The 68157-nt window shown below is 51.2% G+C and overlaps 5 protein-coding genes and 3 long non-coding RNA genes across 14 annotated transcripts in view; 4 read left to right on the plus strand and 4 right to left on the minus strand.

Moving 5' to 3' along the window:
• The window catches only part of si:ch211-15d5.11 (nuclear receptor coactivator 7), a 12677-nt gene extending 4208 nt beyond the window's left edge, over positions 1-8469 (minus strand). For 2 of the 3 annotated variants that reach the window (XM_048973819.1, XM_048973817.1), the window contains exons 1-10: positions 8314-8469; positions 6807-6991; positions 6134-6282; positions 5281-5363; positions 2908-3042; positions 2618-2749; positions 2348-2532; positions 1709-2112; positions 1470-1608; positions 1224-1383 (exon numbers count right to left, since the gene is read on the minus strand). In XM_048973819.1, the coding sequence (XP_048829776.1) occupies positions 1224-1383; positions 1470-1608; positions 1709-2112; positions 2348-2532; positions 2618-2749; positions 2908-3042; positions 5281-5363; positions 6134-6282; positions 6807-6919 (1500 nt within the window). In that variant the 5' untranslated portion in view covers positions 6920-6991; positions 8314-8469. The other variant, XM_048973818.1, reaches the window with a different exon arrangement.
• Positions 8470-8836: 367 nt separating this feature from the next.
• Positions 8837-13681, plus strand: mtfr1l (mitochondrial fission regulator 1-like). Of its 4 annotated transcripts, none has more exons than XM_048973823.1 (9): positions 8837-9063; positions 9155-9348; positions 9802-9888; positions 9965-10069; positions 10288-10397; positions 10500-10711; positions 11160-11520; positions 11744-11904; positions 12140-13681. In XM_048973823.1, exons 3-8 carry the CDS (start codon positions 9874-9876, stop codon positions 11853-11855), a joined length of 915 nt encoding a protein of 304 aa, XP_048829780.1. In that variant the 5' UTR covers positions 8837-9063; positions 9155-9348; positions 9802-9873; the 3' UTR covers positions 11856-11904; positions 12140-13681. The 4 variants fall into 4 exon arrangements, with proteins under 4 accessions (XP_048829780.1, XP_048829781.1, XP_048829779.1 ...); XM_048973824.1 differs by having other exon boundaries at positions 9259-9348; XM_048973822.1 differs by having other exon boundaries at positions 8837-9156.
• Positions 13682-25190: 11509 nt separating this feature from the next.
• stac (SH3 and cysteine rich domain) lies at positions 25191-42504 on the plus strand. Its single transcript, XM_048973821.1, has 11 exons — positions 25191-25654; positions 29092-29380; positions 33703-33815; positions 36534-36615; positions 36698-36807; positions 37469-37550; positions 37981-38048; positions 38926-39023; positions 39925-39976; positions 41024-41161; positions 41248-42504. The coding sequence occupies exons 1-11, from the start codon at positions 25547-25549 to the stop codon at positions 41344-41346; spliced, it is 1239 nt and encodes a 412-aa protein (XP_048829778.1). The 5' UTR covers positions 25191-25546; the 3' UTR covers positions 41347-42504.
• Positions 42505-42536: 32 nt separating this feature from the next.
• Positions 42537-43772, plus strand: LOC125706982 (uncharacterized). Its single transcript, XR_007382162.1, has 2 exons — positions 42537-43039; positions 43085-43772. It is a non-coding gene; the product is annotated as an uncharacterized LOC125706982 (long non-coding RNA).
• A 7818-nt stretch (positions 43773-51590) lies between these two features.
• Positions 51591-53184, minus strand: LOC125708111 (uncharacterized). The gene is made up of 3 exons (XR_007382419.1): positions 52730-53184; positions 51949-52223; positions 51591-51773 (listed from the first exon to the last, which is right to left on the minus strand). It is a non-coding gene; the product is annotated as an uncharacterized LOC125708111 (long non-coding RNA).
• A 2480-nt stretch (positions 53185-55664) lies between these two features.
• On the minus strand, positions 55665-59015 carry LOC125708110 (uncharacterized). Its single transcript, XR_007382418.1, has 3 exons — positions 58898-59015; positions 56273-56370; positions 55665-55801 (listed from the first exon to the last, which is right to left on the minus strand). It is a non-coding gene; the product is annotated as an uncharacterized LOC125708110 (long non-coding RNA).
• Positions 58861-60631, plus strand: LOC125708108 (antimicrobial peptide NK-lysin-like). Its single transcript, XM_048975632.1, has 5 exons — positions 58861-59014; positions 59547-59584; positions 59926-60045; positions 60265-60422; positions 60518-60631. Exons 1-5 carry the CDS (start codon positions 58951-58953, stop codon positions 60519-60521), a joined length of 384 nt encoding a protein of 127 aa, XP_048831589.1. The 5' UTR covers positions 58861-58950; the 3' UTR covers positions 60522-60631.
• Positions 60632-61056: 425 nt separating this feature from the next.
• The window catches only part of tonsl (tonsoku-like, DNA repair protein), a 12506-nt gene continuing 5405 nt past the window's right edge, over positions 61057-68157 (minus strand). Inside the window, exons 19-29 of one of the 2 annotated variants that reach the window (XR_007382416.1) lie at positions 67828-68006; positions 67466-67566; positions 66705-66861; positions 66518-66596; positions 66121-66428; positions 65853-66024; positions 65337-65512; positions 63761-63834; positions 63359-63492; positions 61646-61722; positions 61426-61558 (exon numbers count right to left, since the gene is read on the minus strand). Coding sequence is in view for 1 of the 2 variants with exons in the window: in XM_048975621.1 (XP_048831578.1) it covers positions 61365-61558; positions 63359-63492; positions 63761-63834; positions 65337-65512; positions 65853-66024; positions 66121-66428; positions 66518-66596; positions 66705-66861; positions 67466-67566; positions 67828-68006 (1574 nt within the window). In the remaining variant the exon portion in view is untranslated. Of the gene's footprint in view, positions 61559-61645; positions 61723-63358; positions 63493-63760; positions 63835-65336; positions 65513-65852; positions 66025-66120; positions 66429-66517; positions 66597-66704; positions 66862-67465; positions 67567-67827; positions 68007-68157 lie in introns of both variants that reach the window. The other variant, XM_048975621.1, reaches the window with a different exon arrangement.

Raw genomic sequence — 68157 nt, forward strand, 5'->3', positions numbered from 1 at the left:
TCGCGGGCCCCAGTCGCCCCTCGGACCCTGACCGCGGATCCCAGTCGCCGCTCGCACCCTGACCGCGGATCCCAGTCGCCGCTCGCACCCTGACCGCGGATCCCAGTCGCCCCTCGCACCCTGACCGCGGGCCCCAGTCGCCCCTCGGACCCTGACCGCGGATCCCAGTCGCCCCTCGGACCCTGACCGCGGATCCCAGTCGCCGCTCGCACCCTGACCGCGGGCCCCAGTCGCCCCTCGCACCCTGACCGCGGGCCCCAGTCGCCCCTCGCACCCTGACCGCGGGCCCCAGTCGCCCCTCGCACCTTGACCGCGGGCCCCAGTCGCCGCTCGCACCCTGACCTCGGGCCCCAGTCGCCGCTCGCACCCTGACCGCGGGCCCCAGTCACCGCTCGCACCCTGACCGTGGGCCCCAGTCGCCCCTTGGACCCTGACCGCGGGCCCCAGTCGCCCCTCGGACCCTGACCGCGGATCCCAGTCGCCGCTCGCACCCTGACCGCGGGCCCCAGTCGCCCCTCGCACCCTGACCGCGGGCCCCAGTCGCCCCTCGCACCCTGACCGCGGGCCCCAGTCGCCCCTCGCACCTTGACCGCGGGCCCCAGTCGCCCCTCGCACCTTGACCGCGGGCCCCAGTCGCCGCTCGCACCCTGACCTCGGGCCCCAGTCGCCGCTCGCACCCTGACCGCGGGCCCCAGTCACCGCTCGCACCCTGACCGTGGGCCCCAGTCGCCCCTTGGACCCTGACCGCGGGCCCCAGTCGCCGCTCGCACCCTGACCGCGGGCCCCAGTCGCCCCTCGGACCCTGACCGCGGGCCCCAGTCGCCGCTCGCACCCTGACCGCGGGCCCCAGTCGCCGCTCGCACCCTGACCGCGGGCCCCAGTCGCCGCTCGCACCCTGACCGGGGGCCCCAGTCGCCGCTCGCACCCTGACCGCGGGCCCCAGTCGCCGCTCGCACCCTGACCGGGGGCCCCAGTCGCCCCTCGGACCCTGCACGTGGTTGCCCCTTGCACCCTGACTGCATTCTGCTGGCTCCCTCACCACAGCCAGCTAGCTCCCTAACTGCCCTACTCACACCCTGACCGCAGGACCGTGCTCGCCGCTCACACCTTGACTACGGGCCCCAGTCGCCCCTTGCACCCTGACCGTGGGCCCCAGATCCGAGCTCCCATGAAGCAGGACCGTCAGCCACCAGCCGCCAGTCACCAATCGCCAGGCCACACACCTCCCACTCGTCTCCGGTCCGGGCCTCGTTCTGGCACACCTCCGGCTCCCTGCTGTCCACCAGCACGAACTCTTCGTCTTCCTCCTCCTCTTCCTGCCCCCCCTCCAGGATGCAGACGTCAGGCCTCCAGTGGGTCAGATAGGCATAGAGCTCATCTGAGCTGCAGGGGGGGGGACAGAGAGCCGGGCTCATATCCACACGTGGGCAGGACATAAACTAAGCTCTGCAGGCAGCCCTGACCAGCACCTCTCCTGCGACAGCGTGAACCAGGCGTCCTTCGTGGTAGGGGCTCTTGACAGGTCCGAGTTCCGCTTCTTCCTCTGGGTTGAGTGGAACCTCAGCCTGACGAACATCAGATCACCGTGGCCCCTGCAGGCTTTGGACCCTGCAGAGACCAAATAATACAAACCATAGTTAATAAGTACCAAGGCTCTAACTGAACGTACCGGCTGACTGTGTGGTGAAATGCCAACCTCCATGCTTACCTGACGTTCCTTCCCTTGTACGCTGCTTGGTGGAGCTCTGTTCCGAGTCGCCTATATCACCTGCATCAAGTCCTCCACAGCAGAAGGTGGCAGCACTGCTAAGAACAGCTGCACCCAGCATCCCCGAACACTGTACAGCCAGCTCGTCCGCAGTGCCCCCCAGCTGTTTCTCGGCCTCTGCCATGTCGCGGCCCTCCTGCTCTTTGTCCCCCAGGCCCTGCCCATCCAGGGCAGCTTCGTGGGTCGTGTCAGAGGGGGAGCTTATGCTCGGAGCTGCTGAGGACGCCGGAGCGAAGAGCATCTCCTCCTTCTGTTTGCTCGCTGTTCCCCGCCTGTCTCCTTGCCGTCTCTTCCCCAGGCTCCTGGCCATTTTTAGGTGCGCCTCCTTCCTTCTGCTTTTCGGCCTACAGAATATGACCAGCAGAGTGTGGGGGGAGGGATTGGCGGGGGAGGTGGGGGGTGGGTAACAACAAGATGGGGGGGGTGGATATGTGTAAGAGGTACAGAGCTGAGAGGAAGCGTACTGCGCCCTTGGGTTAGTCATATGTGTTACGTTGTATTTTTGAGTCGGGCAGATGGACAGACAGCCACACAGGGCGAGACCGGTGTTTGGAATGCTGTCGCCATGGCGATGCTGACCGTTGTGTGGGGGCACTGAAGCGCACGTGGGAGATGTCGGGGCAGAAGGACACGGATGCCAAGCTGTCCACAGAGCAGGAGAGCAGGTACTCTTCAAAGCCGTGCTCCAGCACCAGGGGGTGGGACTTGTAGGGGTCAAAGAAGATCTTATTGGCTGTCACCAGCAGGACCCCCGACACCACACCCTGAAAAAAAAAGGGTTTCAGCATCGGGAACGCACAGCGCCATTTCCCACGAGGACCCCCCTGTGCCACCGGGCAGCACCCTCACCTTGCGATCGGTGATGTAGCGGCAGCACAGCTTGAGGTAAGGGGCGGTGGCTGAGCCCCCCCCTGCAGAGCACTCGGGGGGCAGGGCGAGCAAGCAGAGCTGTCCATCGGGCATGGGCACCGCCTCCACATCCTGCAGGAGCAGCGGGAATTCAGGCATGGAGATCGGGCAGAAATCAGGGGCAGAATGCTGTTTTTAAATACCAATAGAAGTTTAGTAAGCCCCCACCCAGACAGAAAGGCGCCCCCACTCTGAGGTACCCATGGCTGCCCCCATGCACTCGCTCTCACCAGGAGTTTATCGTAGTCGGCATCCAGCAGCGGAGAAGGCAGGCCAGGAGCAGTCATGGTGGGGGCCGTGGGGGCAGCAGGGGTGCCGTCTGCCTCTGTGGTGGGAGGGGCCTCGGTGTCAGAAGCTCGCGAACCCTGCAGATGAGCAAGTCCTGTGAGATGCTAAACCTGCATATGGCTCCAAGCAGCCTGTCTGTGGAGCATCTGTGTCAGCGTCCATTTCTACGCTTTTATGGCCTCTCAGGGAGGACATGGGGTGACGAGTCAGGCGGCACGCGCTCGCCGCATGCGTCGCCATGCCAACCCGCACAACGCCATCCCAGACAGGATGTAGGATGTGGGGGAAATTTCTTTATATGTTTAGGAGAACTGAGTGACAGTACTGAGTACTGACAGGGCACTGCAGATAAACTTGGTGTGTGGGCAATGGGGGCCCCAGCCAGGTCCCGCGAGGGGCCGCGGCACAGAAACGCTTCTGAGACGCGCAGTAAAGTGTCCGTGGACACAATTGCAGCCGCAGACCACTGTCCGGCCTGTTCTGTTAGCAAGCGTTGGCGGTCTGCCGTGCTGTGCATGCTTAAATAATTCTCAGACTAAGTGCGCTTGCGCAGCGCATGATGGAGGTGCAGGCTGCACGCACACGGGCTCCTCACCTGCTCTGGGTGGGGAGGGACGAGGGGGCGGGCACTGAGCTGGGCCTCCACCCTGAAGACTCGTACCTGCACCGCACACGCCACACATGAGCGCGAAGCCAGGCACTCCCTGCTGTCATCAGATCCACAATGTAGCATAAATACAACCAGGCCACAAAAATGCTGTACTCGGCTTTATTAATCACCCCCGCAATACAGCACAGCACACGCACAGACAGCGTGGAGTCCAGCGGGGGCAGTGGAGGGCAGGAAGCGGGGCCACTGAAATCATTTGTAACACGCAGCTGCACACTGAGCGTCTCCCAGTGCCATGTGGGACCCTCACACTCCATAACACGCAGCTGCACACTGAGCGTCCTCCCAGTGCCATGCGGGACCCTCACACTCCATAACACGCAGCTACACACTGAGCGTCCTCCCAGTGCCATTTATGTCCCTCACGCTCCATAACACGCAGCTGCACACTGAGCGTCCTCCCAGTGCCATGCGCGTCCCTCACGCTCCATAACACACAGCTGCACACTGAGCATCCTCCCAGTGCCATGCGCGTCCCTCACGCTCCATAACACACAGCTGCACACTGAGCGTCCTCCCAGTGCCATGTGCGTCCCTCACGCTCCATAACACGCAGCTGCACACTGAGCGTCCTCCCAGTGCCATGTGCGTCCCTCACGCTCCATAACACGCAGCTGCACACTGAGCGTCCTCCCAGTGCCATGGGTGTCCCTCACGCTCTATAACACGCAGCTGCACACAGAGCGTCCTCCCAGTGCCATTTATGTCCCTCACGCTCCATAACACGCAGCTGCACACTGAGCGTCCTCCCAGTGCCATGGGTGTCCCTCACGCTCCATAACACGCAGCTGCACACTGAGCGTCCTCCCAGTGCCATGCGGGTCCCTCACACTCCATAACACGCAGCTACACACTGAGCGTCCTCCCAGTGCCATTTATGTCCCTCACGCTCCATAACACGCAGCTGCACACTGAGCGTCCTCCCAGTGCCATGCGCGTCCCTCACGCTCCATAACACACAGCTGCACACTGAGCGTCCTCCCAGTGCCATGCGCGTCCCTCACGCTCCATAACACACAGCTGCACACTGAGCGTCCTCCCAGTGCCATGCGCGTCCCTCACGCTCCATAACACTCCATAACAACTTTAAACCTACAGCTAGACGGTGCTGAGAATCTGATAATGCACCGGCTACCTGACCCTAATCATGGGACGCCTGCCCTCATCACTGACCTGAGCAGTGGTGGCACCCAGTGTGACTGCAGGGGGGGCTCCCCCCCCACGGACAGCGACACTGAGCGGCTTAGGCTGGGTCGGGTCGTGAACAGAAGCAGAAGCGAAACCCGCAGCCAAGAAGAACAGGAAACGAAATGACCTGAAAGCTTCAACTCCCCAGGGAGACGCGCGCCACACCAGACCTGCCCCCCCTCCACTGGCAGTAAAATGTTTGTGTGTTTCCAGCACTAGGGCTGACAAACACTGATAACATAGTAAGAAATACAAGGTCAGCGGCATCCCATCCCGACTGCGACCTTCGCACTCTGCTATTGGCACCTTCTGCATGTGGTATATAACGTCACCCAGGAGCAGCTTTGCCGGCTCACTCTTCATATAAACCTTGGGGCATGAGCGTATGTGTGTGTGTGTGTGTGTGTGTGTGTGTGTGAGTGTTCATGTTCACGTGGCTGTGGGGAACTCGGCTCACCGCACAGTCCTCTGCCTTCCTCTCTGCAGGGGCTCCAGCAGCTGCCAGCACCGTATTGGCTGAGTCCGAATCCCACGATGCCTCTGAATGGGAGAAGGTGCACAAACAGCCCTCAGCTTCTCTCCTACTTCCCTTGACATTTATCTGCTCCCTCCTTCCCCTCCCCTCCACACTGCCCCGCCCCCTAACTAGACACCAGATCTGCTCAAACCTGCCTCCCGCCCTCTGCCCTCCCCAGCTGTCACTTCCCGCAGCTCACCTTTGACCTTTTCCCTCTAGCACATGATGGAGGTTAGAGGATGCATGAGCAGTAGCCCTGGTGATCAGTGACCAGCACAACCAAAGCGGAAATTTGCATGGGTGTCTCCTGTGGGTCTTTAGGCTAAAGTGTTACCCCTCTCAGCACTCTTAGGCAGGCTTATGAGGTGAAAATGCATCCTCCTGTGAAACTGCCATGAATAGAGATTAAGTGTGTAGGCATGTGTATGTGAGTGTGTGAAACATGAGAGTTCATCGGCCAGAAGATTCAAAGCAAACATCTGCTCTGTTGAACAATCTGTCCAATATTCTTCCTTCAGTACAAATGAGGAATCAGTGGGGAAATTCAGCATTAGCACAATACAGATTAACCACAAACCTCAGGGATGCTGATGCAAGCAGCCTGTGCTAAAGCCTCGGAGAAGCAGTCCACCTGGCACCACCAGGGGGCGCACACTCCCAGACAGGCCCTAGGCCAAAGCTACTCCTGGAAGTGGAATGACTAAGGGAAGGAGCAGCGGTGCTACACAACGCCCCCTGCTGTGTCAGATCAGAAAGGGCACGTAGTGGTTATGGTGCTACACGGGTCCTTCACCTCTCAGGTAGTACTGCCGTAGCTGCGGGTTCCGGATGTGCGGCACATGGTGTCGGACTTGGGGCTGCTGGGGCTGGGCATGGCCTGTGGCTCTTGGGAGCCCTGGGGGCTCCACTGGCAGGGTATCAGTGGGAAGACTGGATCCCAGCCTGGTGGGAAGAGACAGAAACAAACCAGGTGACCTGGAGCTGAGGAGCGGAGGTGGAGGTGATGACAACGCAGACACAGCTGCTGTCAGACACAGCTGAGGGAGATGTCTACCCTCCCCCCCCCAATGTAAGTAGACCTTCATATTTAAATTATTAAGCTGTGCTGCCCAATATCAATATTGACTTTTCTTTCATTTTTCACTGGACTGAACCACCTTTTGATAGCTGGTTAAATGCATATGGGGGGGGTCTGACTTATCGTCCTGTGTCCACCTGACTGTGCTCCTTGCTTAGAGGCGGGGCCTACTTTAAATTTAGTAGCTGTAATACGAACAAGTGCCAGTATGAGAATGCACTACAGCAGGGCAGGTCAGTGCTGTTCCTGCTCTTAACTGAAGATGGCACTATGGCTTAGATAGCAATGTCACCCCCAACTAGTAGGCCTGCACGTGTGGCACCGGCTGGGAATGTGCGCAGTGTTCACTAGCTGCCAGCAGGTGGCAGGCCGGCTCAGGTTCCGCTACCTCGCTTTGACATTGCTGAAGTAGCTGGTTCTCTCCTTCGCTGGCGTCTCCTGATCCATGGTCCGGGTGGAGGGGCAGGAAGGGGGCACTGAGGTGTTTAGGAAGCTGTCCATCCTGCAGCGTGGCGATCGAGACCAGTCATTGGTCGGGTCCCCCCCGCTTAGCTCCCATCATGCACTGCAGACCTGTAAGAGACCCAGGGGTAGATGTGGACATGTGGGCAGCGTGCCTGGGGCTGGAAGTCCGGCGTGGCATGAAGGCCCCAGGCCCTCCACACCTAACACTGCACCACCACTCGGTGGCCTGATGAAGGACCCCATTCCCGGAGAAGGGCTGCAGAGAAGGTGCTCCTTCAGACACTAGCATACTTTTTTCAAGCCCCCCCAACACACAGCTGGCTGAGCCCCTTGATGGAGCCAAATCAGCATTTTCTGAGCTGCAGAAAAACCACACACTTAGTGGAGAAGCTGTGTACAGGCTTTCAGGGAATCAATAACACAGAGGGGTCTGAGCAGGCTGGGTTTATCAAGCCAGACCCGCCCCCCCCCCGGAAGGAGACGTGGGCTCGCCCACCACAAGCACGACAGCAGCATCAATGATAACTTCATACAGCCATGCTGATAACAGAAGTAACGGGATAGCGCAGTAATATAAACAGGAAGGGTGTCTGATTAGGGCCATGCTGGATCCCCAATACGACAGACTAAATGCTTCAAAATACCGAGCTGTATAAACCAGCAAACCGTTTCAGCAGCGGCATGGCAACGAACCGTCTCACAGCCCTGTGAAGGACATGGCGTCCGTGTCCTCTGGCATGACTGTCCCTGCGTCAGGCTGCCAATGAATAATCAGTTACGCGCAATGTGATGATCACAAGCTGAGACACACACCGCACTTCAGCGATCCAGGACAGGGATCGACAGGTTGTCCGATGCGTTTCTGCAGCTCACGTAGGCAGATGATGCTCAATATTTCAGAACAGCCACGTCTGATGTCTGGCTCGATTACTTATTTTGATGCAGACTCAAAACGTGCCAAATTATGCTTAATATATTTACTTTAAATGGGCTACATTCACGATAATGGCGAATTTAAAATATTCCCCATTAAGCAGGGCAACAGTGTAATTTCACGGGCCCGGGGGATTACAGCCGCCTGTGTCGCATTCGCAATTCCTGTTGATGAAAAGTCATCAACTGTATAACCCATTTCATCGAGGGATGCCAAAGAAAAGGTCATCAGCACAAACGCCGCAAATCGCCGCATCATCTAACATTGAAATTACACCCGTCTCTAGAGTAAAATAACGGAGTTTCGTCTCGAAGTGCACTAAAATAACTAATACGCCAGGCATTTCAAATAACTTAGTCAACCGCAAAAATCCCCTTTATTATTTTGGCGGAATAGTGTCCTTTCCCTGCCTTAAATGAAGCTTAGAAAAAGGGAAGCGACACCAGTGTCCTCCAGCCAAGCGGACAATGCGGGTGGGCGTGTTGCTTGAACTCACCCGGCTCTGGGCAGCGCTCCGGACCGAGCGCTCGGCTCGCTTCCACGCCGCGCTGTTTGTTTCCGGGACCACCGCAGAAGGTCGAGGCCCCGCCCGAACCACGCCCACATGACGGTCCTTAAAGGCGCAGTCACCGGGAAACGGCCAGCTCCCTTTCACCTAATCTGCTGTTGGGATGGTTTGCTGGGAAAAGCAATTGGGAAATGTTAATTAGGGTTGGGTCATAGTTTTTTTTTCTATTATAGATGACATAACTCGTGCATTTGATGTCGTAGAACAAGGGTGTGTTTCGTCCGGGATGATACAGTGCTCACAAACCAGTCAGATTCCACAAATACCGAGCAGCAAACCAGTTGAGGGTGGTTTGCTTGCCCTAAACTGTTAAAGCAAAACGTTTATGAACACATTTTTAAAGAGTTTTTATACCCAGCAATGTTTAAATCGATAATTCCGCAAAGATGCTGCAGCCCAGGACTAGCCAAAAAAGTACATCACCTCGTAACAGGGAAGCACGCCTAGTACTGCGCCGCCAGTAGGGGCAGTATAACAATTGTGAGCTCCTGCTTAGCACGAGCGCGGCACTCATAGCCGCTCTATCTTCTGCATTTTTAAATGCTTTGCTGCGCCCGCTACTGCCCAAACGCCATTGGCTGTTAGCCCGAAAGTGCCGAAGACTGTCCAATCAGACGTGAGAATGTACAGTGAGTGTTTTTCATTCCAGGGCCTAGTGAAAGCGCCTGTATTACAAAGGTAAAAACAGCTCCAGGACAGAAATGCAGATCGCCTGATTCAAATTTAACCCTAGAGCTAGTGAACTCACGAACGCTTTGTATCGTTACAGCTGTAAGTTCGGCGACAGCCTTTCTCTTTGCCACCGCCGAACTATTTGTTTGTGTCGTTTTATGCGGTACGATTGATCGACGGCATCCCTGGGGTCATCTGAAGTGCTGGGAGATCGTGGGGTTTATGGTCGAGGGACATCTCGTCTTCGGCCGGACTGTTCCTGCAATAGGGCTTGATCGCTCTTTCCAGGAGGTATCAAACCACTGCTTAAGTGACGTGACCGTATAGAGCCGATTAACGGTTTTCGATAGAATAATCAACTGCGAAATCAAAAACGAAGCGTTTCCTTGTTTAAAGTTTTAAATGAACGATAAGGAATAGAGTCATGTGGATGATATATCTGACGAATAAATCTAAAGAACGGCGATACAAGCAAACATTGCCTAATCACTTTGCAGAATGATGACGTTGTGATTTTTATAGTATAATTGAATCGTATACTTTATGAGCAAATTGGGGAAACCGAGCTGAGGTGCAGCAGAAATATATCCGACTACGTATTGAGGGTAACATATAAGGTGACTGACGACCCACTTGATCAGGACAGTGTCCTGGACAATTACAGGTGAAAACACAAACGATGGGGAGGCTTTTTCTTTCTGCTACTTTCTTAGCTGTCCTGTACCGTCTCCTTTCTGGTTTTAGATGCTGGTCGCTGTCTAACCTAAGGAGCACGTCCGACAGAGCCGAAGGACGTCGGCTGAGGAGCTCGGCAGGATGGAGACCGATACCGTAAGCGGGATCGCATGTTCAGCTGCTAACGCGGATCTTTCTGTATAGCTGCTAGACGCGCCTCGTTCTTCCGCAGGTCATTCCCATTTGGCAGAATAAACCGCACGGATCGACTCGCAGCGTCGTCAGGAGGATCGGCTCCACCTTGCCCCTTAAGCCGTGCCCCCGCGCTTGTTTTCAGGTAGCTACTTCATCCCTTCTCTTTTGGCTTCCAAATTCTTCCCGCATCCCTTTTCCAATCTTTGCAATTTTAATTCCAGGAAATTGCATCTCATTTTCCAGTGTCAAAAAGCAAGCCTTTTGATAAGGACTGTCCTGATGAAATGCCCAAAACAGTTTTAAGGAGAAACTGGCCCATACAATGCCTAAAGGTCCCCCACTTTTTGCTCTCCTTGGCAGGTTCTTCCAGGGCTCCCCCCACTGCGCCACACCGATGGTCCCATGGTGCCCACGCTGGCCGACATCGCTTGGATCGCTGCAGATGAGGAGGAGACATATGCAAGAGTGCGGTGAGAGACCTTTCCAGTGAGGGTACAGGCTGGGACCCACAGCATCGAATCCTCCACATGATGTTTTAAGATGTGCGCTTGCCCTCCTGTTCCCACCCCCAGGAGTGATTCACGCCCCCTGAGGCACGAGTGGCGCCCCACCCCCCTGCTGGTGCTGCACAGGAACTCCTCCGTGCCCAACTTCCGGCGTGAGGGAAAGAAGGTGGAGGGTTTGAAGAAGCCGGGCGTGACGGCGCTGAACCGGACGACAGCCCTGCAGGACGAGCTGAGCCGCCTACGGGCACAGATCGCCAAGATCGTGGCGGCGGAATCAGGTGGGGCAGCAGGGCAGGGCGAGTGGGTGGGAGTTCACACTGATGCCCCTGTCAGCTGGCTTCCTGAGGAAGGACTTGATTGGGTACTGTATTTCTGAGGGCCTTTGTGTTCACTGAGAGTCTGAATCGGGGTGGCCAGTCTTATCCAGAAAGGGCCGTTGTTTGTGTGGGTTTTCGCTGCGATTCCCTAATTAGGTTACTGATTAGAGGACTGATTGGCTGAAGAGTCCTCACACCTGGGTTTGAACAGCTGGCCTGAAGGTTAGCCTGCATACACACCGGCCCTTTTCACATATGATTGGCCAGCCCTGGTCTAAAGTTTATTGGTCCACTCTTGATTTCTTGAGTAATTGATTTGATTTTAGGTGTCCTGGCCACTGGTTAAAATGAGTAAAATAGGAATTAAGCTGTGTTCCTTAATCCTTCATTATTTTGTTCTGGGTTTCAGGCCCAGGTTCCAGTGAGTTTACCCCCGAGCTCCTGTCCCCGGATGACACCAGCATGAGCTTTTCAATGGCTGCCTTTGAGGCTGCCCCTTATCAGCCAACTGCGGCCTCGTTCGTCATCAGTGACGTCACTGAGGAGGAAGAGGAGGAAGAAGACGAAGAGGATGGGGAGGTGTCAGAGCTGGCACCCGACCCCCTCCCTCCTGTCTCCATGACCGCCTCGGCCACTTTCGACTTGGACCGGCCAGCCATGGACTTTCGGGAGCAAGAGGAGGACACGGTGTCGCTGTCCAAGTCCACCAGCTTCGCCGACGTCATGGACATGCTGAAGGACATGAACCGTATGAAGATGAGCAAAGAGAGGTGAGCCTTACTGCCCTGTTGGCCCATCCGTGCCGTCCTCCTATCCTGTCGCAGCAGGCGTATGTTCTGATGAGCTTTACTGCACGATGAAACGTCGTGCAATAGTCCAAATGCCAGAATAAGACGATTTCACTATGAATAATAGAACAGTATAAAGGTCAGTAGCCACAGCCCTGCCCCCCCCAGTTCGCCTCACACCTTTGTCCTCCTGGTTTCTGCTCAGGTACATCCGTGGCTGCACCTCCCTAAGGGAGGAGGACTCTGCCTCCCTCATCTCGGAGGTGCTGAGGAAGAAGTTCACCTTGAAGGATGAGGACCTGACCGGAAAGAAGTAGCTCCTCTGCTACATGCCCCCCCACCCCCTGGACTACACTCCTCCCCTAAGTAAGATGGCCAGATGTGCAATAAGATGCGCAGTTTCTTCTAGTACCTTGTCTGGGCTCTGCTCCAGTAGAGGCCTGACTGACACAGTTAGCATTAATACACTCCCACCATCAGACTGAACTTCCCCCCGTGCGGAGACGGGCTGTCTGTGTATGTGCTCCTCCCTGGCCTGATTGTTCTCTGGTTTCTCTTGGGATTCTCTCTGCTCTTAGTTATGTTTTCCCTCCGTTGCTAGGTTTGTTTCTGCGGACCACGTTCCCATGGCGACTCCCTGAAGAGCCCCACTGATGCCCGCCATGCTGGGGCCCTCCGCCATCTTTACACCATTACCAGCCTCTGAGTCTTGCTTGAGGCTGCAGTCCTCCATGTTCCTCTCCAGTGTGGCTGGGCGTACAGCGACCGCAGACCACAACTCCCAGAAGAGCTGAGCACTGGGCGGACTTGACCACGTTCCGATTCGCCCTGCTACACCCTAACCCCCCACCTGCCTTGGATTAGCATGTGTGTCTCTGGTTTCTGCATTTACAACACACGTGTCGAATGAGAACAAAAATGGCCGCCACGGAGGACAGTTCCAGGATGCTTGTGTACCAACAATGGGCTGTAACTTCGCGAGTGTCGTCAGTGAAAGGATGCTTGTGCTCATATCTTTCTCGACTCAATATGAGATGGGGGGGTGAAGATTTTTTTTCTTCTCCATGTATTTGATTTTTTTCCTAGATGTCTGGGACTATGACTAAATGTTAACTGTGTGCGAGTCTCCAGGGACACCCGTCTGTTACAGGGAAGACGTGAGCTGGGCCTGGCGCCCCTGGCCTGTGGTAACGGCGCTGCCCAGGTGTACCTGGGAGCGAAGCCGGCATCACCTATATGTGTGCCTGCACTTTTTATCTTCATGGATTACTGTTACTCTGATGTTGAGGAAAGTGCCCTCCAGTGCTGTGTGTTGGTGCTTGAACAGGGGTATGTGTGAGTATGGTGCATAGTGACATTTCTCTGCCTCCTAACTCCCAGTTAACGCCTTACTTAACGCTGCCTTTTTCTTTCTGTAGCTTGTATCACTTGATTTGCGGTGCGGTAAACAAGCATCTCCATGCTCACCGCTCCCTGTAGCCTGGAATCCCCCCCTCAGCTCGGCTGACCTGGCAACCGCCAAGCCACCCAGCCCTGAGCTGCTTGTCAGCCAATCACGCTTCACCATCTGGTCGCCCCCACTCTAGTCCCGCCTTTTCATTTAGGACCAGTGCTGCTCCCTGATGGGGCCAATTAGTTCTGAGCTGGTCTATATGACATGTTTGCCTAGTACTGTAGTTATTGTAATTATTACTGTTAATGCATTGAGTGAGTAGTTAGCCGTTTATTTCTTAAGAAATGCGTTTGCTAGTTTGACTGCTCCTTGGGTGGGCAATGATGTGCTTTCCTATCTGTTTCCTGTGACTGTCATCAGTGTTCCTTTTGGGAGGGGGGGCAGTGTTCCTGTGGCACTGCATCCCCATGCTTCTGTGAGTAGTCCTGGGGGGGCAGGCTGTGTGTGTGTGTGTGTGTGTGTGCCCGTGTGTGTGTGTGTGTGCGCCCCCTGCTCGTCCTGCTTTGCCTTTGACTGTGATGTTCTCTGGCTTGGGGAAATGTGGCATGTTTTCAGGGGGGGTCTCACCCCTCGCTGCTGGTTGGCTCCCCACTTTGCAGTGAGTGGTAGGCCTATGCTTGGTTAGTTAGAATGTACATTGGTCCCTTTAGATCTTGCATTTAAATGGCAATAAAAAATGGTCCAAATGTTTAGCGTTTTCTTTTCCTCAGCTATATGGCCTCTTCATGACTCGAGGGTTGAGATGGAGCTGCTCATGCAGGAATGGTGCCGTGTTCTCCCAGCTTGTGCCTGGCGCAAAAGGCAGGCAGTAAGGGCTCGCCCAGGCCGGGGGGGGAGCCATGCATGCCAAGCTGCATGCAGCCAAACCCTACAGGTTATTCAGAGACGCCACTTAGCCTATTTGCGCGTCTGTGGACTGCAGGAGAGTGCGTGGAGGAGACCTGCACAACACCGAAAACATGCAAACCTCACACACACAGGACAGAGGTGGGAAGTACTGCGCTGAGCACTGATCTCCCACCCCAGCCCAAGAGAAGCAACAGGTGAGGTAACCAACACCTCCCAGGGTGGGCATGTCTGTCCCGTGTACATGTACAGCATCCCGCTGCCGCTAAGCTAGTCCAGAGGACGGTCTGCAGTCAGGGGTACGGAAATGCACAGGTCAGACTGTAACCCTCGGCCCGGGACTCTGCTGTCAGCAGGGGTGAGATGCAGGCTCCTCATTTCTAAGCCGCCAACTGGTGATGTGGAACCTCTGTATGAAATAAGCGAAGGTTCTAACATGTGGCATAATGGTTCTGTTTGAGAATCGGGGTCCCGTCACATAATTTCTTACTATATCTTGCTGAAAATTCCCCCCCCGGAATCATCTCATTTCATTAACTTCATCTCTGCAAACCTTATTTTTATGATTTTGATGCTCATAGCAAGTGCTACGTACAGGCAGAAGTGACCGGTTTTATCTTCTGCAGCATTTGTCTTTTCATAAAAAAAACTACCAAATCCTGACAGTCACTTCCCGCTATACACACAAGGGGGCAGTATTGTCATTTAATAGCATACGACGATTAATCGCTTCCAGTTTTTTATATTGAAATGTTATTAGGGCAACAGGTTTCATTTATAATGATCCTGAATTATGCTGCTGCTGCCTTGTAAGCTGCTACAGTAAAAGTGAGCTGGAAAAATCACTATCCTGCCGGCATAATAAGCGGAAAAAAAAAAAAATCACTGAGCCGCTGTGGAATATTTTGCTCCATCAGAGCTGATCTATCGAGCGACTATAGATCCCTTGCGAGTGGCTGGATCCCAGCGACTCCACACGCAGATCACACTGGGGTTTCCAGTTGGGTCTCTCTGAACAGAGCGCACCCATACTGATGCCTGTGCCCCAAGCGCCCCCCCCCCCCCCCCGTCTCCATGACGACACCTGTTCCACACCCGTCTTCACTGGTTTGCAGTGACTTCGTTTCTAGTTAGCCTCATTGCGTACAGGTCCCTGCTGAGCCAGGCCTCTCCCCGGTGCTGAAGCTATACCACACGAGTCCTTGGCCCACTTCACCACTCTTTACCTCCGCAGGAACGCCAGCCGCTCCTTATTTTAGATGCGGGGCGTCTCTGTGGAGAGTTCATCTGTGTCACAGTGTCAGCTTGTTTCTCCTATAAATATGCGCACAAAGGTGACACTAAGACGCTGTCACTGTAATCGAAGACACATTTCAAGACATATTTAAATCCCCTGAAGACCCAAAGCTATTATGGCACATAATCAAACCAGTGTGACGTGTGTCCCGGGAGCTGGGAGAACTGGATAAACGGAAAAAATGACAGAGAAGATCTGATATTCAAGAAGATAAAATGTAGAATCCATTCTGGTCAGCCCCCCGGTGCCATTCCCTGACAGCATCCTTACAGCGTCGCATTGTCGGCCTGTATATACTGGAGAGGGGGGGTCAGAGCTGATGCTGACTGTTTTGGAAGCCTGAGCCCGCAGTGACCTTGGCTGGGGGGTTTACAGGGGTGCCAAGCCAAGCCCACAGTCGCGTAACACACAATCCATAAAGCCTCTGTGTGTGGATGGATCCATTGGCAAAACACATTGATGTCACCGGTCTGATTATGGTAGTGAAAAGCCGGCTGTCTTCACTATGAGCTGAATGGTACCGTCAGTCACGGCTGCTAACGGGCAGCACACAGACCTCGGACAGCTCCTCGGGGAAGTCAGAGCAGGGCCATCGGCCTACTCCAGTGAAGAGACGATGTGACAGGTTTGGGGGAGGGAGGGGGCTCCATACACCGTCAAATATGATGCTCTGTCCCCGGTGGTGGGGGAGGGGGGGGGGTCAACAGAAAGAACTCATTTCATCACACCTGAACTGCTGAATATCTAATGTGACGTCGTCCACTCTCAGGCTGAAGAGATGAGCTCCCTGCACTGATGTGAAGTGGCTTTGCTGAGGTGGTTTCTGCGCTGGAGACCCCTGTGGCACCACGAAATGTAAAGCGTGAGAGGCAGGCTGGCTGTTGGTCTCAGCCTAGAAGAACATGCATATTCCTCATAAAATGATTCAGACTCCTCTTCTGTTATGCTTGCGAGCATGATGCAAGGCTGGTGCATGTAGGAGTAATATCTGACAGTGGGATTCCTGTTCATCCATCAGAGATGCCTTTTCTTTGCCTTATGACATCACGATAAGAGTTGTCAGGAGGCAGGTATCATGGCAACAGCCAATGGGAGATCTCAGGAGAAAGAATCCTTTTAAAAATGGAGGATGCATGGCTTACAGTGCACCACGGCTTTGATCCAGCGGGCCTGTGCCGCACGCTGAAGAGCAGCAGGGCGCAACAAACCCAGAAACCGCCAAATCAGGGGAGCCCATTCATCTGCTTATAAGTTTCTATTTTTAGGGTTCTTTCCTTTGTTACTCAAGTAGGTCTCTCTGATTATAGCTGAGTGTTACTGAATAGTAAGAAGTCCTAGAAGGATGTTCAAGTGCAGTGTGTGGACCCTCTTAGTCTGCCAAATTTGGAGTTCAGCTTCTGGTCTGCTCATCGACAAGCAAATATGGGCAAAGCCGACCAGGCGACTGCACAGCGTGACTGGGGTATATATATGTTCTGTATTTTTACGTTTTCCCTTTTGTACATTTCATTCCAAAGGGTTAGATCTCCCTCTTCTTGATAAAAAAAAATACAGCTGCAATATGGAACTTGTAGGAACACATTGTCTGCTCTGACTGGTGTCCACCAATGAATACGCAGGGAATGAACACCTAGATCTACAGGTCCCACACAGGTCCCAAAGCGGCCCAATGCAGAATGCGAGACCGTCCGCCAGCCTTGGCTGTGGCCATTTAGTTTATGGACACCACTGTACTGTACAGTCGCTCCATAAACTAACACAGATATGCATTTTTCAGAGGAGATTTGCTGCTCGACCCCAGGACTGTAGCCCGAGTCCCGTCCCCCATTTACGAAGCATGACAGTGCACTGGCACTGCAAGAATCTACTCAGGAAATACAACCAGACAGCAGGCAGCAGACTACAGCAGCAGGGCAGAGGGCTATAAACGTTAATGCACCCTTTTTATGACTCTGCGGCTGAGCGAGGAGAAGAAGCCAGCCCAGAGGAGGAGGCCTGCACGAAGACGGGAGGCCCCCACAGCACATTTAAAGCCGCATTAAGACGGGAGGCCCCTGCCAGGTGCAGAAGCACTGCTACCCTAATCAATTACAATAAATAATGTCAATATGATGACACGTGTAGATGTGTTTCCTGTCAACAAATGGCAAATATCAGCTCAAGGGGGGAAACGACAGGCAGGCAAATTGCACTGAACATATCCAGCAGCTTCCAGCCAGGGCCCTTAAACCGCTTGTAGTCCAGTGAGAGAAGACAAGACAAGACAGCGTTGGATGAGAATAAGTGAAGTAGCCAAAAGCAAAGTAATACATAGGATACACTTGGGATAAGGCTACGCAAATAGGCCACAGTACGGTGAATAAGAGCAATAAGTATTATTCACCATACTGATAAGTACAGAAGTGGAACATGAACAGCAGTGTGCAGCACAAGGTAGTAGGAAGAGATACAGTTCACTGCACACCAAGCGGGGGGTGTGGAGCTCACATCTGAGGCCAATTAAAATGACACCACGCAGAACGCGGCCTCGCCCGTAAAATCACACCGCGCAGAACACTGCCATGCCCGTAAAATCACACCGCGCAGAACACTGCCATGCCCGTAAAATCACACCGCGCAGAACACTGCCATGCCCGTAAAATCACACCGCGCAGAACGCGGCCTCGCCCGTAAAATCACACCGCGCAGAACACTGCCATGCCCGTAAAATCACACCGCGCAGAACGCGGCCTCGCCCGTAAAATCACACCGCGCAGAACACTGCCATGCCCGTAAAATCACACCGCGCAGAACACTGCCATGCCCGTAAAATCACACCGCGCAGAACACTGCCATGCCCGTAAAATCACACCGCGCAGAACACTGCCATGCCCGTAAAATCACACCGCGCAGAACACTGCCATGCCCATAAAATCACACCGTGCAGAACACTACCATGCTCATAAAATCAAACCGTGCAAATTCAGCCACTCCCATAAATTCAAGACGTTCCAATTCAGCCACACCCTTACATTCAAACTGCGCAGAATGCTCACTCTGGCGGGCCTCGGCTAAAGGATGGAGGCCGAGGGATGCAGATGCAGCGGATCTGTCCCCTGAGGTTCTGTGTGAGGCAGGAGGCCCCGGAGGCTCTAGAGGGGGTGAGTGATGTGCTATTTAGGGGAGACACTGAGACAGGCTCAGGCCAGCCAGGTCATCATCCTGCTCTAATTGGACCAAATAAATAAAACACTCCACCCCCCCGAATAAGCCTTGATGTTCTTTCTTGAGATGGCTCAGTGACCTGCCGGCCTTTTCACCCCCCCGACGCCGCTATACCCCAGGGATTATACTCCTCAGAAAATCAGCTGAAAAGGCCCCCACCATCAACCCCCCCCCCCCCCGCCCCACACATCCTCTGTTTTTGAGGTTTTCCAATCCTTCTCTGCCTAATGGGGTCAACCAAAATCCCACGCAATCCCCTTGGGATGGAGGAGAGGTGAAATGGTCACAGAAAGCGAGAGCCTTACCAAGGAGTGCCAGGGGGGTGTCACCATCCACCTGGTCGGGGTGAAAAGAATCAGACACAGGTGCTGAGTTTGTATGTCAGCAGTGATGCACAAATATGCCAGAAACGTCGGATAATGGAAGTGAACGGCAGGCAGGCAGCGCTCAGTCATACTGGAAAAGCCCCACCGACGTCAATCATGTCACAAAGTGCCCAATGAAATCAAAGCTGAGAGTCAGACAAGGGCGGGGAAGAGAAAAGGGCAGATTTGGCTGCGGGGACATTTCTGCAAGACTCCTCCATGCGACACAGTGATAGTCAAGCTTACGAGGATGTTCGTGACATTCAGCCACCAGGGCGCGGCAGGTCGTCTGGGTCAGCTAGTGTGCGCCTTAATTAGCCAGCCACAGAACCACTTAGAAGTGAAGAAAGTGGACGATGACGTGGAAGGACTCATGTGGTCATGATGATCAGTCATCATAAATCCAAAAGTCACACTTTAATAACAGAAAAACAATTCACTGTCCTTTTCACTCAATAGTGGGGAAGATGACTCGGAAGAAATGTTACTAAATTGTTCTGCGAAAGGCCACTCTGTCAGGCCATCATGCTAGGCGCATAGGGGACGGCCTATGGTTCAGCGAGCACGGAGAAGCCGTCAGACCCGCACGTGTCAATCTGACGCTGACAGGTTTAGTCCTACAGGGAGGTGAGTAGAGGCACGAGGTAACAGGGAATCAGGGGAGCGAGCGGCACGCGTGTCAAAGCACCGCTCTGTGACAGCTGAGCCCTGAGGCAGACGGCACACGCCCCTGCGGGAAGCAGAGCCACGTCCCCGACAAGCTGTTACGCAGAGCCGGAGACGGCGAGTAGCGCAGCGGCTGTTAGGATGTAAATGAGCCTGCCGGGCGCCGGCTGCGCTCCTCACCGGACATGCTGACGTGCCCCGTAACGAAGCAGTGGGCAGCCCGCGGAAGCGTCCACTTAACGCCTCTACAGGCTCCCCGGTTTAGTGGAGCCAGAAGTAAGAGGTCCTCCGAGGGACCCACCGTGCTGCTAGCAGTGAGATTCCCATCACACACGTGGGCGCACTGTCCCTCACTGGGATCGCACATGGCTGAAATCGCACGCCTGTGACATATGTTAGGGAGTTTTAGCATCGGGTGTCGGGTGTCTGTCCCCAACCCCCCAAGACAGGCCATTATGCAAACTCAGGCACATGCTGAGACTTTCATACAAGGTGCCTACTCTGGGTCCCATACCCCATCATGTACACGGAGTTCCTGTCCAAAGGGTATGATGTTTGGAAGTTATATACAGAGTCACTTTCCTTGCCTCCCCACTGCTTGCCAACAATGCTGTCTGCTCACCGGCGCCCCCAGCAGGTAGGGAAGAGGGCCACCGTGAGAAGACTGTGGCATGTGACCATGATGCTAAGCTAATTGTCAGGCGTCTTCATCCTGAATATCCCCCCACTTTTCACATTTCTGACCCAGTTATGCAGCAGCAAGTCCCTCTGGGCAGAAAAGCCAGGGGTCCTCGAAGCCCAGGCCGGGATGCCGAAAGCAGCATGGCTGCCGGCTGCAATCTAGGGCCAAAGAATGCCAGGCTGAGGGTGCTTCGCTGTGGCACTGATCAGAGTGGTATGTGCTGAGCTCTGTGCCCGCCATGCTGATGCTCAACAATGCCAGCCAACAACATCCTGGCAGTGATGCCCGGGCAAACCATCACAGCAGGCAGACAGAAAGGTAACTTACAAACTGCCCCAGCTCGACAGGGGTGTGAGCCTCAGAGCATTCGGAAATGCGGTCTACCTCCGAGGTAAGGAGTGCCTCTGCTGGAAGAGTGTTGGGCGGGAGAGGCCGCCGTACCTCCCCAGGGGCCGCAGTGCTCTGCTTTTCATGCTAGGTCAGCTCTTAATTACGCAACTGACACGACGATCTGGATCTCACCAGGCTATAGCATAGATGCTGTCTCACACGCAGTGACCTCAGTGAGCTAGACACCAGCCCCCTCGCAGGACGCTGAAGATGCACTTCCCCATGGAGTATCTACAAGCCTGATGAGAGCCATGACACCTAATAACTGGACCACGAGACCCTGGACCCCTGACCTAATCTCCTGACACGCAGAGGCCAATATAGGTTGGGGACCAACCTGTCCCTCCCAGATATAATCGTTTTAAAGCTTCGAAATTACATTTGCGTGCAGCTGCTGGCCTAGTCAATGACAGACAAAGCCTTGAGATACACAATCAGAGACACACGTCTTTCACACGCCGCGCCAGCCTTGTCTCTTCCTCTCATCTTCTGCTTATTCAGATGTTACCCAACTCCACTACCAATGGCACTGTCTCCACCGATGGGCAGATGACTAACCAAATATATTCTTCTCGATCTCTCACGTTATGGTCATGGCTGCCATCTGTCCCGGATGCAGAGCCCACTGCGAGCGCGGAGATCGTCAGACACACACACCGTGCCGCTGCTTCCCGTTCCAGCATCACCACTTTCAGCCAAACAGTGCGTCACAGAACAGGTCTCACCAGACCCGACCCCAGTCCAAATGTCCCTGATTTTTCAGTCTATCTGTGTCCCGGCCTATAAAACAGATCGGGTTTTAACCCCCGTGACGGTCTGGCCCGCCGCCAATCCAGGGATCGAAGACCCAGAGCGAAGATCATTTTCTCCCAATGTGGGTGACCCCCTTTCACAGTCTCTGGAATTAGAAATCATAATCAAAAAGGTCTAATTACATTAAAGTGGAGTTATAAATGCATTTGTGCCGTTTCATTTCAGGACACCGAGTCGGGGTTATGCAAGTGACCCACTGAGGTTATATTCTGCTCGCTGCTCCGTCCTGCTTTCGCGAAAAAAAACAGGGAACGGCACCATTTGCCGGCGCTGACAGAGAGCCGCGCGGCCGGTCAGCGGCGGCATCGTCAGAGAGCCGCGCGGCCGGTCAGCGGCGGCATCGTCAGAGAGCCGCGCGGCCGGTCAGCGGCGGCATCGTCAGAGCCGCGCGGCCGGTCAGCGGCGGCATGGACACTGTCCCAGAAGCAAAGAACGGACATAGAGAGAGCTGTATGCCGAGTTCAGCTGCCTTGTAAAACAGGACTGCTACCCAGAAGCTTTCTGCCTGTTGCCTTTCTTGTAAACTTTATTGGGAGAGTCTGATGTTTCCCAGTTAAATGGTTTGTGCTACGGTGACAGTGGCTGTCCAACGAAAATCACATGCAGCTGAACACATCCAGCCAAATTGTTATGACAATGAAATCATTCATTAATAACTTTCACAACCAATGAGCACTCACAGTAATCACGGACACATCAAGCATCACAGAACTCACCAAACTACATCTGGGTTTAAATAAGCCTGTGTGAACCTGGGGCATTTCCCTCGGCACCTTTCGAAAATCATAGCCGTTCTGAGTCATATTCCCATTATGCAGCTAAACATAAAGTTAACCTTCAGTTACCATGTTACAGTTTATAATACTGAGGTCTGGTGGGTCAGTTATTCAGTATAGAGGCACGTAGGGATACTGGAGCTAAATATAACGTCCTCCTGTCAGGTGAAGGACCTACACACAGCTCGTGTTTTTCAGCAAAAAAAGGCACACAGCGAAGCCTTCCCTTCCATCACTTGCTTTTGCTGCACAATAAAGCACTTGGGACTGAGTAAAAGGTGTAATTTCATTGGGGGATACACACCTTGGTAAGTTCTAGCTGAGGCAGTCAGCCTATCAGGCGTCAGGAGAGAGAGCCAGCTGCAGATGTGGCCACGGCAGTCAGCCTATCAGGCGTCAGGAGAGACAGCCAGCTGCAGAAAAGGCTGAAATTGGTGTCAACTCCACCAATATACCAGTCAAGCCTCACATTACGGCGAGACCTTATGTTGGTCTCTGTAAGAGCATGGAGCTCTGAAGAACAGAGCAGGAGGACAGAGCGAGGACCGTCCTGTGGGTCTGCACAGGCCTCGATCAGCTCAGCCGCCACCCAGCCGCTTATGACCGTTTGCCAACAATGTTCTCGTAACATTGCTTGCGAAGTTATGCTAATTGTGAGTGTGAAGATGGGCGTCATCAAGTGAAGTAGGACGTGGGTCCCCTCACACTCTCCCAAAACTATATTAATATTAATCACAAAAAAAATTGTGTCACCCACATCTTGTCCTGGAGCCAGTTACTCGAAAGCACTATGCTTCCCTACGCTACCTTGCGAGCTTCAGCCATAACTCCCTCTCCATGGCTGCAGGAATTCAGACGTTCTCTGGTCAAACAAGGGACACAGTAAACAAGGAAAGGTGAGACTGACCCAGGTCTGAATTTTAAAACATGGAAAACTAAAATGTAAAGACAGGTGCATGAACCCAACGTGACAGCTATGCATTAACCCTTTGTAAGACAAGACCAGTTTAAAAACCTCAAGAACACACAGCTAATGGAGACTGGTGACGCTTGGTGCTCTCAGATCAAGGCTGACCTGCGAGAGTCCGTAGAATTAGACCCATTAGTTGAGAAGTCTAAATTAACTCGGAAAGGAGACAACAGTGACGCAAATCTCACCGGAGGAGCAGCTCTCCTGATAATAACAAGCAGGGAGAGCGGGGGCCCTGGTTCGGAGCGAGCGCACCATGTTTGGCCAGGCCTTTCAAGCCGCTGGCATAAATACAACCGTGCTGCATTCAGAAGAGAGGAGCGCTTCCATCTTGAAGTACATGTTCACTTCAGTAAACAGTTAAAGCAGTGTACATGTTCATATTTTGTATAAGAATGTTCATCATTTTGCGTCAATGCACTATACAGTTACTAATCATTATGAACCACCAATCACATTAAGAGATTTCCATCCATCTTCTGTAACCACTTATCCTACTCAAGTTGGGGAGGCAGGGGGGTCCAGAGCCTATCCTGAAGGCCATAGGCACAAGGCAGGGGGAGACTGTCATATTTGTTTTATAATCCATTACAGTACAGAGGCCATTACTGGGATTAAGATACTTTCCTTATTAAGCATCCAGTGTGGCCAAAATATGCCACGCTTGAAAACGTTACAATGACCAGCAGAGGCATCAGAGTGGCATGTACACCCTTGGCAGATTCATAGGGCCCAGCACTTGACAAGGGTCTTCAATCCGTAAAGTTATACTTAATATTTGGCGGGGGACCAAGGTGACATTTAGTCAGGGGGGAACCACTAGGTACGCCCCCGGGGCCTGCTATAGTACGAAGGCTAGAAGTCCGACAGAGCAACACCCCTGAATGTTTAATTATACGATAAATCGATAATTTAATTCGTAATTTATGAATAATTTAGGTTAGAGAAACCGGAGGAATACCGTGCTTATGAATCACGCAAAACGTCACATCACAGCTGGGCGTTTCGCTCCTTGTCTTCCGGCCCGGCCGGGTCTCCGGGGGATTCCTGAGTTAATGGCACTCCGGGGATTGCTGACCAGGCATTCCGGGATTATTCTTTACTCAGTTATACCCAGCGAATGGGTTTAAACATTTACTTCAGGCGCTGGAAGACGAAATAATTTATTCCACATTTCCAAATATCACTGAATCTGCGCAATTTTTGTCAAAAAAAAATGTAATGCGTCCTACATCAGAACAACGATTAATCTCAAATTCAGCGCGAGCCCCATTGATAGCAAGCATTAAAAAAACAATGCCTTTTATAAATAGCTTAGTTTAACTTACTAAAGTCAGTCCGGGTGTGTATGTGATTCTGCCTGTTAAAACTGTCCTTAGAAGTAGGTGCATTTGGCTTAGTGAATGACTGCTTCATTTCCAATATAAAATAACACAGAAAACTCTAGTGAATGAAGTCAAGCTGGCAGTCTGTTAATTTGTGCTGCAACCTGTATGGGTTATAAACCGTAGGTACTTTGCCCATAAATCTGCTGAAGCGGAATTCTATATTTAACGACTTTTAATCACCTGTCGGGATTTCAGGAGCCTGTCTTTATCACGAGTCTCGACACGCAGGCGGCTCATTACCGGCAATTCATCTTCCTCTGTTTTTATTTTACTTCTGCCGAGGGTCAGCTTGTGATGCATACATTAGCGTCAAATGTCAAGTTTATCAATTCCCCTCATATTAACGCTCCTTCGTGGCTTTTCAAACATTAGCCAAAAACACTTGAGTGTCTGAAGCTCAGGAAAAACCAACAGAAAATTCCAGGGCTTTCAAACCACGTCCACTGGGGCAGTGAACACAAACTAAACAAATGGGGAACCATAAAGACCGTGACAGCCCTGGGAGGTGACCACAAAAATCATGAGACCACTGACCTTGACCACACCAACCTGGGGTACATTTCCCAATGGCCTCCGATAGCAACTTATAGTTGCACGGTTCCACCTTCCAGATATACTCTCCCGAGACCGCGACGCTCAGGAGCGAGCCGTTACGTAAATAGCCGATGTATTGACCGAGTTAATTGTAGGCGTGGTTTGTCTGGGAAATGACACGCCCACGGGTCCAATAGACCCCGCCCTACGAAGACCCCGCCCACACGAGCCTCCAGCTGACTGCTCACGCGGCACTTCATCCGAGCGTTCGTGGCTGTCTGTCACTCTGCGCGCGAGCTGGAGGGCTTATGCATTATGCCGCAGAAAGACGAGGAAAAGTGCCATTTCTCAGAGAGCGATACTTCTAAAATGATATGATTACAAATTGATGATTTCTGGCAGATCACACAGCATTTTGAAGAAACTGTCACAATTCAGTGACAAAGTTCTGTTTCTGGATTGCCTATTCTCTCAAAGAAACATTCATACGGACACCATCGTAAATACCTCTGCCACGGAACAGACATCGCGTATATCTGGCATCTCCGTTTCGGGACAGACCAACGGGAGAGAGCGCCGAGCTCTGAAGAGCCACCGTCTGACTTCCTTAAAGCGTGTGGAAGCATGATTCCCCCAGCGGATGCGATCCAAGATGACAGCATGGGCAAGGAGCAGGAACGGGAGAAGCTCCCGCAGTCGCCCACCTCAAGCATAAACCAACAGGAATCAAAGGTAGGCGAACATGCCCCGACTCGGCACTCCGGACACCGCTCTCCTTGGGACACATGCGTCACTTTGGTGTTTACGCATCACTGGCGAGCGAACATGCCGATGCCGGGCACAGCTGCCACGTCTAAAAAAGTCTTAGCGAAATCACTTTGAAAAAATCATACCTGTCTGCTTGGCAAAGATTTAGCTGCACTGATGCATAGAGCAGATGGTCGTGAATTTCAAATAGTGTTTATCGCAGCCGCCGCATCGGCTCGCAGTTAAACGTGTTTCCCAAACATGTCGATCGCACTTCGCTGAAAATCAAGTTTGCTTCTCAGGTCCTCTCTGCCTTACTGTCGATTCACATGGCATGTCGCATGTGCAAAATGTCAAGAGTATTTATTTTCATGCTCAAACGGCCCCAGGCGTAGCCGACAGAGTTCAGGCGATCGGCATGTGCATCTATGCTTCTTCACGAGTGCGACCCTGCAGCCTTGTAAATATATATTCTCACTGGCACCGTGATGTTGTTTCTAGACACAAGAAAAAATGACCGAACAAAGTAATACAGAAATAACAATATTGCATACAACCGAGCGGCATGTGTCTGTTATTGTTAACTGTTGCAGTGTAGATGGGGAGTTGGGGGGAGCTTACTATTGACAGTGTTCACAGACCATTTGTAGGTCGTTCGTAACTCAGTAGTGTTGACCAGATTAGTTTTCGTGCAGCACTGTAGGCAAGCCGGAGATTGCCAAGGGACCCTCTGACCGAAGTCCATCCCTTGATCTGTCTTCCTCCTTATATTGCATGCTCTACCCACCTGTTCACATCATTACTCTCAAGATTAACTTGCTTGTGTGGCCCTTGCATCGGAGTGCCTTATCTAACTTTGTTGTAATATGTCCATTTATGTTGTACTGAAATGAAGCACAACTGAAGTGCCCCTCCTGACACATGAACCCGCAGAAAGGTACATGGACGGCCCTTCTGGAATGTTCCTTATGGAGCTGGGGCTTAATTTGAGGGAACCCTGCAGGGAGGCCCTCAAACGAACTGCTCAAAACTCTTGTGGACACTTGGAGTGGTGTGGCGGCGTGACTAAAGGCCCCCAAGCATCATGCTAAGAAGAATGCAAAGTATCTCTGTGTCCCCCCGGTCACCCTGTCCTCATCTCTGTCCCCATCCTGAGCAGGGTAATTAGCTGAGTGTGGTTTTCAGGTCAGCATGACTGCTCTGTCCCGCTCACCTTTGCTGGCTGCCCTGCATTCCTCCAGAGTTCAGGGATTTACAGCAGAACTGTCCTGCTTGGAGGCTCACGGCAGCCGCTCTGTGGGCGGGGCCCGTGTGCTCAGCTGGGGCTGCGGTGTGGCTTTGCCGGGGGGGGGCTCCACAGCGCCATGAGCAACCACGATGTACCGGGGAGGCCAACAGTTCATTTTTGAGGGCAGAATGTCAGCTTTACCGAAACTTTCCACATTTTTCTAGTTCATTCCTCACCCAGAACAGACTCCTCCCACTACAGGTTCAGGTTCCACAGATATGAGGGCATTTCCACCATGGGATCCAGGCCGGTTCCACGTCACAAGCCGTCTGGGTTCATTTCTGGGTTACCCGTTATTCCAAACCAAACGCTCACGGGCGGTACACACAGCTCGGAAAGCAAGATGTATTCCAGAAAAGACTTTCTTTATCACAGATTGCTTTAAGAGAACTTCCCAGATTTTAAACACTACGAGACCTTCCATGGAAGTATCCTTATCACATATTATTTCGGAGTGTTTTGTCAGACATGGCACTGGAAGCCCTCATTTAGGAGACATTACAGGGCCGCTACTTCAGCCCATGTGAGAGTAACTGTGTTACCACCACGCTTTTCCACTGAAATCCAGCTCTGTACACAAACTGCCAATCATTGTTTATGCAGCAGAAGGCCTGCCCTGTACTGATTGGCCGATTGGACTGGGGCTGGTGTTCGGGTGCTGACTATGACTGCGTGTACTGCATGCGTCACTGGCAGGAAAGAGGAGGACTAATCATTTCCCAAATTCCCCACCTGGTCTGGCAGAGGGGGTGTCCCATGCGGTTTGAGGGGGTTTGGTGGTCTCCGTGACGACGATACACAGCAGTAACACTGGCTTCACTGGCTACACTGCAGCGTTTGTGGATCGAATGTGCCCTGACGATAAGTGGGGGCGGCAGTGTGAGGCAGCCACTGCTTGCCAGTAAGACCCTCCTTCATTGGTGGTCAGGGCTTGGGGGCCTGTTCTGGGCCAGAGGGCTGCAATGCTGACAGTGACGTCTGCTTACAGTGTGTCCGGTGGACACAGACGGAGCTCAGCCATGCAGAGTGTCACATGACCTCAAAAATGCGGGAATGCTAGTTAAAGATCAATCACAGAAGGCGGAGGCGGGACTTCCTGTCAGTCAGAGGCAGATTCCTGACAGCAATGGCTCTGAAGGACAGTCCCAGATGATTAGCATGGAGTATGTACTCTGTTGCATGTTACAGAAATGCAGAGAAATTTCCGTTCTTGCATGACACCCCGCTCTCCTAGCAGGCTTGGAGCGCCGAGATTTCTATCACCATTGGCATCTCTCGGCCCATGAGCTGGCTGGACACATTGGAGCTTATTGCAGGGTTACTGTCTGCCCGCATCGGGTGGCGTTTGCTGTCTCATTAACACCTGTGATGCGTGATGCTGAATGGCCCAAATCAGCTTAATACATAGTGTGTGTTATTTACAGTGTGTTATATACAGTGAGTGTGTATAATGTGTTTTTATACAGTGGGCATTGCGTGTTGCGTATTAGAAACAGTATTTTCATTGCCTGACATTTAGGATAAAATAACGACTACAGTCCCACGTGCTTCACAGTGAGATGAGAGCCTCCATTTTATTAGCGCTTAAAGTCCTGCCAGTTTAACAAAATGATTTATTCTCATTGGCGTTTGCAGTCATCGATCACTCGTTAAAAATTCATCAGAAAGGGCTTCGTTTCACAGCAAAGGCTATGAAAGAAGCAAACAGCCAAAATGGGTCATTAAAAGGCCGGTCGTTCTGGCAGGGGGTGGGGTCACAGCAGGGGAGCACCAATCACCTGCTATCACCTGGACTCCTGAAGCAGTTTAATGGCCCTAGAGTGACATCAGAAGAAGATTAAAAGCTGTGGGGGCGCTTCAGGACGGCGTTCCCCCCCCCCCCTCCCCATAACGACTCACAGAAGTGCTCCTCTTTCCAGGTAGATACTCATGACACTTTTGCTTCCCTGACGATCTGCTGCTGCTCTGGGCTCAGCTTAGAGGGTCTGTACAGGAAGTGGGTGGGGCAGGGGCACAGGCCCCGCCCACCTCCAGGCTATACATGGAAAGCCATGCCAGTCAGGTAACAGGTGGACAGTTTCTCTGTGTGTCTAAAAGCCTAAACTCTCTCCCCCCTCCACCCCTCCAATTGCAGTTGCAGCGTTTCAAGCGCTCCCTCTCCTTCAAGACCAAGAGCCTCCGCAGCAAGAGTGCAGATAACTTCTTCCAGCGGGCCAGCGGGGACATTCGGCTGCAGGTGGAGCCCCTGCCTATCTCCGTGTGCTCGCCGGGACGGGTGCCCCTGCAGGTGGAGCCCCTGCCTATCTCCGTGTGCTCGCCGGGACGGGCGCCCCTGCAGGTGGCCTCTGCCGCCTCACACAGCTTCCTGGAGCATATCTTCAAGAAGCCCATCTTCTGCGACGTCTGCAACCACATGATCGTAGGTGAGCGTGGGATCCACTCTCCGTCCCAGAGCGGCAAGCTTTCGTGGAGTCCCCGTCTCCTTCCCCTGGAGGTCTGGGTGCTGTCAAAATCAGAAGGTCTCAGCTGCTCCCCCCATCCTGACTTCCTGAGGTCCCAGAGCAGATGTCCCTCTTCCCTCTGCCCCCTTTAGCTCCTGTGTGTGGGTGTGTACCACGGCCCTGTTGTGCTGTTATCCGCGGTCATCATGGCCATCTGCTTTTGAGGATGCAACCGCAATCGCACGCACACGGGGGGCAGGACTCACCCAGGAATTCACACCCTGAGAAGCAGAGTGTGTGTGTGTGTGTGTGTGTGTGTGTGTGTGTGTTGTGCTGTGTGGACTCTGCAGCCCAGTCTTTGGGCTTCCATGTCCGTGCTGGGGGGGGGGGGGGGGGGGGGGCAGGGTGACATCTGGAGGGTAATTAGGAAAGGGCCACCAGAAGGGAGGCAGCAAGGGGGGAGGTGCAGCAGAACATTCCGGTCACATTTCCTGCTCTCGCCGTCGCTGACATGTGTTGCTGATGTGCTCCATTAATCTCACATCATCACATCGCCAGTGACCATAATGACCATAATGACCATGTTCAGGGTGCCGCTTACAGCAGACATGGCCCCTAAAGCCGGGGATTCGAACCCATGCCCTTCAGAGACCAGGGGGCTGCCTTTTCCGTCACTCCAACGCAGTTACCATCACCCTGTTGTTTTGGTATCCAGTTGTTGCTCTTTGTGAGTCTGTAACATAAAATGTGTAAGTCATTGAATTTCATTTCTCATGCATAGCAGAAGTATGGATCCAGCTGTGCGTTTGCTGCTCGGCCAAATTGTAACATCAGCTGCGCGCAGCACGGCTGCCGAAGCCAGGGCGGTTTGGGTAAATTGTGTCAAATGTTTCACAGTCTTTCCTCCTGGGACCACAGACAAACCATAAGCGAATGGAAGGTCGTCAGCAAGACGGTGCATTAAGGAGACTTCTGTCTAATCTGTCCCCCAGCGACACACGCAGCTGGAGCAGGGGGAGGGGGGGACTGTGCTCAGCTCAGAGCAGGAGGAGATCAGTAAACATTAAACATAATTTAGATGCTAAAGAGATGCTGTCATCTACAGCTAGTGACACAGCTGACAGGCTGCTTGAATCCCAGTTATGGCTGGATAATCCTGTGCCTGTTTGGTGGTTATGATGTTTGCTGGGCGCGGTCAGTAAGCTGCCCATCCTGGGGGGGGGGGGGGAGGGGGGGGCAGCAGCAGAGCCCCTGAGGTATCAATGTAGCTTCCCTTGTCACCTGAGTGAAGGTGAGAAGCCTGGCATGGCCGCCCAGCTGCGGAGGGACACCCTCGGGCAGCGTGGGCAGCCCCGGTCGTGAAGGCTGTCCTAGCCGGGGGGGGGGGGGGGGGTCACGGTTAAGGCGACACAGAAAGGACGTCGCTCTGGCTGTCGTGTTCCCTGTCCTAGCGAGGGAGGTGCAGCAGTGCCCTCCAGGTGGAACTCTGCAATGACACCAAAGTCTACCATGTTCCATTGATAGGGAGGCTGCCCCCCCCCACAGCACCTGGGCAGCTTGAGAAGGCTGTTCGTCGTCCGCCACTCAGCCGCAGTGTAGAGTCACAGCAGTGCCGGCACTGCACTGATCACGGCATGTAAGTAATCACAGCCCCCATGCTGTAAGCGAAGGCACCCTGTCATCCCGTAGGATGATAGCTCAGGTTATGCAGTTTGCTTAAACCTGAGCCACTGTTTACATGTGACCGTTGTGTTAAATGACCTCTTAGCCCAGTAGAAAAGGGGCTGTGCTTTACCATTGGGGGGTGGGGGGTGGCATCCTTCTGGAGGGAGGGAGGTGACTTTCCTGCTTGGTGCGGTGCCGGAATATCACTGCGGCGTGAATGAAAAATGGACAGGTGAGGCGGCTTAGCTTAGCAGCTCAGCGAGGAATTCCCCCCCCCCACCCCAAAGAACAGCTGTGCCAAAAAAAACATTGTGTTTGTGTTCAGAACGTCGCATCTCCCGCCTCCTGTGCTTTTGGAGGAAAGGAAACATTCCCACAGTGATGCTGATATGAGGACTTCATCTTACCGCCCACTTCACAGGCAGTGCTCTACGTCACTGATGAATAATCTCTGCTTGCATAGCCGTGGCTGTGAAGGACGGCTTCCTGCTTACCCGATATGAGCCCTGCCAGGGTGACGGCGTTCCTCACACACCGCAGGTGGAGCCACCACGTCTGCAGGGTCAGAGGGCTGAGACTCCCAGGCCGGAACACCAAGGCTCCCAGGCTGAAAGGCTGAGAATCATGGGTCGGAAGGCTGAGACTCGCGGGTCGGAAGGCTGAGATTCGTGGGCTGGAAAGCTGAGACTTGTGGGCCAATAAGTGGAGACTCATCGATTGGGAGGCTGAGACTCATGGGCCAGAAGGCTGTGATTCATGGGCCAGAAGGCTGAGACTCATGGGCCAGAAAGCTGAGATTCATGACCGGAAGGCTGAGACTCGTGGGCCAGAAGGCTGCGACTCATGGGCCAGAAAGCTGAGACTCATGGGCCAGAAAGCTGAGACTCATGACCGGAAGGCTGAGACTCGTGGGCCAGAAGGCTACGACTCATGGGCCAGAAAGCTGAGACTCATGGGCCGGAAGGCTGAGACTCATGGGCCAGAAGGCTGAGACTCACGGGTCGGAAAGCTAAGACTCGTGGGCCAGAAGGCTGCGACTCATGGGCCAGAAAGCTGAGACTCATGGGCTGGAAGGCTGAGACTCGTGGGCCACAAAGCTGAGACTCATGGCCGGAAGGCTGAGACTCGTGGGCTTGGCTTCACAGCAGGCAGCACTAGTAGGAAGTGAGCCGTCAGTGATGATCTGCATTACAGTGACTTACACCTCAGCAGTGCCTTCTTCCAGCCCACATGACCTCAGCATGCATACGCCATTTCCGCCTCAGCGAAGCAGCACACAGGAAACACAATCAGTGGCAATAAACACCATAAAAGCAGAGTTGTTACACTGATGAGTATGAGTAGGAATGTGGGAAGTCAGCACTGCAATATTTAGTTCCTCAATTACTATGCCCCCTGCTGCCCTGTACTGACATTACATTGACATTATAGGGCAACAGAGATTAGGTGACTATCTTGTATATTTCGGTTGTTCTAAGTATTCATGCCCCCCCCCTGCCCAAATGAGAATGTTCTGAAAGTAATTAAGCCTCATGAATCTGTGATTACTAGCTGGAGTCACATGTCAGTGATGGTATGGGGGGAGGGGGGTCCCTGTCACATTTCATTGATTCGAGGCAGAACACCTTTAGGTGTCTTTGAAAGCCGAGGGGGTCGGCCTGACTGGGGAGCTTTTAAAGTCAAGTTACAGAGAGGATGCCATACAATGGGGGCCGCGAGGACACTTATTGCTCATAGTCCCACATTAACCCCTCACATCCAGCTGCACTAGAGGGGCTTGTCAGTAACTCCCTCACCAGCTTCCAGAACCTTCCTCTTCAGGTGTGTGCATGTAGAGAGCAGTATTAAAGAAAAGATTTCAAAAATAGCTGCAACCAAAGTCATACTTCCCTGCAAGTCAGTAGAGGTTAAACCCCACAAAGGGCTGCTTTTTGCGTTGTGCGGTGCTCCCACTTTGGGTCGGATCAGGCCTCATCTCGGAGTTTTAATCCGGTGAGAAAACCCTCCTGGTCAGTCTGTGATGTGGCTCCGATTGCTGCTGTCTCGATTATTCGCAGAGCAGCACCCAGGGTCTGGCTTGTAGTTTCGTGCCGGATTCCTGCCAGTGCAGCAGCGGCAGAAACGCAGGGACTTTTCACTTTCATTCTTCTGTTTCCATTCATCCATCCATCCATCAATCATCCATCCATCCATCCATCATCCATTCATCTTCTGTACCCGTTTGTCCTATTTAGGGTCATGGGGAGTCCAGAGGCTGTCCTGGAGGCTATGGGCGCAAGGCAGGGAACACACTCATCTATCTATCTATCTATCTATCTATCTATCTATCTATCTATCTATCTATCTATCTATCTATCTATCCATCCATCCATCCATCCATCCATCCATCCATCCATCCATCCATCCATCCATCCATCCATCCATCTATCTATCCATCTATCTGCCTGCCTGCCTGCCTGCCTGCCTGCCTGTCTGTCTGTCTGTCTGTCTGTCTGTCTGTCTGTCTATGTCTCCATCACATCACTCAGGTCATGTCTTGTAACAGTGGATCCCAGTTTGTCTGTCTGGTTTCCCTGTTGCTGGTTCCCTGTGGCTTCTTTCATTCTCCATGGCATTCTGACGCTCGCTATCATCTACAGGCACCACTACAGGCAGCACCGCCAAGCACGGCCTGCGCTGCAAAGCCTGCAAGATGAGCATCCACCACAAATGCGCTGATGGTGCCGACCAGCAGCGCTGCATGGGCAAGCTGGTGAGCTCTGTCACTCTCCTCGCCGCCGTCCCCGCCGTGGGTACTCCACCTGCCGGTCTTGGAATTAAACTCCTTTCTCCGCTTTTTTATGGGAATCTGGATGACCTGCCTGTCAGGCCTGTTGGAAAATGATCGCAGGCGATGAAATGCGGCGCATTGGAGCAGTGGCGCATTGAGAATTAGGCTGCTGCTGTCCTGTTTCTAAGGCGGATGTGAAAGGAATGCATCAGACATCAGCACCGTGCTTACAGCACCTTTGAAAATCATTCGGAAGGAACCTGGACCAGGGGGATCCATTTCCAGTGAAGATCTAGTGGATTATCTCACTGACCCAGCGGGTCTATTGTAATGAGAAATCGCTCTAAATTTTAGGTGCTGCGTATGTGTGCGTGGCTCATCCAGGCACCAGACGAAGGTGTCCCTTGGATCAGGATGGATTCCCAGTGCAGCCCGTAAACACCGCCCCCTAATTCATTACCCCACCAGCGCAGCACCGCAGTCACACTGCAGGAGGGCATCGCATTCATATATACGTCCCTTCGGCAGCTGCAACAGGCCGAGTTCAATTTTATAACACGGCACCAGTCCTCTGATCCAGCAACTGGAGGGTGGGAGGGGCGTAGACTCACGCCTCCCCAATCCCCCCTCAGTGCACAGGGCGGGGGGGTCCACCTTTTAGGGGAGGTAGAGGGGATAGGAAGAGCGAGCTGGAGGAAATGAGAAACGAAGGGGGGGGGGCACCCTGAGCAAGTACCATGTGGTACGATAACCAGGCAGCAACTCAACCAGGCAGGATTATCCCCGATTGGGATTATGGTCCCGGTCAGGGTTAATGTGCAGACCTAGTCAGGGTTATGGTCCTGGTTGAGGTTAACATGTGGTCCAGGGTGGGCTTATGGTCCCAGTTGGGGTTAACATGCAGTCCTGATCAGGGTCATGGTCCCAGTCAGGGTTAACTTGCAGTCCTGGATGGGGTTATGGTCCCTCTCGGGGTTAATGTGTGGTCCTGGTCAGGGTTATGGTCCCGATCAGGGTTATGGTCCCGATCAGGGTTAATGTTCAGTCCTGGATGGGGGTCATGCTCCTGGTCGTTGTTAACGTACGGTCGTGGTCGGGGTTAATGTGCAGTCCTGGTCAGGGTTATGGTCCTGGTCGGACTTATGGTCCCGATCGGGGTTAACGTGCGGTCCTGTTACTGGGAAAGCGCATGGGGAAAGTCAGTGACCTGCCACAGCCCCTGCTCCCTCCACCCCCCCATGGCAGCATCCTTCCAGAATGGAAAATAAGGTTGTTGGGTCACACACAGAGGAGGAGCGTTCCCACTGGAGCAGTGCTATCTTTGGGGGCCGCTAAACTTAGGGCTGAAAACAGAACATGTATCTCTGTTTATTTCTCTTGGCCAGTTTGACTAACGTGTTTGTAGCCAGGAAGAAAGTGCCTCCATATGGCAGCATATGGGGAGGGGAAGCCGTCCTGCTTAGACGTTACTACGGCAGCCATTCGCTTTGAGATTAATTAATAAGGATAAATAATTAATACGCAGCACCAGATGGAGGCCGTGAAAAGGCTTGAACAGAAGCATTTGAAAACTTTTATAAAAACTTTATAAGAACGAGAATGTCAGATAAATATACAGCTGCTGATAATTACATGCTAATTGCAGATTGGTCCCGCAAATGAATTAGCTCTAATATGTTTTGCATTTGTCAGTTGACACGGTGTTGTGACGTCTGTCGGTGATTCAGCGCTGCTGTGGCAGGCTACTAAACTGAGCCCAAACACGTAAGAAGGGCATTATTGTGTGATGACGGCATTTTCCCCTTCGCCAGCGCTCCATGCGGGATGTGGGAACGTCCACGCTGCCTTTCTGGGCCCAGAATAGGCGCTAGTGAGAGAACAGCTAATGTCTGTGCCTGTGAAAGGCTTCCCTGGCATATGGATCCACAGGAACCGGAAGCCCATTCAGCATGACTCTGATTGTGACGACGGACAGCTGCAGGATGGATCAGGGCCCGGGGCAGATGTGGGCGGAGCCGGCGTCATGTTTAGAACAAAACAAGCAAACAAAGTAATGAGCAAACAGACTTCCGCGTGTGGGACAGAATGCTGGAGCCACCATGTCCCGCTGCGGGGAGAAAAAGGACAGGGACACACTCCCCACCCCAAAATGATCCACGGTCACGCCCCATTTCTCCTTCCGGCCCCCCATTCCACCCTGGTATAAAAAATGCAACATGGAAAGTGAGCTTTCATGTGTGAGGTGAGAATCAATCTTGGAAGGAGGGAAGAGGAATGGAGAGGCGATGGACTGTGGGGGACATGCCCTCTGAACCCTGTGGAGGCAGGGCCCCAAGCTGGGAGGGCCCCGAGCTGGCAGGGCCCCAAGCTGGGAGGGCCCCAAGCTGGGAGGGCCCCGAGCTGGCAGGGCCCTGAGCTGGCAGGGCCCCGAGCATAACGGGCATGATGAGGCCCCGGGTGTGACAGGCGTGATGAGCCATGTGCGTGTCAGAGCCGTGTGCGTGTCAGAGCCGTGTGCGTGTGCTAGTGATCCCTGCAACAATGCGGACGAGGCCTTGGAATCTCTTGTTAAGAGTCGGTGGCCCGGCAGAGGTCAGCTAGCCGTGGGAGGGCGGTGGCTCTGCCTGGAAGGGCTCAGTTTGGGGGCTGAGGAGCTTTGCATGCTTTGTGATCTGCCCACTGACCCTCTGCCCCCCCCAGCCCAAAGGATTTCGCCGCTACAGCAGTTCGCCGCTGCTGATCCAGGAGCAGTTCGGCTGCATTAAAGAAGTGATGCCCATTGGTGAGTGCCCCTCGGTGGCTGCTTGTGACCGTGGCAGCGGAGTCCCCGTCTCTCCTGACTTCATCCCTCTGCTTTCCCCAAGCTTGCGGCAGCAAAGTGGATCCGGTGTATGAGGCCCTGCGTTTCGGAACCTCGCTGGCCCAGAAGACCAAGCGGACCAGCACCGGCTCCGAGTCGCCCCACCGCAATTCAGTAATCTCACAATTGGTGGGGGGGGGGGGGGGGCGATGGGTAGTCAAGTCTCGGTGGGTGTGATTACTTGGGTCTCGGGATTGGGGGGTGTGTGGTTAGTCGGGTCTCGGGGGGAGGGGGGCAGCTGGAAGTGACTCCAAATTATCCAAAACATCTAAATTAACATCCATGTCAGCAAACAGCGGTAACCTGACATGACTGAACCCCCCGGATTCAGTCAGTTCAGATCTACAATCCAATATTTACTGCAGAAATACAAATTAGTTATATTTTTTAAGCTTAATTTCCCCCACAAGACCGGTAGCCTGGTGGTTAAACCCCTTAAGTAGTCCCTTGGAGAGCAGTGATTGGCTGGGGGGTGTGAGTTGCAGATGGGGGGGCAGAGGGGGATGCATGGATGACGCCATTAGGTCCTCTCTGGATGTGAGAAGAGGCCCCGTCACCCAGCCTGCATCCCAGGGCAGCCAGGAGCACTTAGCAGCACGCAGAGGCAGCCTGACTTCCAGCAGGCTTCACCTCCCAGCTCTGCGTATGAGAATGGGCCCAAAGCACGGTGCTCCCATCGCCTGACAGGAGGGACACCCGGAAGTGTCCTCACGTCAGCCTGATCACCGCGGTGTCTGTGGAACTGGCCCCTGATTGGTCCATCCCTGTTGCGCAGACCAGCGACTTGGCAGGAGTTCCAGAGGAGGCGGTGGGTCGTGTGAGCAGAGTGGATCTCGGCAGGAAGCACAGCGACAATGGTGGGTGGCCCGCCGCCCGTGGCGGAGGGGCAGTATGGGGTGGGTGTGGCACGACTGCAGGCCGGGTGGGGGGGGGCTCCTTCCACTGCCCCCTCCAGTGAGCTGCTACACACCTTATGGTCGGCTTGTCTTCTGCACTAAAAGCAGACTTGCTGTCGATGTGCCACTGAGATACTGTGCAGGATTAAACGCAGGCATTGGCACGATTCTATGTGCGCTGTCATGACAAGAAATCACTGTGCATGTAACCTTTGCAGGGTAAATGCATGCTTCATTCACACAGGGGGCATCCAAATGCAGGTGTGTATGAAGGGTCACCTCTGGGGAAGGGGGTGGGTTGTGGGTTCTTATCTCTGCCATGTCCCAGCCTGTAGGCATCTGAGCCCTTGGCTTACTCACTCACTGGGTCCCTTTGGGTCTTTTCTTTCAGTATTCGTGCCCCTCCAAAATGGAACGGATCACTTTGCTACTGGAGATCAGAAAGCTGATGAGTCGCCGGTAAGCAGTGAGCTCCACGCACTGGGCATGAGGCTGGGGTTGGCTCCCCAGGATGACATCCCGGACGTCCGTTAGGTAACGAGAGCGGCAGGGTACAGTGGGAGTGAGGTGGCAGGGGGTGTGTTTGGAGAGTGGGCTGCGACCCTGACCCCGGAAGTCCCTCACTGCAGTGTAGGCTTTGAGCCTGTCCCATTGTTTGAGTTTCTTCAGCTTCCCAGACCCCCAGGAACTCTGCTGGCTCCGGAGCCAAACACAGCAGGGTAAATGTTTTAGCACCAGTTGTACACAGCCGCTGCACCAGTGACCATTCTGAGCAAGAGCCATGAGAATCCGACCTCCCTCAGTGAGACGAGGCGTTACCACTTTCAGCCAGAGGGGGCGTTGCACAAAAGGAACATCACACACCAAGTGACAGAGGCCTTGGTGCTCGGTGTCGGTGTCACATGTGCATTGTTACACCCTCATGGGACTGCCCAAAACTTGAGGCAGCCTGCCTGGGGGGGGGGTGTGATGACAGCGCTTTGCAGTGCTGTGGTGACCCACTAAACAATCCCAGACAAACATGTGCCCCCCCCCCAATCCCCCCTCAGCATTACACCCCCTCGTATGACAACCCTGCCGCCAATGGGGAGTTCTGGGCAGCTGGGAAAAGGTCATTTATCTGTGTGAGAGCTGGAAAGGCATCCTTCCGGAAAGGGCTTCCATCGCCCGCTGAAAACAGAAATCAGACCCTGCCCAAGAACATCATCCCCAGAACTGCAGACCCACACATGGGCCGCTGCTCGATACGCAGCTGAGTGGCAGCAGAACAGCCGCCTTGCTCCTCTAGAACCTTCTGATGAAATGGGTTGGAACTTGCGCGTCTCTCACCTCCCAGGTGAAGAGGCCCCTGCGGAGGGAGGAGCGCCACCTGCTGGACACCTACGTGGCCTTGTACAGGTTCATCCCCCAGCAGACCCAGGACCTGGACATCCGGTCAGTGAGATTTCCCCGTCCCCTCCTGTTTTGGATCTGGCCTTCGTGCCTTTTGGACCTTCTCACGCCCACAGATGTTCTCCAGTAACAGACAGTTCAGGGAAAACTTGTGGTGGAATGTCCCTCCCATGCCTGTGAATGATTGGCTGAGGCTGCAGTGTGTCTGCAGCTGATTTGCTGGCAGTATAAGGGCGTGGCTGAGTTTTATCTGTATTTCTTTATGGTCATCGCCTTCATGGTGCCTTCATGTGTGGCTTTTGTGTTTTATGGCGTCTGCGATCCTGAACTCTGACAAAACAACACACCTCATTATAGAATGTCTCTCTTTTCGAGCTGTTTTATTATGATAATCATACTGTTCAACACCATATTGTTCTCAAACACGCCAACGGCGCTGTCAGAAAAACTCCCCCTTTACATCACCCGCTTGACATTAAAAGTCGAAAGAACGACAATAGTGAATAAAGAGGAAATGAGCGTCGGAAATAGAAAAATCACAAATAAGTGTCAGTAGAATCAGACTTTCGGTTAAACAGCAGATCAGATTCTGAAAGGTGAACACGGCCGGTCCCACCACTCAGGGCATTTGAAACACGTTTAAGCCGAGTGTGTGACACACTGAACCGTGTCGCTCAGTTAGTGACGATGCTGTGAAGTCGGAAGGGTGGCAGACTGTTTCAGACAGCCAGTGTGCCAGTGTCATTAGCGACCCCTGCTGGAGATCGCCTACACCGCGGCTTTGGGATATGACCGGGCAGAGTTTAGGAAAGTCATGAGCATCACTTCCCATTAAATCACACACGGTGGGAGCAGAGGGAGGCCATGATGGCGGCCAGATAGCCAGTCTGAGAGACTCTGCGTTTGATGACGGAATCAGTCACTAAGTCCTCCTTCCCCACAGGCCTGGCGACCGCATCCTGCTCATGGACAATTCCAACGAGGACTGGTGGAAGGTAAGAATGGCGGTCAGGGCTACCGACCAGGTCAAGCTGCTAAGGTAACCAACTGTACCACTGATAGAGGCGGCAGCCAGCACCCCGCGAGTGCTGAGAGTGCCTCATACAGCACTGTGAAGCATCACTCTTAGCAGCAGTAGTGGGGTCAGCATGAGGCAGTGACTGGTCAGAGATCAGCAGGTCCGAAGGGAGCAGCATACTAACCAGCACCACCTAGGCCCAGTCTCAGGAGCCACATGAACGCTGGCTTGTCCTTCTGACGAGCGTTAAATTACACGGGTGTGTGCAGTAATTACAGGGACAGCACAGAAGCCAGGCGTGCTGCCTAGCACACAGATAACAGGCTAGAACAGCCACCGTGTGACTCACAGCAGGTGGCAAACGAAGTGCTATAGGCTCGGGCCGGCCTGAGCCTGGCAGGCTAGAACCTCAAACAGGCTGGCCAGAACCTCAAAGAACTCGGCCGGAATCTCTAACAGGTTCGCAGGAAACTCATACAGGTAAGCCGGAACCTCAAATAGGCCGGCAAGAATGTCAAACGGGTCTGCCGGAACCTCAAACGAGTTGGTTGGAACCTCAAAAAGGCTGGCTGGAACCTCTTACAGGCTGGCAGGAAACTCAAACAAGCTGGCCGGAACCTCAAACAGGCCAGCAAGAATCTCAAATGGGTCAGCTAGAACCTCAAACAGCCCAGCCAGAACCTCAAAAAGGCCAGTTGGAACCTCAAAAAGGCTGGCCCAGAACCTCAAACAGGCCAGCGGGAGTCTCAAGCAAGCCAGCCAGAACCTCAAACAGGCCAGCCGAAACTTCAAACAGGTGGGCTGGAACCTCTAAAAGGCCGGCCCGAACTTCAAATAGGCCTGCAGGAATCTCAAATGGGTCAGCTTAAATCTCAAACAGGTCGGCCGGAACATTCTAGCCAGAACCTCAAACATGCCAATTGGAACCTCAAACAGGTTGGCGTTCAGTCAGCTGAGCTTCGAGCTGTGTTCTCCACCTTGGGTTGGCGTCTGAAACAGCTTTTCCCCCCCATGACCCCCACAGGGTGTAATGGACAACCGGATCGGCTACTTCCCTGCTTCCTTCGCCCAGCAGCTGCAACATGGCGACAGAGTGTTCCGCTGCTATAAGACCTTCATCGGCTGTAAGGAGCAGGGCCAGATCACGCTGAAGGAGGGCCAGGTGTGGTAATGCAGAGCTCCCAGCAAGATGGGGCAGCATGAACGGTCTTTGTTCTAAATCACAGCTTCTCCTCATATGTCCGTCAGGTCTGCGTGAGCGGCGAGGACGAAAGCGACGGCTTCCTGCGGGTGACGAGCGGGAAGAAGACGGGCTTTGTGCCCTGTGACGTTCTCGAGTCCATCTGAGGAAGAGGGAGGAGGAACGTAAGGGGGTTGAGATGGACAGAGAGACGGAGAGAGAGCAGCACTGTCGCACACGTACCCATCCCCTCTGCTGGGGCCCGTGCACCGCAAGGGCCCGCTTCCTGATTGGACAAATAAAGCTGGAGGATAAATGGGCCCCAAAGGAGGCTCTGAGCAGCATCATGCTGTGGAAATGCTCTTCATCAGACACTTGCACCTAAATGGAGCAGAGCTGTGAAGGTGGAGGCTGTGCTTCCTGGGTGGATGCTGTTTTACCCCCTCGTTTTTAAGAGGAGGGCACTGATCATCGCGCATTCCGGCGGATTCTGTGCGAGTCCTCAGAGGGATTAACCCCAAGCCATGGCGATCGCCGGGACTCTGGTGGGACGATGCCGACCCGTGGGCTGCTGGGGTGGCAGGGCGGAGGAGCAGGATGCTGCATCTTGGCTGTTTACACAGTTTTTCCCAATATCTTTATGCGTTTATACATTAGATCAGGCTTTGCTCTGTCCTCGGTTAACATTTGGTGCTGACATTTGCATTGCACTGTGTGTCACGCCTCAGTGACGCTGACTCCGTTAGAGGCTCCCGGGGTTTGTCGAGTCATGGCAGGGGGCGGCCATGTCCAAAGGGCATAATTTCCAAGAGAAAATGAGTTACTGGTCCCCTCAGCATCATCAGGGTCCAGGGGATTAAATCCCTTTGAAGTGCAGAGTCAGTCCACTTTTCTTCTCATTTAACTGACATATTAAATTATTCAATTTGTACAGACGCTCCTCTACTTACGAATGAGATACATTCCGAATGGCCGTTCGTAATGTGAAATGTGCGTAAGTCGTTATTCAACATCTTTTTAAGGGGTCTACGCAAGTACAAAGAACTAGGATGCTGGCAGTACGCACGTTACACTGCTGCGCAGCGGGAGTAGCGGCCAGAAGTCGTACTAGGTGGAATTGGCGCACAGAAAAAAAAAAATTATATTGCGGACAGGAAATGGGAGCCCAAGGAACACAATCTGGACTTAAAGTCCTCTTCGTTCGTATGTCTGAAAGTTCATAAGTTGAAAGTTCGTAAGTAGAGGAGCGTCTGTATTTACATTTGCTATTTATTTAGCAGACAGTTTTATCCAAAGCAATATAAAACTGAGAAGGCAGGGTCACACTGGGGGTGGGGTCACACTGGGGGCGGGGTCACACTGGGGGCGTGGCACACTGTGGATTCATGGCCCAAGGATGAAATCACTCTGGGATTTCAACCAACAACCTTCCGATCACAGCATACTAACCTGTTGAGTTAACCTGCCTGTTATTTAACACAGAAGGCCAGCACAAATGATGTAACCTATAATTAGCTCTTCAAAAGTTGCAGATTTACAATAAGGCAACATGGTGGTCCTGTTTCAGAACCAGCATCAGTACTGGCACACGACCAAGGCCGCTGAAGATTTGTGTTGGCATAGCTTGCTGCAGTTGGAGACACCCTGACAATAGAAAGTGAACAGTTAGGCATAACAATGACAGAGACTCACTGCAAGACATTAGACAGCAGAGAGGCGTAAATATGAGGTAGTTGATAAACGTCTGCGTTTGTATAAGCCCCAGCCAGCGGCCATCCGTATGGCAGACTGGGCACCCTGTCTCTGTGTATGAAGATAGGTCATACTATCTAAATACCATTAACGGTGCGAGTACTGCAGGTTCCAGATGCTGTTCTTGGTGTTTACGGTGTGCGAGTACTGCAGGTTCCAGATGCTGTTCTTGGTGTTTACGGCGTGCGAGTACTGCAGGTTCCAGATGCTGTTCTTGCTGTTTACGGCGTGCACTCGCATGCAATTCCTTTGCAGACATACCCATGCTGTGCCTTCTCAGTCTCACCTGCTTTCACATGTACACTGTATGAAACATGCTGCAGCGTGACTCAGCACGCCCCCCACCCCTGGCCCACCCCCGGATACAGGCTCCCCCTTCAGCGCGGTCAGATTCTGCGCTCAGTCTTTGGAGCATCGCGGCCTGCTGTGTGTCTGCGCAGAATTAAAATCCAACTTATCAACCCGCACGTGTCCATTTGCAGTGATTTCCAAGGCAGGCCGTGTGTTTCTCCATGAGAAATGCTGACACAGAAGGTTGCTGCCCCACTGTCTCCACCGCCCGTGGTACAGCAGGGGCTCTGATGCAGGTGCAGGCGAGGTGCTGGTGTCAGCAGAACCTGGGAGCAGACTGTGGGCTCCTTACCTAAACCTCACAGAGGGTCTCCATGGACACCAGAACCTAAAGTCAGAAGGTTCCGCAGGTTAGTTATGGGGCAGTGTGGGACCACAAGAACACTGTGCGGAGGTGGCAGGGGTCGATAAGCAAACAGATACTCACCTATAAAAATGCAATTGTACTGGGTAAAAGGTACCAAAAAATAAAACGAATATTAATAATCATCATCAGCTATCATATCCTCATATTCTTCTGACATGGTCCCCCTCACATCCTCCTCACAGGGGCTCCCCATATGCCTCTTAGAGGGGCACCTCACATCCTCCTCAAAGGCCCCTCACACCCCTCTCACAGGGGCCCCTCATCCCCGTAATTAACAGCAGGCACCTCATTAGGGCTGCGATGAGGTGTGTGAGCAATAGGTGGTGAATGACTGGAGCCCAGAGTCTCCAGCAGCTCATTTGTGTCACCCAGGATGTGGATCCGTTCCGTTACCCCACGCATCGCCGTACGCTTCAGCACACCTCGGTGTCAGGTTAATGCCAGGAATTTAATTAGGGAAAGCAATTAGAGTGACCCACTAAGAACTCTACCGAGATGTTTGTATGTGGTCCAGAGAGACCCAGCAGAAGTTCAGTACTCTGCTTGGGCGGGTTTGACTGAGCTGCTCCTCCCCCCTCAGCCCATTACAAGAGCGAGCATCAGAGCTAGGAGTGGTGGATTTGGTGGTGAGTGGTGGTCATCCTCTGATGTCCTGCAGGGGAGTTTGGCACTTTTCTGCATGGTTATGCTACTTCAAATCAATTGGCACTAATTCCAATTTGATGGTCCTCTGCTTCGAAAAGTAGAATTAACCAAGAAGCATATACATTTTCGATAATGTAGCAACGCTGTCCTGGCAGATGCGTATCTCACAATGGGCTTGTGCCTGTCCGGGCAGATGTGTATCTCACAATGGGCTTGTGCCTGTCAGGCACACTAATTGGCAGCACACACTAATGAACTGACTGTAACACATCATGGAAACAAGACATTACATGGTATCTATGGAAACAGCAAATACTGGTAAGACATAACAGCAGAATTGTCAAGAAAGGGTTCTTCAGGACGGCTTCTAAGATCCACCGTCCAGAGCGAATTCATTAGTCATACCTGAAGTGATGTGGAAAGAAGGGAACAGGTTGTTGCACATGTTGCATTTTGATGTTTTTACACATAATCAGTGAACTGGGTTTTCCCCCAGTGCTAGAGGAAATCCAAGCCAGTCAGACTCCCACAATGCTCAGTGAGGAATCATCTGTCCAGCATTAATTCCTCTCCAGACCACTGTCACATGGCTGCACTTCTTGTTAAGTTACTGTCAGTATAACGCACTCCGAAATGCTCGGACAGTCCAGCCTCCCACAGTGAAACATTACCTAATTGTATGAGTCCTGCATCCATGAGATAATGGGGTGGACCCTAGGAGTTAGGGATCACATGTCAGCTCACTGCTGGCATCTCTCTCAAGGAATGGGGACACATTATCCCATGCTAGACTGACTCAGATTGCATGAAGACATTTTCTTGGGGGTGCGGGGTGGGGTTTTATATCCTGCTGCTTTTCAGATGTTTGGAAGCTCAAGCCCTAACTGCTGGTCATCCCTCAAATCCTGACTCTTTAAATTGCTGCAGATGTGAAGTTTTCCTGGCAGAAGGTCACAGGACATAGTGTCTCCTTCCTGATGGACTCCTAGGACCAACGCTTGGTATTGGGTGCATACCCCCCCTCCACAGTGTCCACTGTCCACTGCCTGCGCCACTGCACTCACACTGTTTCATTTGCTGGCACTTTGAAGTGGTATCCATTAAGTGTAATAAGGATATACAGATAAATTCGAATTTCAGGTTCATTTTCATGAGCCAGAAACACAAAGTATGAATTTTGATGCATTTGTTGTGAAGGTGCGCCATCTGCTGGTCATGCCATTAATCGTTCTATAGGAACTGCTGATGTAACCACATGAGGGCAGCACGGGGATGGCAGTCCTTGTGCTTGATGCCCTTTTCCTGGCAGCACTGAGGATATCTGACACATTAACATGGCTAACATGCTAACATAGCTAGGGGGAGATGGCGGCAGTGAGGATCATTTCTCTTAGCGCCGTCAAACTAACATCAAATCCTTTAAGGCAGACATCATGTTCATTCAAGAAGCCCATTTAACAGATTCAGATCACCACAAATTAAAAAGACTCTGGATTGGACATATTTTTCACTCACAGAAAATACGAGGTGTCGCAAAGTCCGGAAAGACATACACTTCTCCCCAAGTAACACTGTCAAGGACAAGAATGGCTGCTAGGTCATTGTGTCTGGCCAGTTATTTTAGCAGCTGTATGTGCCACAAACTGGGCCGACCAAAACTTAATGACACAATTTCTTTCCTCCTTTAGATACCCATGCACTTGAGTGGAGATCTAACCTGCGTTCTTAACCCCTTGTTTGACAGATCTAGGCCCTGCTCACAATGTAAAATGTCTGAAACCCTTTACTTCCTTTGCGTAGCATCATTGTGACACTGATCCCACAGGTTCACATTCATTTTTCTCACATGGAACCCAAACCTACTTCCGTATAGATGCCTTCATAATAGATAAAGCTCTTATTCAGTCTATCGTTGCTGCACAGTACTCAGCCAGAATACTCTCAATATCTCATTAATTCTCAACCTAAAGAGTATAGATGCTGGCAACTCGACCCTTTACTCCTAGCTGAGGCAGATTTCTACACACGTTTCTGAATCAATTCGTTTCTTTCTGGAGACTAATAAGACTGATCGTGTCAAATGATCATTGACATCATTTGACGTGTGTTTTGCATGATCACTCATTTTCTTGAAAGAATGGTGCACATCTTACAAATTCTACCAGCGTATGTGAACTTATGAGCACAACTGTATCAGGAGAACATCCATCCATCCATCCATCCATCCATCCATCCATTTTCCAAACCGCTTATCCTATTGGGTCGCGGGGGGTCCAGAGCCTATCCCAGAAGCAATGGGCACGAGGCAGGGAATAACCCAGGATGGGGGGCCAGCCCATCGCAGGGCACACTCACACACCATTCACTCACACCTATGGGCAATTTAGCAACTCCAATCAGCCTCAGCACGTTTTTGGACTGTGGAAGGAAACCGGAGAACCCGGAGGAAACCCCACGACGACATGGGGAGAACATGCAAACTCCACACACATGTGACCCAGACGGAGACTCGAACCCGGGTCCCAGAGGTGTGAGGCAACAGTGCTAACCACTGCACCACCATGCTGCCCCTTCAGGAGAACATGTGGACCATATTGGCTTTGGTTTTAGGTCTTGCACACCTATTGTGTCCCTTTCGGTTCATTAGAAGAAAATATTCATTTACTAACATCAAGAGAGTCCTTGATTGACCTAAGGCTCCTGCCGGTGTGGGACCTGAGCCTCCCTCTGGTATGGCAGCTACGAGCAGGACCTACCATAGCGATTGGGTGCTCCATGGATTGTGAATTTGATACCAGCAACGTTGCTGGTAGCATGCACCACACATCACACTGCCAGTCAGCAGAAGAGCTTGAGAGGATTCGAGTGTTCATGGGTGCTTCAGACAAACTCAGTCCTCCACTTGTTTTAAGGGCTCTCATCTCTTTATGTGAAATGTTAGAAGCTGGACTTCCCTCGCTGGGACCAGTGAAGTTCTGCATTCTCATCTTATCTTGTTCAGACAGGACTGAGCACCCGTGACCATTTCTGATAAGATAAAATACCAACACATCTTCACCATCACTGCCCACAGTTTCCCTGTAACGTTGCCACTAGCATGCACCACACATCACACTGCCAGTCAGCAGAAGAGCTCTCACGACCATTTCCGGTTTACTTGGTCCTCCTGTTCTCAGAGTGATGGTGTCCAGGTCAATAAAACTGCACAAAACCATGTCAGCCTTAAATTAAGCTGTAATTTCCATGCTGAGAATCTCATATTCACCTCTGCACTTCAAACGGCCTACAGATGAAGACCCTTTGTGGCTGATGAGTTCTAGGGCAGTTTTGTGAGGCAGGCAGCCATGCAGGGACCATTTTAACAGTATAGTATCACCAGCAATAACCCATAACACTGCCAAAAGGATTTAATTGCCAGTATATCAGTGTGAATGTCATCTTCTGCCATTGGCATTTGTAAATATTGTAAATAGTCATTAACACTGAGTTTCGAGTTTGATCATTTGATCCATTTTCACTGACTTTAGTTTAGTAGTTAATTTGCTAACTAAGCTGCCTGTATGTTTTGAAATGGTCAAATCGCCTGAGCAGGACTCATGCTTTGACAGGATAATAGATCGTTTCTTGAAAAAAGAAAGGAGAGCAGAATTTACAAGTCACTAAGTTAAATAAGAAAAAAATCTTTTTTGGTTAAACCTCCCATATACAGGCACCTCCCTGTACTGGTGTAATGTTGAAAAAGGCATCCCTGCCGTAGAATGCATGCCTGTCTCGGGAGCGCGCACCACTGAAAACAGCGAAACGAAAGCTCTTTTTTGTAATGCGTAGAAATGATCGTTCCTGTTTACTTAAACTCATAAAACGCACGTAACACATCACATGACATTGTATTTTGTTAAAATACAGATATATAACACAAAACAAATAAAATAGATCGCTGATCTGAAAACGTTTTGTTACTTAATGGGCTGTCACGTGCCTGTTAATATCGATTCAAAAGTTCAAAACAGCAGACATGAACGTGGCAATTTAAAGCTTGTTACATTATAAGTGTGTATCAGATGCACAGTAACACTGTTTTTTCACGAAAAAAAAAATTGTTACTCCATCTTTTTAAAATGTCTGGGTCTCGTTTTAATTAATGGCTAAAATAGTGTTGCACCATGTAGCTCAGATGACACTGACCTGTCTCTAAATTGTATTAGTTAGACATGCATGGGGTTAGTGCAAATATAATGATGAAGTTGGTGAGGGGATATACTTTTTCTGTGGTGGGGGGCAGCGTGTGGCTTGATTGGCTAAGCCTGTATCCATGTAATCAGAAGGTCACTAGTTCAAACGCAGCCTCAGCATGTCTGCTTCACCCACTTTAAGCATCACCATCCACTGCTTTGGGGTATTCTGGCTGTAGAGAGTGACACAGCAACCTGAACAGGCCCTACAGCAGGCCGAGGGGAACACAGTAGGTGTGCAAGACCTGAAACCAAAGCCAATAGTTGTGCTCATAAGTTTACATACCCTGGCAGAATTTTTTAAATGTGTCCTACTCTTTAGATCGTGCAAAACACATTTCATTTATTTTGAAAGGGATTCAGATTAAACTATAAGGCATCACAGAATAGCACAATCATTAAACGAAACATAGCAGTAAAGAAAATAATGAGATGGGCCCTGTTTAGAAGTCTGCATACCCTTAGTTCTTGTTGTGCTTTTGGTCGTTTGCCTTGTTGGGTCCAATCCAAACAGTTCATGGCTGTGACCATGAAGTTCAGTTTTGGCCTTTTCACTCCAAATGAAGTGAAAGTTTTGCAGCTTGTCTAGAAGCCGTTTGGCACATTGTAATTGTAAGTGAGAAAGAAATTTCCCCTCGCTGGGACCAGTGTTAATTTCGTTAATGAAATATTTTCGTTATAGTGATCGTCAACGACCTTTATTTTCAGACTAAAACGCGACGATAACTAAAAAAATGATTTTGTGATAATTCGAGAAATTCAGGTGAAACATTTAACAGCGAACAATAGCAAATAAAAATATTACAAATATTTATTTTAATATTCAGAGAGATCAGGCCCGCTGGTATTATAGCCTGTACACTTTTTCTTTGAAAGGATTTTATTTTTGCACTAATGGCACTACAGATTTTACAGAACTCAGTTTGCGGGTAAATAAACACATGTTTGTGTTTCAAATAAGAGTGAAATCCGTGTCTTTGTGTACTGCACAGTCAGACCATAACGCCGTTCCTTAACACCATCCCTTAACACCGGTTTCATTTCATCTTGGACTTTCAGAAATCGAAGGGAAACTTTAAACATTATACTTTGCACTTTTAATTTTAGTTGACTAAATTAATTGTAGTTTTACTCGACTGTAATCTTATATTTAACTAAAACTAAAATAATTCAAATGACTAAATTATGACAAACTAAATTACATTTTCGTCAAAAGACTATGACTAAAACTAAATAAAATTTTGCTGTCAAAATTAACACTGGTTGGAAGTTATGCATTATCTCATCTTATCTTGTTCAGACAGGACTGAGCACCCGTGACCACTTCTAATAAGATAAAATACCAACACATCCTCACCACCACTGCCCATAGTTTGCCTGCAATGTTGCCACTAGCATGCACCACACATCACACTGCCAGTCAGCAGAAGAGCTCTCGCAACCATTTCCAGTGGGGTCACACCAGTGATGAACAGGATCCATGGATCCGTTTAGAATCCACTCTGCAATTTGCGCTTCTTTGATATTTTGCACTGTTACCATTTTGCACTAATACTGTGCATATATTCCAGGTCTCCCATTTTGTATTTCTGTGAGTGTCCATGCGTGTCTCTGTAGATCCTCTGTCCTTGTCTGTGCATAGTGTATGTGCCGTGCTGCTGGCTGATGTGATGCTACACAGCATCGCTGCTCTGTGCAGAGACAATAGAGATTCTTGTCTAGTTTCACGTCTAAGACATATTAATACTCATCCCTCCCATTACTATAAATGACGACTGCAGGGACTGAAGAAAGCTGATGGGGTGAGACGGCCAGAATCTAAAGGGTGAGAAAGTCGATGAGAAGTCGCAGAGGCAAAGGCCCACAGGCCTGCCAAGGGCCACAGCTGCAGAGAGGAGCAAGGGGGGAAGACCAGGGGAGTGAGGGATGAAGAGCAGGAGAGAGAGGGATGTAGAGCAGAGGAGAGAGGGATGAAGACCAAGGCATCGAAGGTCTCCATAAATGCTAGCATGAGAGAGAAGCTGTAGAGATTCCCTGACACTAATGTGCTTACATTTTACATTCTATTTCCTAAGCAAACACTATGGGCCAAAGTGGTCCTGACTGGGCCCCACCAACATTACAACCCCTATAAAGTGTTGGGCCCCATGAATCTGCCAGGGTATCCATGCCCATGAGCCCCTAACCCTAACGCTCCTGAGCCCCTAACCCTAAGGCTCCTGAGCCCCTAACCCTAAGGCCCCTGTGCCCCTAATCGTCATATCCCATAGTCCCTAACCCTAAGGCCCCTGAGCCCCTAACCCTAAGGCCCCTGAGTCCCTAACCCTAAGGCCCCCGAGCCCCTAACCCTAATTGCCAGGAGCCCCTAACCCTAACTGCCTGGAGCCCCTAACCCTAAGGCCCCTGAGTCCCTAACCCTAACTGCCTGGAGCCCCTAACCCTAAGGCCCCTGAGACCCTAACCCTAACTGCCTGGAGTCCCTAACCCTAACTGCCTGGAGCCCCTAACCCTAAGGCCCCTGAGACCCTAACCCTAACTGCCTGGAGCCCCTAACCCTAACTGCCTGGAGCCCCTAACCCTAAGGCCCCTGTGCCCCTAACCCTAACTGCCTGGAGCCCCTAACCCTAAGGCCCCTGAGCCCTGAGCCTGGTAATGGGCATCAGTTCACAGTTCTGAGCTCTGCTCAAAATGGCTTTTTGCGGTTCTGTTTGCTGACCTAGCCAAATCGAGTTTCAGTCTCACACCCAGCAACATCCCTGATGGGGAACTGAGAGAGGTGGCAGTAAACCAGAAAACAGAAGCGCGGACCACGAGGACCCCTTAAATAGGCCGAGCTCTGCTTGCCCAGGGATCTCTGCAGGGTCACTCTGACAATGAAACGCACATACGTCTTCGCGGGCGTCCTCATCCTCGGCGCTTTAGCTGCATCAGGTAAGAGGGGACGGTTCACAAGGTGACTCAGGTATCTTATAAATAAAGGAGAAAGATGGACATTTGTCAGGTTGGTTTTTAATTTTGTGTGACTTTATTCATTGTTATGCTGATGAAATTTATTTACCGTTGAGACAGAAGGATGCACTCTCCATAAAACCTGTTTTGGCATGTCTAGATGACATTAAAACTTGGTTGCCCTCCTTTTCAATTTTAATGGTGATGGTGTTGGGCCCCAGGGGCCCCTGTGACTCCTCCCCTGTTGATCCTCCTGTTGGGACCCTTGGCAGCAAACTGTAAACCTAGTATTGTTGACCTTGGTGTAAAGTTGGACAATGAATTTAAGTTGGACAATCAAATCAGAGCCGTAGTTAAGTCCAGCTTTTATCACTTAAGGCGACTCGCCAATGTAAAATCCTTTCTTTCTAGGCAGCACTTTGTAACGGTGATTCATGCTTTTATTTCATCCCGTCTGGATTAGTGTAACTCACTTCATGCGGGAGTCAGTCAGTCGTTACTCTCACGTCTGCTGCTGGTACAGAATGCCGCTGCACGTCTTTTAACAGGGACTCGTATACGAGAGCACATAACCCCTGTCCTGGCCTCACTCCACTGGCTGCCTCTATATTATAGAATCCATTTTAACATGAATATGTTTGTTTTAAAATCTTTTCGCAATCTTGCACCGCCTTACCTCTCTGATCTCCTCTACCACTACACTCCTGCTCGGTCTCTCAGGTCAGCTGGTCAGCTGCTCCTGGAAGTTCTGGGATCCAAGAGGAGGGTCAGAGGAGATAGGGCTTTCTCATTCGTCGCTCCCAAATCATGGAATGACTTGCCCTTGCACGTTAGAGAGGCCCCCTCACTGTCCACCTTTAAAACGCGTCTAAAATCTCACTTTTATGCTTTGGCTTTTGGCCCCAGCAAGACTTAGTTTTAGTTTAGTTTTCTTTTAGTTATTTGATCTTGTATTTGATTTTTCTTTTCTCTTTCCAGTGCTCCAATGTACAGCACTTTGTGTCAGCTATAGTTTATGCATTAAAGTGCTTTTATAAATAAAGATGGTATGTTATGGTATGGTTAACCAGCAGCCAGACTGGTGTGTACCACTGGCAGCATTAAGGATCGCAGTAAAGAGCTGCAGCTTTGGAAGTGAGCAGCACTCAGATGTTGTTGCTGGTGTCTGAAGAAATATTCAGACTAAAAAGTGTTTAGCTGAGCTCTGGCTCCTGTGTCAAGGCCTCCAGGCTGTTATGTTAGTAAAATGCTTACCAGCCTCTTCCCGCCCTGCAGCTGCTGAGAGCCAGTGGGAGTACGATGAGGTGTCCATCCGGATGTCCAACGAGGTGAGTGGCTCCTCACTGCACGTGAGACCCCTCCCCTCTGTGTGAAGCTAGTAGAATTGCACAAATTGTACATATATATGGTATAGAATTCGGTCCCAGGTTGATCTGATGTCATTATAATAAATGAGTATTATGTTAATTGGTTCTTCTAATGTCTTAATTGCTTTAGCCTGTATTTGGTTTGTGAATGTGAGACAAATTTATGACCTGCTTTACCTGCTACGTGAGCCTCTGTACCTGCTATACCTGCTACGCAAGCCCCTGTACCTGCATTACCTGCTACGCGAGCCCCTGTACCTGCTATACCTGCTACACAAGCATCTGTATCTCCTATACCTGCTACACAAGCATCTGTACCTGTTATACCTGCTTCGCGAGCCCCTGTACCTGCTTTACCTGCTACGCGAGCCCCTGTACCTGCTTTACCTGCTACATGAGCCCCTGTACCTGCTTTACCTGCTACGCGAGCCCCTGTACCTGCTTTACCTGCTACGCGAGCCCCTGTACCTGCTTTACCTGCTACGCGAGCCCCTGTACCTGCTATACCTGCTATACGAGCCCCTGTACCTGCTTTACCTGCTACGCGAGCCCCTGTACCTGCTTTACCTCCTTATCAATCTTCTCTCTTAAAAGACCCTGATGGTGAAACACCAGCTGGGGACCTGCTGGGCTTGCAAGTGGATTGTCAACAAAGTCAGGCATAACATCGGCAGCCAGAGTCCAACCAAGGTCATTAATGAATGCTTTCATTTTTACACTGCTTTTCGCATTAGCTGATCTATTTGCAAGCATCAACCGGCTCTCAATAGTGCCATTCCCCACGAAATTGCCTCACACTGTAAAAAAAAATTCGTAAAAAAACAGAGAAATTCTGGCAGCAGGGGTGCCAGAAAAAAAATGTAATAAAACATTGAATCGCCGTAAATTTAATAACAGTAAAAAAATGTTAAATAACATTTTTTTCCAGTACTGTGAATACAAATAATTCCTGTAAAATAACATTAAAACTCTGTATTTTTTTTAAAAAATTTCTTCTTTGTACGACAAAAAATTGTTCATATTCAGATTTAAGCTGGTAAAAAAACAGATCATCACTGGAAGAATACTAAAAAGTATTTGGGATTCAAGAAATTCCACGATAAAAATACCAATTAACGTGTGTAAATTAACAGAATGTAACTGCTGTATCACAAAAAAATGCAGCAGTTTTAAGATAGATCACTGTAATAGCATAATGAAACGCTTTTTAATATCAAATATACGGACAAAGGGGTGGCATGGTGGTGCAGTGGTTCGCACTGTTGCCTCACACCTCTGGGACCCGGGTTCGAGTCTCTGCCTGGGTTACATGTGTGTGGAGTTTGCATATTCTCCCCATGTCGTCGTGGGGTTTCCTCCGGTTTCTTCCTACAGTCCAAAAACATGCTGAGGCTAATTGGACTTGCTAAATTGCCCGTAGGTGTGCATGTGTGAGTGAATGGTGTGTGAGTGTGCCCTGCGATGGGCTGGCCCCCCATCCTGGGTTGTTCCCTGCCTCGTGCCCATTGCTTCCGCGATAGGCTCCGGACCCCCCGCAACCCAGTAGGATAAGCGGTTTGGAAAATGGATGGATATACGGACAAATTAAGTAGGCTTTTACATATATAATGACAGCATAAAGTTTTTAAAAGATAGCAAAATTCTTTTTGTGTACATCCATCCATCCATTTTCAAAACCGCTTATCCGACTGGGTCGTGGGGGATCCTATTTTGGAAGCTATGGGCATGAGGCAGGGAACAACCCAGGATGGGGGGCCAGCCCATCCTCTATGTCTGAGACTGAGACAAAACCGACTCAAAATAAAATGGATTTTGAGACAAGACCAAGACCGCAAAAAATTGACCTTGAGACCAAGACAGGTCTTGAGTACTACAACACTAGTTATTACATAGTTATACACCGTGTAGTGACACATTATGTAATAACACACATTATGTAATAACTTGACAAGATATTGCAAATTTCTAGACTACATTATAATTTTATATTGCAACATTACCCTATTATTATCATTATAATCATTCACATTTTATCAAGTTATTACATAAAGTGACATTATTACATAGTGCATTGTTACAGTGCCTAACATGTCACGTTTTGTGTTAAGCTGTGTTAAAGACTAGGCCTATTTCCTTTCCTTGTATGTCTGCAGATTTCAAAATGACAATAATTTTTGTCATAACGGGTTTAATAATATGTCACTGCTGACACAGCCCCTCCCTGCATCCCACGCGTGTTTGCATTGCTTCCTGCTGATGGTTAAGTATCTCACCAGCACGGCACAAAATGTGCCCACTCAGTCTGCGATGGGCAGGGTCAGTAAATCACAGGAAGTGATGTCATGGCAGGCAGGTTGTCATGCTCCATTTGACCTACGACACTGAATCTCCATCACTCAGAGCTGCTGCCATCATGTCAGAAGCACAAGCCGGCTTCATGCCTTCACTGGGTGATGAGGTTCTCTTGCCTGTTTTTTAGGAACAAATAAAAAATTTGTTGGTCGGGGCATGCAATGAAATTGGATTCCTGAGAATGATCTGCAAACATCTGTTGGCAAAGTTTATTGACATTTTGGTGGAGGAAATTTCGACCAGTGATAATGTGAAGACCATCTGCGCCGCAGTTAAAGCCTGCTAAGGTAACACCTGAAGTCAAGGAAAGGCAGCACTCATCACACACAGGGCTCCAGGGGGTCACTTAAAATACAGAAAGGGGAAAAAGACAACAGAGATGACTAACAGCTCATCACGGTGCTCATGCTGCGTGGTCACACTGTTTTGTTCTTTGCTTTGCATCATGGGATAGCATCATTTCTAATGTTCCTTTTTCTGTTTGAAGGTCTGCCGCAGGTGGACCATGCACGATGGAAAAGACTGCCCTCCACATGGTCTACGTCTTCTTCTGTAGATTTGATCTCCTCTTAGGCTTTGACAGATCAGAAATCCTTTCCCACTCAAACTGGAAAAACAATAAGCCAATTAAACGCAGAAATCTCCAGAACGCACGCCTGAGAATGTCATCATTTTGTTCTCGCTCTTGATCTGGATAAACAACAGCCATATCTAGCAGTGTTCGTTGGGCCGAAAGGGCAGAACCATGCCTTTATTTTGCTATTGGCTATTCTGCTAAGCTAATTCAAGCTGGCTTTTCATTACAGAGCTAGACTGGGATGTATAACGTCCTTTCAGGACCTTCAATACTCAGCATGCAGTTAAGGACAAACATGTAAATATACCACCACATGACGACGGCTAAACCAAGGCCTCAACACCACCTATTGTGCATTTCAGTCGTCTTCTTCATAGACAATTGAGGTCATTCATTTCTGAGCAATGAAATAAACATTGATGCAATTCAGCTACTGCTATCAGAAAACATGTTTAGGAATCATGACAACCTTGCATTTGCTACACAATGTGTCACACTAACCTTGAACTTCATTAAAGTTAAAGCTTCGCTACCGGGAAGGTTGATTCTTTATAAATGATCTTAAGTCCCCTTGTGCAGTACGCCGGCATTCCGCTGCTCTGCGTGGAGACAATAAAGATTCTTATTGTATCTAACAGGACGGGAGTGATGGCACAGGGAGTGTGCGTGTGTAAAGTGAAGAGCTGTCAATGTGTCAGTGTCAGAAGGTCTGCTGCATTGGATTGATTGTGTTAAAAAAATACTATGGGAGTGGGGAAATATTATGAGGGAGTAAGTAGAACACAAATCAACAATCAAGAGTTATTACTGGAGGTAGTGATGCGAAAGGTGAAGTTGGACAGCAGCCATATTTCATACACACACAGATATATATATATATATATATATATATATATATATATATATATATATATATATATATATATATATATATAATGAAATCCCACAGCTCCAGCCCACAAAGAATCCGGCGGAGACATGGTGGCTGGTGTGTCATCAGCAGGTCAGGGATCTGTGTCCTGGAGGTTGTTGGTTCATATCCTACAGCTGGAAGAGAAATCATATCACCGCTGGGCCCTTCAGCTTGACGCAGCATGTACCGTTGGACCTAACATAAAAACTGTGTGTCATATTTTACCAGTCATTTCTTCCAGCCATTTTTAGAAGCTGAAAGTTAACTGTATAGCAAACAATGTCATGCATATTTGACATTGCATGCATGGCACAGAGTGGGTGCCGAGGGCTTTTCTCTGATGGCTTCCAGCCACGGGGAAGCACCATGATGGAGAGTCACACTGCCATGCTGAGGTCTCCAGTTAATCAAGCTCGATAGAGAGAAGCTGAGATTTGATCACGCTTATTTGAGAATGACTGGTGGCAGTCTGTCACACCCGGCCAGATTCCTCACGGCGGACTCCAGTGTGCCAGGACCAAAAATAAATGGAGTACTTAAACTTAAATATGACCACAAAAGGACTGCAATGCAAATGTATCTTAAAAGCAGAGTTTGGGGGCTGACGGACTCGCGCAGTAATGTAAGGTTAGCTATGGATATGCGCCATTCGACCTCTGGGGGTAGCTGAGGTACCATTGCCAGGTTTGAAGTTATTGCAATATTTAAGACTTTACAATTAATTATAGGCCCATAGCCAAAATCTACTATGATCCACTAAGTCAAATAAGTTGGTGGTGAGATGTGCCGACAGACATACAGCAGTACCGACAAAACACTTGCTTTTGCTCAATATTGTCTCAGTGAAACAGAAAGTATTTCCATACAGCAGAAGATGAATGTATTTCCGAGGTCAGTTATTTTTCGTAGGCATACTGGATGACTTAGTAATGGCCTATCATTAAAATGACAAAGCTAGTTACGTTTTGGTTCCAGTGACTGAGTAAAGATCTTTTAGTGCGGTGGTCTGAACCCCGCAGACTTTCGCGATCCTATCTGCTGTTTCCAGCTCTTAGTGCAGGAGAGTTACTCGCCTGTTAGGAGGGTGAGGTTGAGCGCGTCCTTCAGACAGAGGACGGGGCAGCAGTGCCTGCCTTTTGTTCATGCTCTTCCTAGGGCTCCAGCATAGTGTTTGATCCGCATAAGTAACTTTAATGACTTAGTTGGGAGGAGCTGCTTGGGGGTCGCGTCCTGAGACAGGCTAAGTGGAGATTTTACGTCCTGTTTAAATGTTTGTGTGTCTGTCTTTCTCTCCTCATGATTTGTACATTTTTCTTTAAGGTTGGGTGCTCTGCCAGTGGTCCCCCAGTGTCACCTCACTGGCTGGGGGTGGGCTGGCCCCCATCCTCTTGGAGTGCTTTACGTGATATTGAGTGCTGTGCCACTGGGTATGGAGTTGCAACGTTAATGGTGGATGTAGGTGTTTAGTCTGTAGTGCTGTGTCTGTGGATTGTGGGGTGGTAGCCGTGCTCAGTGGGGAGAGTTGTCCTTTGAGGGGAACATCTAGCTTTAAGTGCTCAGTTTTAATAAACTTTATTAATATTAATAAAAGTATGCCTTTGTGACACCTGTTAGTGGTGAAAAGTCCCTTGCCCCTGATGCCAGACGATACCCGGTTAACAAAGGTGGTGGGAGCACAGATTTAAATTTAAGCGGGAAAGACAAAACACTTTGCAATATTATAAACGACGAGGCTACTCGATAAATCGTCAGATTAATTGGTAGATGACTCGATTATTGATATAATTGACAGTGACTGCCATACAATAAAGTTGTTCGTTCTTTGGGTACGAAACTGTACCAGGGCTGTACCTCCCTGCTGCAACGTAGCGTGGAGCCGGATGTTTTTTCCTGACCGAATCCCAAGAAAACGGTGCGGACTTCGTTTGCTTCAGTACCAGTTATATGGCGTAGACCCCTAATTACCACGTATTTGACGACGGCAAACTAGTCCGTATATATATGTATATATACACGGGCCGCTCAGGAAGGGGCTCGTCCGGAGGAAAGGGGGCGGAAAGTCCCGCTCGACAAATTTAGCACGATCGTCGAAGGTCGAAAAGGGACCTAAAACACATTCAGTCGTTCGAGGAAAAGGGGCAGGTGCTCAGGCCCGCCCCCCGCAACGCGCAGCTGGGTGGGCTTACACTCCAGCACAAAGAGGAAGCCCCCACCTTTAAATAGGTCCGCTTCCACACCGCGCACAGACGGCGCCTCCGAAGGCTTCATGACAATGACCTGCATCCACATCCTCGCCGGTGTCCTCATCCTCAGCGCTTTGGCGGAATCAGGTATGACTCCGAGTCACTCTCAACGTGACACTTTCTAATTGATATAAACTGATGGGATGGCAGAAACTTGGTCTCATGGTGAAAGGTGAAGGATGGACCAGATTGGCCATGTTATTTTTTTATTAGTAATTTACTTGACTTGTTGAGTTCACGTAAAGCATCTGACGGAATACGAGTTATAAAATCGGGGATAAATATTGTTTAATGACATCAGTAACTACCTTAATCTATGGCTAAAACCCACGTGTAACCAGGACATTTGCGTTTCAACAACTAAAACAAATGTTAAATTATTTATCATTAGACCTAATATTTATTTGGCTATGTTACTAAAAATAGGCATAATAACTTGTAGTTGCATTGTTTTGTGCTAAATCCATCTTCTCAAACTCTGTTTGCGTCAGTGTAAAGACCCCCAGCTCTGAATGTGTGAGGAGGACCTCGCCTGGCTTTACTTCTGATTCTTAATGAAAGCATGCTGACACGTCCTCCTTCCGCTTCTTCTGATTTTGATGCTCTTCCCTCCCCACAGCCGTCGTGGACCGCTGGGAGTACCGCGAGTTCAACGAGGTGAGCGGTGAAGCACATTTACCACCTTAAAATTAATAATACCCCCGTGACCCGGAAGGATAAGCGGTTTGGAAAATGGATGGATATTAATAATACCTTAATACTCCAGTCATCACCCTGCAAAGCGAATACATTCACACCACAGCCTCTCCATCACACTGCTTGGATATAATTGACTAATGGATGCATCCTTCTTCTCATTTTAGATGTTAAGCCGCGGACAGGTGTATTATAATAAAAAGGATGAAAAGTTCATTCTGTATGTTAATTCTGACGATGCGGGTCTATCATGTTTTTGTGGGTAACTAACTTCTCCTGGCTCATTGACCCGCCTGCCCCAGACTGGCGAGGACCTTCAGGAGCTGGAGGCTCTGCTGAAGGAGGAGCTTCCTGGGCTTTGCTGGGCTTGCAAATGGATCGTAGAGAAAGCGAAGAGCCTCATACGGGACAATAGAACACAGGTAATGACCCCCCCCACCCTCCCCCGGCCTTGAATCAACCTGTCAAGGACCCCAGAGGTAAAGCGGGCATCAGCTTCCCAGCTGACGTGCTCATGCGTTAAATAGATGCTCTGGATATTTACATAGGACATTATGGAAATGATCGGTACATTCAGCCATCTGAAAGCCAAAGAGATCATTTATGACATTTAACAGTGTTTTCAAAAACTGTCTCTTCAGGCTCATGTGAAAAATGTGCTGAGACGAGTGTGTGACCAAATCGGGTTTTTAAAGAGCATGTGCAAAAGTTTCCTTGGCAAAGTGGTTGATATACTGGTGGAGGAGCTGTCGACTTCGGATAGCAACCAACAGATCTGCTTTAACCTCAAAGCCTGCAAGTGAGTCACCATAACCATGGGACGGTGTAAAGTGCAATACCTCCTCACTTTCCTGTAAGCTAACCTATGAACTTCTGTGCTGTTTGCTGTTAAAGGTAACCTGCGGAAGCCTTCCTGAGGCGCTTTTTAAGGCAAGACACCGCTGCCATCATCTATGCAAAATGTAATGCAAAATGGAAAAAAATAAAAGCAGCATTTTAAAAGAGAAATGGTCCTGTGACATTAACTCCCAGCGCGCTGTCGAAGCATCGGCACTCCGGTGGCACTGGGTGCTGCCGCATTTACACACATCCCACTCGCTTAGCTGCAGGAATCCCGTTTTTGTTTCTCAGTCAATAAAAGCTGCAGAAAAACTGGGTTCCGACAGAAAGGATTAAAACGTCCATTTTAATATGCACCATTAATTCTGGGCACTGCACTTAGGAACAGATCCAAGTGTTTTGTTGGATCCAAGACATCCATAAAACTACTGGACGTCCAAATGGACGCCCTACGGCATGGGCCCACACAAGGGTGGACCCCAAAGGTCCGAAATATAACAAAAATATATCGCGACTTTTTTCAGGCAGAATGTTTGCTATTTAGTAGCTTTATATGCAGAGAATTCTGTTGAAGAATTAGACAGGAAGAAATCTTAGGCAATATCTACAGTTTACTGATCATTGGTGGGTCAGAAAGGATTTGGCTGACAAAACAACTTTAAATGCAGGTATGGGCTGTAAGGATATTAACGACCTCCGTAAAGGCAGATAATAGAAACGTGTTAATTGTTCATAATCTAATATCGTCAGATCTCACACCCTTAGTGGACACACCCACACACACATATTAATATGTAATAAATATAGTCCTTAATGCCACAGGCACCAGGGAAGGCATCCATCTGACATCTTCAGAAGCTGCTGGATCAGGTGTCCGGTCTTCCTGGGGGCAGGTGCAGCTTCACGGGGCAGGGGAAGTCCTGATCAGGCACAGGGAGTTTCGGGAGAGGACAGCCTCCTCCGGCACACCCAGGCTGTGCAGCAGAGCCTGCCGATCGAGCTTCTCCAGCCGGCGGGAACAGAGCCGGAGCTCCCCAACACAGGAGGACAGGCCGTCCTCTGTCCCCGTGTCACAGGGCCGCCACACTGAGCAACCTGGGGGGGACGGTGCATGCAAACTGAGCAGGCTGCACTGCCACGGAATCACAACCAAGCGTGCGACTCGTGGGATGAGAGACTGACCCCAAGTGTTTCTGTGGACACGAGGTCAATAGCGCAGCAGGACCCCGGTCTCCTGGGCTAGGGGTCGATTGACAAACCTACAGACCAAAAGGGGTACAGCCAGGGATACCAACAGGGGGGTTGAATTTGGGTCAGTTGTCCCCAGGCCCTGTGTCGGGGGGGGGGTAATTTTTTCACAAATATTTATGAAATTGGGGGACCTTTTCGGGCGGCTTTCACACCGTACAACAGAACTGGGTCCTTCATGCTGAATAAGCACAGGAAACGTAAAAAGCTCATAGGATAAACTTCACAGAATTTCAAAGGAAACTACAATGGAGGACAAAGTCGTTTTGTTACTTATTGTTTGTGTATAATCGAACCTAACAAATATAATTCCATTTGCGCAATATTTCCTAATTCTGTCCCAGACACTTCTGTGTAACTTCCAAGTTGCCCTGGTGCTTGTGGTCAACAAATCAGCAAAGCTGTCACTGCAAGCGCCTCCCAGGTGGGTCCCCAGTTAAGTGCCCATAGTAAGAACTCTATCACCCTGTACATATAGAACATGCGTTATGTGCACATTATAGCCAGTCAGTGAGTGACCTGTGTGTGTGGGGGTGGGGAAGAGGTGTGCGGGCAGGAGGGCCTTGGAAATCCTGGCACCTGCGGACACACAGCGGACCGGGGTACAGCCCATGGTAGTTTCTGACCTACTAAGCTGTCGGCCCTCCGCTTGGGAGGGGACAGGATCCAGGCTACATCTTCTGCACTTACACACTTGATTAATTCCTTATGACGGCACATTCCCTGCCGCATTTAAGCAGGCTGCGGTAATGCTGCAGTGTAAATTCATGCGATCCTTCACAGACAGATCTATCAGGTGGTCTCCCTCCTCACATTCTTGCCCAGTACTCAAACATGCAGCCCTCAGTCAAATCTCCGACTTACTCGCCAAGAACAACCTACATCAGGTAACTGGTGTTTCTCATGGCCCTGTCCTTGGTCCTCTTCTTCGCTCTTTACCGTTTTAAGTTTTCTTCTCTGAGTATGCAGTTCAGTGTCTAGTCCAGGCACTTGTTACCACACGACTTCGACCTCCCTCTGGCAGGTCTACAACTCCTGCTATCAGACCACAACAGATGATTCATAAGGCAGCAGCACATCTGATATTCAGTCAGCCAGTGTTCTCATGCCATACCTCTGCTTGCCTACACGGTCTACTTATTGGTGCCGACTTAGAGGATCTATGTGACATCTCGCCCCCTCCGGTCAGCAAAACAAATGCCACTTGGAGCTCCCTCAGCCATGGGAGCAGCGTCACTCTAGAAGGTTCTCAAAGTGGTTCCCTGCCGAACCACATCCAGCTGACTCCCTCTCTACCTTCAAGAAATGCCTCAACACCTATCTGTTCCATGAATTCCTCTACTAACCGGATTGTTCTTTGACGGCTCTTGTGTGGTACTTACTTGAGAAGTCAGCATGAATGACAGTATGAATGTTGGCAATGTGGTATTTGCAATGATTGCCTTGTACTTTGGACAAAAGCATCTGCTAAATATGTAAATGTAATCGAATGTGAATAAACGCAACAGATTATCAACCATAGCAGGAAATGAACATGCACACAACATGCACACCGATACCGCACGTGTTTGAGAACTGTTTCCATGCAGCAGGAGCGTGTTTCCTGTCATTTTGTGCTGTAGGGGGTTGGCATGAGGTCAGTCCTACCCTGCAAGTCAAGGAAGGCCAGCATTCGGCCCGTGTCCCTGAGCGCCGCCAGCAGGGCACCAAGGCCAGTCTCCGTCACACCAGGATTCCCCGACAGGTCTAGGGATTCCAGAGATGGGCAGAGGGGCAGGCACCTGGACAGGGGAGGGAATAAACACTGAGATACTGCCCTCAGACGCAGGAGATCGCTGTTGTGCCTCTTCCAAAATACAGCATGTGGAAAACCGGCATTTTTACAAACCCCAGGACCGGCAGTGTGATGTGACCTATGGGGCCCTTAACCCCGAGCCGCTTCAGGGACTGTCAGACTCTCCCTTCTCAACTGTATGCTGCTTTGGGCAAAATCATCTGCTGAATAAATGCGATGCATTTTGAAGGGAAAGAGAAGGACCAGAAACTCACCTGGCCAAGCACAGGACGTCAGCGTCACTCAGGCCGTTGGCAGACAAGCTCAGATGTTGCACAGTGCAGTCCCCCTGGCAGAGGGGCGGAGAGTGAGGGCGACGTTAAACGGGAGCACGGGGTCAGGCAGAGGGCCGGAGAGTGAGGGCAACGTTAAACGGGAGCACGGGGTCAGGCAGAGGGCCGGAGAGTGAGGGCGACGTTAAGCGGGAGCACGGGGTCAGGCAGAGGGGCGGAGAGTGAGGGCGACGTTAAACGGGAGCACGGGGTCAGGCAGAGGGCCGGAGAGTGAGGGCGACGTTAAGCGGGAGCACGGGGTCAGGCAGAGGGGCGGAGAGTGAGGGCGACGTTAAACGGGAGCACGGGGTCAGGCAGAGGGGCGGAGAGTGAGGGCGACGTTAAACGGGAGCACGGGGTCAGGCAGAGGGGCGGAGAGTGAGGGCGACGTTAAACGGGAGCACGGGGTCAGGCAGAGGGGCGGAGAGTGAGGGCGACGTTAAACGGGAGCACGGGGTCAGGCAGAGGGGCGGAGAGTGAGGGCGACGTTAAACGGGAGCACGGGGTCAGGCAGAGGGGCGGAGAGTGAGGGCGACGTTAAGCGGGAGCACGGGGTCAGGCAGAGGGCCGGAGAGTGAGGGCGACGTTAAGCGGGAGCACGGGGTCAGGCAGAGGGCCGGAGAGTGAGGGCGACGTTAAACGGGAGCACGGGGTCAGGCAGAGGGCCGGAGAGTGAGGGCGACGTTAAACGGGAGCACGGGGTCAGGCAGAGGGGCGGAGAGTGAGGGCGACGTTAAACGGGAGCACGGGGTCAGGCAGAGGGGCGGAGAGTGAGGGCGACGTTAAACGGGAGCACGGGGTCAGGCAGAGGGGCGGAGAGTGAGGGCGACGTTAAACGGGAGCACGGGGTCAGGCAGAGGGGCGGAGAGTGAGGGCGACGTTAAGCGGGAGCACGGGGTCAGGCAGAGGGCCGGAGAGTGAGGGCGACGTTAAGCGGGAGCACGGGGTCAGGCAGAGGGCCGGAGAGTGAGGGCGACGTTAAACGGGAGCACGGGGTCAGGCAGAGGGCCGGAGAGTGAGGGCGACGTTAAACGGGAGCACGGGGTCAGGCAGAGGGCCGGAGAGTGAGGGCGACGTTAAACGGGAGCACAGGGTCAGGCAGAGGGCCGGAGAGTGAGGGCGACGTTAAACGGGAGCACGGGGTCAGGCAGAGGGCCGGAGAGTGAGGACGACGTTAAGCGGGAGCACGGGGTCAGGCAGAGGGCCGGAGAGTGAGGGCGACGTTAAACGGGAGCACGGGGTCAGGCAGCAGCAGGCTGATGTGACTGGCACATGCATGTGTATATGTACATTGTACATGAAATAGAGCTGGAAGAAGCAGATTGAGCAGTCTGTACAGATCGGGTACTGATCTCTGATTTCCTGATGGGGGATGGTTTCATACACGCTAATGTTACCACGACTTCAAACAAATCCTCCGCATATTAAACTAGCAAAACTAGGAAATGGTTGATAATCCAACGGTCAGTAAAATTATCATAATTAATGGTTCAAGCAGCACGGGGGCGGCCCGGGTTACCTGGGACAGGTGCTTAGCCAGGTGCTCGACGCCGGGAAGGTCAGCTGGGCCTGTGCGCACGGCCGAGAGGTGGATGTGAGTCAGGCAGTGAAGAGGTAGGCTCTTCAGCACCAACTCAAGCCCGGTGGAGCCCAGTGCATTGTGGGAAAGGCACACAGAACGAAGGTGGCCGGTACCTGGATGGGGGACATTGCAGAGAGCCAAGCCAGGCATTGATAAGGGAAGGCTGTCTGACATCTATCCAGCTGCTAGCTTAACCCAGTTACTTAAGCTGGCCCATAAACCCTTTCTGGAGAATGATATGGGCGCCAGGAGCAAACAGACCTATCTAAAGAGGCCTAAAGATGGGGGCTTCCTCTTTGGGCAGGACTGTAAGTCCCATCAGCTGCACATCGGGGGGGGGCAACTCAGCAACTGGCCCTTTCTTTTAATTTCCTGTTGTCCATTTAAGTCGAGCCTGGGCTCATCAAAACCAGAACATAGCGGGTCACAGAACGAGGGTCCGGAGTGGCTCACCCGCAAGTGTGCTGGCCAGCAGGAGGCGATGTTGCTGCAGGAAACGAGCAGTGAGGCCACAGGCTTGCAGGGACAGTGTGGCCAGCAGGGGGCAGGCTGACAGGACAGAGGAGAGAGGCTGCGATACCCAGTCTCCCAGAGGATTAGCACTCAGGTTCAGCTCTTCCAGACACTAGAGAGAAGGGAAGGAGATGAGATTCACAGCCGGGTCTGTGTGCAAGACACAGACAGACCATAAAATCAGCATGAACAGAGGCCTCAGTCTTACTGGAAACGCTGCCGCATTTTGGATGTCCAGCACCGCACTCGCCTTCTTCAGCCCCTCCCCTGTGATGCAATTGGCTGAAATGTCAAGGAGGCGGAGCTTGGGCATGGTGATTAGGGCAGAAACAAGCTCGGGCATAACGTCATCATGGAGGCGGTTGCCAGAGAGACGAAGTTCCGTTAAGGAGGCCTGTAACTTGAGGGCACGCAGTAACGGGGCGAGGCCAGCAGGGGGCAGACTGAGGCCACAAAAAGTCACAGAGGGGCCACCATCCTGTGCCTCACATAGGCGGGACACAAGCCTGTTCTCAGCTGTACAGGGTAGAGCAAAGGAAACGAGATAACAGGACATAGAGAAAGCTGGTTGCACAGAAGCCAGTTGAACAGACGGGCCAACTCACCCACAGACAGACTGTCACAGGCTTTCCTGTAGCGCTCAGGCAGAGGAGGGAGGTCCCAGGAGCAAACCTCAGCCAAGACCTGGGGGAGGTCACAGCCCTGAGTCAGGGGGCCTGCACAGCCACTCCATACCCATAAGGGGGGGTGCCGATTCCTCCCCCTCCCCACCCAAAGGACATCCGGCCTCACCTCCTCGTTGGTCTGCAGCACGGCCAGCAGCGGGTCACTGGGGCAGAGAAGAGCGCCCTCTTTCTGTAGGGAGAGCTGCGGCAGGAGGCCACAGGCCTGGTAGTAGCGCTGGGCGGCCTGGGCACAGAGCCAGGAGACGGTGCAGCTGTCCGCCTCACTGAGAGACACGTGGGAGCATCAGAGGACACGCCTTAAGCCCCCCATGGGGGGGACCGGGAACACCCGGGGTACAGCATCAGCCAGGAAAGCCCACACAGGTGTCCCCCGCTTTAGGAATGTTCACTTCACGCCACTCCGCCTTTACCAAAGACCTACATCTGCTTCTGCTGACGGACAGAAAGCCAAGGAGGATTTTTGCTTTTACGAAAAAAGGAGAAAAACAAAAAAGCACTTTGCAGCCCCGTCCTTCAGCGGCGCATGACTGCAGCGATTCCGGTAAGTGAAGCAACTCTGCACATTATTTCTACTTTGTATAGGTTGTGTATTTATCAAACCATCCATGCTTTGATTACATTTCGAGTGTGATTTGGTATGATTTCACAGATATATTTTTGGGTCTGGGAACACATAAATTAATGGTAATTGCATCTTCACTTTACGCCATAGCGGATTACTTTCGGATAGCGGGGGAAACCTGTGCGGACAATCCACAACCAGCAAGCAGCACTTTTCAGGACAGAAAAGGTAAAAGCCCCTTGCTAACTGAACCTGAAAATGGTTCCAAAAACTGTCAGGTACAGCAGTAATATTGAGACACTGACCTGTGAGGAACCGGGATCAGGAAGACATTGTCCTGAACTTTGACCCTCATTCTGATTGGAGCAGGCATAGAGGCGGGCATACTTTGAGGTACAGCATGTGGCTGGAAGAGGCAGAAAATGTGTAATTTTCTTCGAAAAAAAAAATGTGTTTACATTAACTTTACATAATAAAATGCACAATCCAGATATTAAATGACAATAATGTGAACTTCCCACTAAGAGCTGATCATGGATGTATGAATGTTCTTCTGCAGATATGAAACAACCCAAACAAGGGAGAGGCAGTCTGTGTGTGTGTGTGTGTGTGTGTGTGTGTGTGTGTGTGTGTGTGTGTGTGTGTGTGGGGGGGGGGGGGGACCTACCTGTGTGCCGTGTCCGGCGGGGGCCGTGTTCCCAGACTGCCCCTCCATGGAGGGGCTCTGAGGCCGGCTGACCTCTTTCCTCCCTAGCTGAACCAGCCCAGGAAGCTGGGTCATCTTCACCTGCCTGCTTCTCTGGCCCATCCGGTGCAGAGATCGCCCCCCTCTGGGCGAGGGGGTAACTACAGGAGACAGCAAGAGAAAAGTGTAGATATTATTTTTCTAGCTGCTTTTCCTTCAGTATCCATGGTTAGCACCGTTTACCAAAACGGTAACAACGTCTAACCAATTTCAGTGTCTCTGCATTACAAAGCCAATAATTAGCGCCGTAGG

The sequence above is a fragment of the Brienomyrus brachyistius genome, chromosome 14 (genome assembly GCF_023856365.1).
Source record: "Brienomyrus brachyistius isolate T26 chromosome 14, BBRACH_0.4, whole genome shotgun sequence".
Classification (NCBI taxonomy): Eukaryota; Metazoa; Chordata; class Actinopteri; order Osteoglossiformes; family Mormyridae; genus Brienomyrus; species Brienomyrus brachyistius.

What these genes read in the sequence shown, in the direction of transcription:
- mtfr1l (XM_048973822.1), top strand. An exon ending in GAGACATATGCAAGAGTGCG is followed by an intron (nt 10,398 to 10,499) that starts GTGAGAGACCTT and finishes TCCCACCCCCAG; the next exon opens with GAGTGATTCACGCCCCCTGA. An exon ending in GATCGTGGCGGCGGAATCAG is followed by an intron (nt 10,712 to 11,159) that starts GTGGGGCAGCAG and finishes TCTGGGTTTCAG; the next exon opens with GCCCAGGTTCCAGTGAGTTT.
- LOC125708108 (XM_048975632.1), top strand. Translation starts at nt 58,951, where the DNA reads ATGACAATGACCTGCATCCACATCCTCGCCGGTGTCCTCATCCTCAGC. An exon ending in CAGCGCTTTGGCGGAATCAG is followed by an intron (nt 59,015 to 59,546) that starts GTATGACTCCGA and finishes CCCTCCCCACAG; the next exon opens with CCGTCGTGGACCGCTGGGAG. An exon ending in AGTACCGCGAGTTCAACGAG is followed by an intron (nt 59,585 to 59,925) that starts GTGAGCGGTGAA and finishes CGCCTGCCCCAG; the next exon opens with ACTGGCGAGGACCTTCAGGA.
- stac (XM_048973821.1), top strand. Translation starts at nt 25,547, where the DNA reads ATGATTCCCCCAGCGGATGCGATCCAAGATGACAGCATGGGCAAGGAG. An exon ending in TAAACCAACAGGAATCAAAG is followed by an intron (nt 25,655 to 29,091) that starts GTAGGCGAACAT and finishes CTCCAATTGCAG; the next exon opens with TTGCAGCGTTTCAAGCGCTC. An exon ending in CTGCAACCACATGATCGTAG is followed by an intron (nt 29,381 to 33,702) that starts GTGAGCGTGGGA and finishes TATCATCTACAG; the next exon opens with GCACCACTACAGGCAGCACC.